Source organism: Lampris incognitus, chromosome 6 (genome assembly GCF_029633865.1).
Source record: "Lampris incognitus isolate fLamInc1 chromosome 6, fLamInc1.hap2, whole genome shotgun sequence".
NCBI lineage: Eukaryota > Metazoa > Chordata > Actinopteri > Lampriformes > Lampridae > Lampris > Lampris incognitus.
This window is the reverse complement of record NC_079216.1, coordinates 48,743,882-48,804,829: the sequence shown is the minus strand read 5'-3', so window position 1 is coordinate 48,804,829 and position 60,948 is coordinate 48,743,882. Positions and strand designations below refer to the sequence as shown.

Here is a 60,948-nt window from a genome sequence, read left to right as displayed (position 1 = left end):
ATAAAACGTTTGAGTACCGCTTACCCTAAAGCAGTTGTAATCTTAAAACGTTTTAACTGTACTGTCAACAGGGGGTTGACCTCAAAGGTCAAAACTGCTGTGGGCTCCGCATGGGCTAACCCACAGAGGGCCCATGTGGGCTTACTGTGGGCGAGACCACAGTGGGTTGCCCACAGAAAACCCTCATGGGGGCCTCAAAGGGCAAAACTGCTGTGGGCCCCGCATGGGCTGACCCACATGGGGCTCATACGGGCTTACTGTGGGCAAGAGCACAGTTGGGCTTGCCCACAATAAGCCCACATAGGGGCCTCAAAGGGCCAAACTACTGTGGGCCCCGCATGGCCTAACCACATGGGGCCCATGTGGGATTAGTGCGGGTTTGCCCCTGCCCACATTGCCCCACAGTAAACCCACACCTACCCACAGTGGGCCCACACGGGCATGTTTGCTGGGTAATTGGCTTCTTTTTTTTTAACAAACCCTGTATGCCCATTTGATTGGAAACATGCTTTCATCCCTGTGATTTGACTGTTTTGATGTCGTTTGACTTGTGGTAAATGAGAAGAGTGCCTTTTTTTGGTCTTACTGTACCACTATTGGTGGCAGGGTGGCGCAGTGGTTAGCACGGTCACCTTCACACCAAGAAGGTCCTGTTTTCTCCGTGCCTTTTTTTCTGCCCTGTTCCCAGTTGAGAATTATGGAGGCTTAATTGAACTTATAAATGAAAGTTCTGACAGCACTTTTGGTGCAAATTCAGATTTAACAGGCTCAGGTTGTGCACCATATTGTCAAATTGCTTTTGGTTAGTATGATTCACCCCACGCAGCAATTAAACTGAGTCTCTTTTTGCACGTCCAAGTCAAGTCAATTTTATTTGTATAGCCCAGTATCACAAATTACAAAATTGCCTCAGTTGGCTTTACAGCAACACAACATCCTGCCCTTAGACCCTTGCACCAGATAAGGAAAAACTCCCTAAAAAAAAAAAAAAAAAAAACTTTAACAGGGAGAAAAAGTAGGAAGAAACCTCAGGGAGAGCAACAGAGGAGGACTCTCTCTCCCAGGACAGACAATGTGCAATGGATGTTGTGTTTACACAATTTGCAGAATACAACATTGAAAGAGGATAACAGAATTATAACGGAATTATAAAATATACTAGAAGAACCCCGCTACAATGTAGCGGTTTGGTTATCCACACGTCTAAATCTCCCTCCTCTTCATCCTGCCAGCTAACCGCCTTCCCCCTGCCCCTAAACCCCCCCCCACTCCAACTCCCTCCCCCCAAATGCTCAGAATCATCTGAAATGCTGAGAAAAGTGGTTTTTAGCCATTTTTAGAAAATGCATATTTTGCATAATTATGCATAATTATTGTAATTATTTTAATTTTATTTTATTTTTCTGGTCCTCTCTGGAACAATATCTACCACCTCCCAAAAAAATTAGGATCATAAGTGCATTTTTGCAAAATTGCATATATTTACATAATGCCAAAACATTTAAGTCCCAGAAAAAAATGTTTATATAGGTGAAAAAATCAAAGATGCTCAGAATCATCTGAAATGCCGAGAAAAGTGGTTTTTTTAGCCATTTTTAGAAAAATGCATATTTTGCATATTTATGCATAATTGTGCATAATTTTAATTTTCTGGGATTTTTCCCTTACTCTCTGGAACAATACCTACCACCTCCAAAAAGAATTAGGATCATAAGTGCTTTAATTTTCGGTCCCGCTATCTGCACTAACACCACACACACACACATTACGAAAATATATGAGTAGATGAAGAATATGATGAGCAGGATGCCAAGCAGTGTCCAGACGCCACCGGAACAGCCAAGGACCCGAGCCACGCGACCACAATCACCATGTAAAAAAAAAAAAGAGTCACACATCTTCGTGAGAGAAGGATATAACATTGCAACAGGACAAAAAAAAAAAGGTCCAGTAGCTTTGTTTCTTCTTATGGTTGCAGAGGAGAATAGTGCACAGGAAGTGGGTGTTACGCGGAGCCTTGATATGTTCAGTCATATCCGGGGGGATAACGTCAGTGAATTCAAGTAAAATACAGACTTTGCTTATTCCATGCTAATGGGCCGCACGAAACACAGACTTGGGGGGTAATTTCTAAATCACTTGAGGTTAATACTAGTCCTGAGCAAATATTGCTTTAAATGAGGTTTCTAAAAATTTCAAATTTAAATGCATTTATTAATTATGTTTAAGGTAGTTAGCCTACAGAAATTCCCAAGTCTGGCAATATCACCAAAAGTGATTTTTTTTCCTTTTATCCATTTCAATAATCTCACGTGACTTCACGTGTAGACCCCCTCCTGCTAAGTGGGACCCAGCTGACAGCAGTCATTGGAGGGTTAACCTTCATCAGGGCTCGGTCTGGGCCTGACACTAAGTGTTTGAACAGCCTTGCTCCTGTCCTGCTCTCAGACATGGGAACCGTTAGAGCTGCCAAACACCAATGCTTCTCATTTGGGATGGCACACAGCTCAGAGCCTCCTCAAAATGAGACTATTTTTGTTTTCCTGCAGAGGAGACCCAAGGTGCTGTTACGGTAAAGCTTAGCTGGGGGCAGGACTGGAAATCCGACTGTGTTGTCCTTACCCTTTTGGGGGTTTACCCCATAGCAATTCTCAGTTCGTTCAGATATTTTGTGGAAATGGACTGCCCATCTGAGATTATTTTATAAAATGAGGTGTCGGAATTGGTACACCATGGAGGAGTCCACTCCGCTCCTCAAGCCTGGATAGGTCGAAAAGTTACACTTGGAGACATTTGACTGCTTATTTTAGCTTTCGGCCTTTTCTCTTCAACCAACCCTGATCCCTGCACAGCGATGGTCACCATCCCAGTGGTATGCATGTTTTGTTAGAGACACTACTAATTTTTTCGCTTACTTTTGTTGGGGGTGTGTCAGTGATTGAAACCTGCTGGTGCAGTGTTTGGTTAAAGGGGGTGGCTGCACACGTACACATGCCTCTCAATTCCACATGGCTGCAGAGCACTTCTTCACATATGTTTGGGTCTGTTTCTATGTTTGCTACTGAAACATGCAAATAAAATACAATCTGATTTTTTTTAACATGGTTCAGATAATTTCAAACCTGGGCTGCTTAACTTTGCAGGGATGGGGTGGAGGTGAGGTGGGGGTGTGGTGGAGGAGGTGGAGGTGAGATGGACGTGAGGTGGGTTAGTGGTGGAGGAGGTGGAGGTAAGGTAGAGGGGATGGACATGACGTGGAGAGGTAAAGCGGGGGTGAGGTGGAGGGGATGAGGTGAGGCGGATGAGAGGTGGAGGGGATGGAGGGGAGGAGGAGGTGAAGCGGACGGGAGGTGGAGGGAATGGAGTTGAGGAGGAGGGGAGCAGAGGGGAGGTGGAGGAGATGGAGGTGAGGTGGGGGTGAGGCGGAGGGGATGGAGGGGAGGTGGAGGGGAGGGGAGGTGGAAGGGATGAGGGTGAGGAGATGGAGGTGAGGCAGAGGAGAGACAGAGGGGAGGTGGAGGAAATGGAGGTGAGATGGAGTGGATGGAGGTGAGGCTGAGGTTAGGTGGAAGGGATGAAGGCGAGGTGGAGGAGATGGAGGTGAGGCAGAGGGGAGGTGGAGGAAATGGAGGTGAGATGGAGGGGATGGAGGTGAGGCTCCGGTGAGGTGGAGGAGATGGACGTGAGATGGGGGAGAGACGGACGGGATGGAGGTGAGGCAGAGGGGAAGTGGAAGGGATGGAGGTGTGGTGGAGGAGATGGAGGTGAGGTGGAGGGGAGGGGAGGTGGAAGGGATGAAGGCGAGGTGGAGGAGATGGAGGTGAGGCAGAGGGGAGGTGGAGGAAATGGAGGTGAGATGGAGGGGATGGAGGTGAGGCTCCGGTGAGGTGGAGGAGATGGACATGAGATGGGGGAGAGACGGACGGGATGGAGGTGAGGCAGAGGGGAAGTGGAAGGGATGGAGGTGTGGTGGAGGAGATGGCGGTGAGGTGGAGGGGAGGTAGAGGCGGAGGGGATGGAGTTGATGTGGGGTGAGATGGAGGGGATGGAGGTGAGGTGGAGGGGATGGGAGGGACAAAAAGACACGCCTCCTCCACCGCGGACAGCACCATCAGTCGATGTAGAGTCTGTCAGAGGGACTATTAGGGATGTTCATTTAAACCTGTTTTGTTTTAGCCAGCCCCGACCTGTTGCATAGACGCCGCGGCCTTTACGAGCACCCCGGTGACATCGAACCGTAGAGACCTGGTAAACAGCGGACAAGCCAGTGTTTTTTAGCCTATCTGTCGTTGCTTTGTTCACGAAAGAGAGGGGGGAGAGAGAGAGAGAGAGAGAGAGAGAGAGAGAGAGAGAGAGAGAGAGAGAGAGAGAGAGAGAGAGAGAGAGAGAGAGAGAGAGAGAGAGAGAGAGAGAGAGATAACAGAGTTGAAACCCACTGGAGTGGAGGGAGATGCAGCTGGTTTGCCGCGAGGCAGACTGCCCCCGGAGGGCCCACGAGGACCCCAACCTGTTAAACGAGCGGGTTGTGGGAGCGCTGCTGCGCGCAGAAGACAACTACGCGCCGGCTGCGGACTACTTCACCCGGGTCCAACAAGAGATTGGTCCTCTCATGAGGAGGACGGTCTCGACCTGGATGTTGGAGGTGAGGAGTAAGCTACGTATAAGAGGTGAAGGATTGAGTGAGGAAGGCTGCGTCCTGCTCCTCAGCATTTTTAACGCTTCAATAGAATAAGTCTTGTCCGTGCGTGTGCAGAGGTACTGATTTACGCGTTTAACAAAAACAAGATTCGCTCCGTGAAGGAGAGATGCTCCAGAAAACCTCCGGGTAAATGTCGCAGCATAGTAAACGTTATGGAGGTTTATTATGGATGACGTGACGAACTCATCTAATAAAGCTCGTCATGACTCACGGTCCCGTCATTAAAACCAGCAAGGGAAATAAACGCCTGTCTCCCACCGGGTAACTCTGTATTTGCGATAAAAGTGGAAAGTTAAGTCTTGCACTTGTGTATTGTTAGGACAGCTGACACTGCCGTGACATACAGTGGACACAATCGATCACAACGCTGCATTTTCACTCCGCAGTACTACGTAAACCACCTGACTGGTTATATTGGTTGTTTCTTGCGTCAGGTCTCTGTGAGAATAAGATGTTTCATAGAGGAAAAACAGATGTGCCGTAATCAGGTCATACTTACTCTGATTTCGACCTTCCTCCTGTAATGATAACCAAACTTATGTGTTGCATAACTGACTCTGGAGGTTAACGATCGACTGATTCGTTTGAATGTGAGGAAGCTCTCTCTCTCTCTCTCTCTCTCTCTCCTCTCTCTCTCTCTCTCTCTCTCTTTCTCTCTCTTTCTCTCTCTCTCTCTCTCAATTCAATATGTGCTTTATTGGCATGACATACCTTTGTGTACATATTGCCAAAGCATTTAAAACAACAACACAACAACAACAATGATTATAATAACAGCATTAAGATATCCAACAGCAACAGTAGCAATAGGTGGCGTCACCCATTGTCTCTCAGGTTGTGGCAGGAAAATATAAATGTTGCTGCAATGCTCGCCGCTGCCCCCCCCCCTCCACCCGCAGTTTACCTGCGTCGTCCATTTCCTGGTACTCTGGAGTCACGTGTTCCAGCTCCTTGACAAAAGCCCGTCGCTGTTTTTCAAATTTAAGAAGGAAGTGCACCTCTGGTCCCACCTCATCTGTCATGCACTGACCACATGTTCGATGCTCTTTTGGCAACCACGTCTTTTTATGTCTCCCCTTTTCAATGGCTTAGACTGTGGTCACTGAGCCTGTATTTGGTGAGGATCTGTCGCAGCTTCCTCTTCCTCTCTCTCTCTCTCTCTCTCTCTCTCTCTCTCTCTCTCTCTCTCTCTCTCTCTCTCTCTCTCTCTCTCTCTCTCTCTCTCTCTCTCTCTCTCTCTCTCTCTCTCTCTCTCTCTCTCTCTCACAGTTCAGAAGTTTTGATGTCTGTTCTTGTTTACTATGCTCAACACTCTACCGCTACTTTCGCTTGCTCCCGTTAGGGGTCGCCACAGCGGATCATCCGTTTCCATTTCTTCCCTTCCTCTGCATCTTCCTCTGTCACTCCAGTCACCTGCATGTCCTCCCTCAACACATCCATAAACCTCCTCTTTGGCCATCCTCTTTTCCTCTTCCCTGGCCCAGCATTTCTCCTCCGCACACGTCCAAACCACCTCAATCTTGCTTCTCTTGCTTTGTCTCCAAACCGTCCAACCTGAGCTGTCCCTCTAATATACTCGCTCGTAATCCTATTATTCTATAAATTATTATATCCTATATCCATCCATCCATTATCCAATATCCAAACCGTTTCTCCTGCTCTCATGGTCGCGGGGATGCTGGAGCCTATCCCAGCAGTCATTGTATACACACACACACACACACACACACACACACACACACACACACACACACACACACACACACACACACACACACACACACACACACATACATATATATACATATAATAAATTAAATTAAAATAAATCAAATTGAATCAATAATATATATTATATATATTATTATATATAATTCTATGCTCAACAATAATGTAACCAATTAGCATGAATGCAATAAAAATAACACTAATCATTATTTCTGGCTCACTTCTCGTGTCCTTGCAGGTTTGTGAAGAGCGGAGGTGTGAGGAGGAGGTCTTCCTGCTTGCTGTGAACTACTTGGACAGGTTCCTGTCTGTGGAGCCGACCAAGAAAAGCCACCTCCAGCTGCTGGGAGCTGCCTGTGTGTTCCTGGCCTCCAAGATAAAGGAAAGCACACCGCTTACCACTGACCAGCTCTGTTATTATACAGACAGCTCCATTACCCCGGCTCAGCTACTGGTACCTCTCTGTCCATCTCTTATGTTAATGCATCTGTTGAGTTAATTGAGTAGGAGATTGACCACTTAAAACAAAATTCATACTTTAGAATATGACTTTTGTTCAAAACTTCTTTTTTGGAGTTAGGATGGTACTTGTGAACCTTTAACACTGGAACAACCGGGATTTCACTCCTACTTAAAACGACCATGGGCGGTCAAAATGGCCGCCGGTTTTTAAACTCTATATTCTGTTAATGCATTGCATATGTTAGCATGTCTGTTAGGAAACGCCTGACACCAAAATTAACATTTTAACAACTATAATACCATTTTAAACAATTTAAACAACTTAAATAGCAAAATTGAAAAAGTGAAAATATTACCTGAAAAACAAAACGGAAAACACATGTCGCTAATCTAACAAACGTAACAAGGCCTATACAACGTGAAATGTAAAAAAAAAGTGAAAACAAATACTGAAACAGTCCCAAACCACGACGGAACTTAAAAAATAATATAATGACCTTGGGCGGTCATTTTGACCGCTACGATTTTTAAACTCTATATTCTGTCAAGATAAATACCCAATTGATGCATTACATAAGTTAGCATTGTAGCGATTCGGGGGGACAACGCAACCGCAGTAACTGCCGCGGCCGGGACGCGAACCCGTATCGCCCGCACCGCAGGAGACATCGCTAACCGCTCGACTAAAGGATCATATTCGCGAACCAGCGCCCAGCGTGCCTACTTATCCATGCACGTAACACTAAACGTTACACTTAAGCATATCAGCTCCGTCACGCCTCAGGGCGCATGCGCTTCCGATGGCCTTACGGTCGCTCCCTTTAGTCGAGCGGTTAGCGATGTCTCCTGCGGTGCGGGCGATACGGGTTCGCGTCCCGGCCGCGGCAGTTCCTGTGGTTGCGTTGTCCCCCCGAATTCGCTACATTGGTGTCAGAAGTGGGATGGAGCGACCGTAAGGCCATCGGAAGCGCATGCGCCCTGAGGCGTGAAGGAGCTGATATGCTTAAGCGCGGGGACGCGCTTCCCGAAGGAGGGGGGTAGTGTAACGTGCATGGATAAGAAGACACGCTGGCCACTGGCTCGCGAGTCTGACCCTTTAGTCTAGCGGTTAGCGATGTCTCCTGCGGTGCGGGCGATACGGGTTCGCGTTCCGGCCGCGGTAGTTCTTCTGGTTGTGTTGTCCCCCCCAATTCGCTACATTATGGCTGTTAAGAAACTGACACCAAAATCAAAATTTTAACAACTTGTATTACTATTTTTCATACACATTAAAATGGCCGCTGTCCAACACCTGTAAATACTGCAACGCGTCGGTGGTAGTCATGGTGCGTCTGTAACGGCGTCTGTAACCAGACATGTTGGCAATAACCAAAAATCAAATTTAGACTATTTCTCTGCACGGGAGAAGGCTAGCTTTTTCCTTTTTTCTTTCTTTTTTTTGTGTCCAGGACCGAGCAAAGAACTTCGCGAAGGAAATGATGAGACCAAACACGTCATAAATAGTGACATGACGCACACGATCACGTGCAAATTACAAGCGGCCATGATGACCGCTCATGGTCGCTTTAGACAGATTTTATAACGTTTTTTTTGTGCAGTTGATGTAAAACTCATCTTAAATGCAAACATATGCAATTTTAGGAGAATTCAGGGAGAGGCAGGTCTGTATCTTTTTTTGTTTTTCACGAAGTTATCAAACTTTGAAAATCCAAAACGGTCATAATGACCGTCTTGGTCGATCTAAAAGACGTATATCAGTAGTGTCTGGGTTGTGCCTTCTCTTTTCCATGTTGTTACTTGGTTTGACAGTGTGCTGAAGCATTGTGCTGTATCCATAATAAAGGTTTCAAAAATAGTTCTGTTTATTTGTTCTGTAACACATGGCACCATAACCAAGTATTTTAAAATACAGCAATTATTCCTGTATTTATCATTTCTGCAAATATGTTGATGCGGATAGATTTTTTTTTCTTACATCAGCCAAAAGGACATTCCAGAATCCTAGTATGTAATTGAATATGTATTCAAAATTGATGTATGAACAAATAGATTTGTATTTAAAATCAAATAATCAATCAAATACTGGGTATGGTATGACATCAACATGCCTGCAGATTGAGGATCATTCTGCGCCTCCAGTGGAGAAATGATGTCATAACATGCCAAAGATCAACACTAACTCTTTTACTTTTTTTTTTGTTTTTTTCCTCTACTTAAATTATTCAATACCCTTCTTCCTCGTGCGCTTCCCTTTTGACTTTAGTTTATGCCTTACTCTCACTTCTCATCACCATCACGCTCTCCTTTGATTCACAGCAAATGGAGCTGCTGGTTTTGAACAGACTGAAGTGGGACCTGTCCTCCGTGACCCCTCTTGCCTTCATTGACCACTTCCTGTGTCAGCTGCCACACAAGAGAGAGAGCAGACCGACACTCAGAAAGCATGTTCACACCTTTGTGGCACTGTGCGCTACAGGTAGGTACAGTATAGACATGGACATGGGGGGTTAGTCCATGTCTATGTTTTGCTGCCCTCCATCTCTCCTTGTATCGCCTTTCTCCAACCTTTTGGCGTACCCTTCAAGGTTTGAAAACAGTTTCTCTATTTATGCTAAAGAAATGGCTTCACTTTTACCAAATGTTAAATTAATTCAGATTTTCCCCCTTTTTTGTGTTTTATAATATAAAAAAAATCCACAAAGTTAAATTGGCACCACATAACTTTTTTGCTTTAACAAATCATTAAATTCGATTTGGTCACATAGTGTGATGGCTATGGTAGAATGACACCATTGCCGTTTGGATCAAGTTCATGAAACCTCCTGGGCAATATATAGGGATTGTTTGTAGCACACTTTGTATGGAAATTTTACTTTACCTTGTCTGTGAACATACCTATCATTTTTCTGTGATAGTGTTTTTAGCTATGGCTTATAAACTGTAAAATAGAAATAAATAAATAAATAAAAACAAATGCCCCTTGTCTTTGTGGCAGTGACATAAAAGACATTACCAAAGTCCAACAGTCACCCACTGCTACTTGAATGAGATCTTTGATTGCTGATCTCCTCCATAGATGTTAAATTCATAGCCGGGCCTCCATCCATGGTTGCAGCAGGCAGTGTGATAGCAGCTATGGAAGGTTTGCACATTATGATTATGGGTAATGTGATTACATCGCAGACCGTGACTCAGCAGCTGGCACGGATCATCAGAACTGACGTGGTGGGTATATCTATCAATTAGTCCAGCTTTTCATTTACCTCAGTCTTAGCTTCCACACAGGACACATCTCCAAAACATCATCTGTTAAGGGAATTCAACAGTCTGATTTTCATTAATGGGACTGGGAGACATTGACACAATCGAGTATCACAATAATTTTGACCGAATATCTCGATAAAGATAGCATGAAGATATTTTAAGGATGACTGTCGATGCTTTCATAAGGTATTCACCCACAAGAATATTTTGTGATACGATTACTAGAAATGTGGATATGATGACCAAGCTTGTAGAGGCATTTGTCATTCATTGCATTTAGCTAAAATGGTCCAATAGGTTCAGAAAATTGCGTCACTTTACAGTAAGGCAGCATTGAAGAACAGGGAGCAGTGATGTGCAGTCAGGGGAAGCAGGGTAGGTGATGCCTCACCCAGGCTAATAATTTAAAAAAAAAGAAACATCACGATAGTAAAATATATATACTATATATATATATATATATATACATTTATTCATTATTCATTTATTTTTCTAACTTTAATTTGTTAAAATTGTTGAAAAAAATATTTTGATAAATCACGTAAAACTTATTTTATCATTAAAAGGCATGCCCTATTCAGGATGGCTTGCTCCCAAAGCTAGCATTCTTGAATGTGGGCTGCTGAGGCAGAGTCTGCTGGTGCCTCTCTCTGGCACAAATAAATATAGTTCACTGCCTACCCAGCCATGGACCTCACTGCACGTTACTGCCAGGGAATGAGAGTATTTAAGTTATGTCAGCCAAAATCCCATATAACATCCAACCTGATATCACGATGTCGATACGACATCAATATATCGCCCAGCCGAATGCCTCGGTTCCCAGGCCATCGAACACTTTGCCAGGTGAGGGCAACAACTTGCTGCTGATAGTCTATATATCGAAGTGGACGCTTGTAAATCCTGCAGAATAAAATGAACTGAATTCATTTGAATGACATTCTCTCTTACTTGCTTCATTCAGAGCTGTATAAGAGCATGTCAGCAGCAAATTGAGCTGCTGTTGGAGACCAGCCTTCGACAGGTTCAGCAATGCCAACAGCCATGCTCAGTTACCACGGAAACCAAAAGGACAAGCGAGAAGAAGGGGCATGACCTCCCCACACCCACCCACACCTGTGGCATCAACATCTAATTCGATGCTGACTGCCGGCTGCAGAGTGAGCATTGGGAAGGACTGGTCTGATAAGCTGCTTTTTTCTTTGTTGTTTTCCTCTCAGGGACACACACATACGCAGAAAAAATACTATACTCTTACGTCTGACTCATTCTGTGCTTGTTGAATGGTGGTTCATGACTGCTTTTAATGCATGCCTAGTGCACATCTGTTGAGTAATGCTGGAGTAGTTTTCTGGTTTCAATGGAAAATATGATGCAAAATCAGTCAGGGGGTCAGGAAACAGATCTATCTTTCAAGAAGCTGCCGTTCTGTTTGTATAGATGAGAGAGAGAGAGAGAGAGAGAGAGAGAGAGAGAGAGAGAGAGAGAGAGAGAGAGAGAGAGAGAGAGAGAGAGAGAGAGAGAGAGAGAGAGAGAGAATCAGATGTTGTTAAAGACACTGTTTGTTTCGGCATGTTTTATGATGTGTTGGCTATTAACCTAGCCTATGTGGGGCCTGCTCATTGAAAGAACCATAGGAACTGTGTAATGCCAGTAGAAGTGGACTTGAAGATGACATTTCAACACTCGATTGCCAAAAATAAAGCAAAGACGAGGATTCTTTCTAAGCTCTGAATCGCATTTTGCTGTAAATTTAATAGCTACTGGATTTTTTTAACTGTCTGATCTCCATTGTAGGACGCACGGCCACAGTTCAAGGGGTGAAAAGAGATTTTCGATATGGTGTTCTGGAGACTTCAGGTGGCAACAGTCATTAGAAAGAGATGCTGGGGGCAAAGCCATACAGCGGTGTTGTAATTTAAGACATGGTTAGGTAGGTGTGATGGACTGACTGACAGCTACCATCTCTGATCACCATAACTTCACACTGGCATTTCCCCTAATATATACTCATCCACTAACTAAATGTTCACGTATATTTGTGTTTTTGTTTGATTGGGGTTTTTTTTTACTTGCCCATTTGGATTGCCTCCTCTGTCCTATTTGAAGATGTATTAAGTTGCAACAATATATTTGCATAGGTTTAAGATGTTTGTAAGCTTTGGTAAAATTGTAGCACCTCTACTGCTAAAGTTAATGACACATAAATGGTAATATTTAACATAATGGCTTTTATCTGTTTTGTGCCTGGTTGTGGGCTGGGAGCTGATGGACGGTGTGTGTTGTTGTGGATGAACTTGGATTTGTAGAGTGTAAATAACTTGAATGTAGTGTGAAAGAAAAGAAGACGGGGTGTCAGAGCTCTGAACCCATCAGTGGTGGTTGGTTTACTTCTTTTATGCCCCACACTCACCAAAACCACAGGGCTAGATCCTTGAAAACTTACCTACATCATTTCTGCCTCAAGAGAAAAACAATACAAAAAGGCAGTTAGCAACTAAATATGTAAAACTGATTCATTTTTGTGAAGTTTCCATTTTATTTATCAAATGCATTACAATACAATGATAGCAGACATCACTGGCAATGAAATGCTTGTGCATCAGGCTGACCTCAAAAAAGCTAAAAACAACATTAAAATGTAAAGTTAAAATAAAATCTGAGATCTAAAATGTAACAATATTTACAGAGGTTAGTGATAAAGATAGAGTTCACTGGGTGGTGAAAGTTAAGAAAGATGTCAACCTTACACACATGTAGAATGTGGTACACCAAATTCTTCTTCTTCTCCACGCACCAACATTGAAGTGACAGCTGTATTTTAGTTTTAGTGCATCAGAATTTAGATTTTTAACAAAACCGTGTTTAGGGAAACTAAATGAGACTTGTGAAAAACAGTAAGTGTGGCCTGATGGATGAGGAAAAGGTGGAAGAGAGAATAATAACAGGTAAGTGAATGTAAAATGTGAGAGGTACATGATGACATTTTCAAGACAACGCAGACGAACAGTGAGTCCCATGTCGAGCGAATCGCGTCGTCTGCAGTTTTCAAGATGACCACAAGAGGTCGTCTAACTTAAAAAAATGTTTAAACTGTTCATTTGGGACATGACTGGCGAGGCCCACCATTTCCAACCCGTTAGCAAATACTTCCAAGTGTGCTGCCACTGGTACATTCACCCTTACGTGCTATACTGTAACTAAAACTTCGTTTCTTTGAAACTACATACACATCAAAATAACCCGATTTAAAAGCAACGCGTGCACTCATGGGGTCAAGCAACGCTGATGACGTTTTATCTTTACCTAACTACACGTCCCAAGATGCCTTGCGGTAGTCGTAGGTAGATAGATTTACACAAATCCTGCCCGTTAATCTAATCGCCTCATCCCCAAAGCTGTTGAGTCTGGAGGATCACACGGCAGCCGGTCAAAGTGGGTGTGCGTCTATATGGGAATTGGTGTCGGTTCCGCCAGTCGAAGGCCCATCTGATTTTTACAAAAGACGGTCGGCCGAGGCTCGAGCACTTTGAAGAGCAGTGGAGATGGATTTAAACGTCATCATACAGCAGGTGGAGACGGGGGACCAAGACGCGGCTTTGGCCGCGCTACAGATCTTCATTAAAGAGGTACACATTAATCATTATTAATAGGTCGCTGCAGAGACTCGCCAGTGAACAACAACAACAACAACACTAATAATTACTGATATCTTTCCATCTCACCACAATAGTAAAGAAAAAGCTTCTTGTGCGGCCCTACGGAGTTACGCTGGTGTTACGTAGTTTAGGCGTCTACAGTCGCTTGACTAATGGATATTCTACCTATCATTTCCCCGAGAGCAAATGTCCGCCACAGCTTGTTACACTCTGGTTTTCCATACAATTAGAGTTCCTATGTGTAATGAAAGGTGTATTCCCCTAATACTGAACATCACACTATGTATGGATTTCCCCAAGCTGGTTTGGGATTTGATCCTACCAGAACCTTATTTTCTGATCCTCCCACACAATTCGCCAACCTGTCAGTCTACGTAGTGGAGATCGGTGCAGCCATTTACAAATCTATAGAAACTTTTGAAATGCATGACGTAATGATGTCAGGCCATAGCCTTACAGTACGATTCGATCTGACCCCAGAATCATCTCACACAGTTTATTTTTGTAGAACTGGCACATGTTTTAAGGCTTATCATCATTGGCTTATCCTGTTAAAATCTATATAGGCCTAATTCTTGAACTATATGAGGTAATGGTGTCAAACCAAAGCCACAAGTTGCCGTCTGAGCCCACAGGCATGTCACAGAGCCTATTTTGTGGAACTGTCACATCATTTGATCATGTCACAATATGATTCTCATAATCCATTCATACATTTTCAGATGTGTTTGGTTTGTGAACCATATGGTGTAGTGATGTCCATACCTCAGAATAATGTCACAGAGCTTTTTTTTTTGCAGAATTTTTACATCACGTGGTGACATTACAATGCTTAGTACTATATGCTTAGATCATAACCCATTTCTGACATGATTGTGGGGTTAGACTGAATTATTTGGCTTTACTTTGCCATTATTACCTCTTAAGGTTCAAAACAGATTTGAAATCCGAAGAGAATGACATGACAGATCTACCCACTGGCTCAAGACAGAAACATACACAGATGGATGTGCTGACAGGTTTTTCAATTAGTGACAAAAGTTTAGGAGAATATGTCAGATGATTTAACTGTACCTTGTCAGGAAGACGTTGCACATTGCCAAGTTGAGGCTGAAGCCTGTTGAAGGTACCAGATGAGTTCACACCATTTACCCGACAGATGTCCTGGTGCAGTGTTTTGTGTGAATGCCTTGTAGCTCGCAGTATTGACAGCATGAATCGAGCTCTTGATCTTTGTTTCATTTCATTTATTATTTTCCTCCTGTCTTGTGTTGCAATATGTGACTCATTCTCAATTGACAACTCAGTGTAACTGGACTATGGGAATTTTCTTTATCTTTTTTGTATTTATTCATTTATTTGTTTGTTTATTTTTGGGTGGGGGCGACAGAAAAAAAAACTTTGCATTAGAAAGAGATCATTAAGGGGTTAAAGGTGTTGTTCTGCTTGAATCCTGACCTCGTCCAGCAATGATTTAAAAAAAAAAAAACAAGAACAAGTCACACTGAAATAGAAAAGCAGCAGATACGCAGCACATTTTACATCTGCCATTTCCTCTGGAACAGAATTGGTGCCTATACAAAATGTAATTGACACCGTCACACATGTCGAAATGCAATGCACACGTGATTGTTTTCTGACATATGCACCTTCTTATGATGCTACAGGTAAAAGCAAAATTAATTTTTGCACACAATGAAATATAAACATGGTAATATTTCTCAGTTCTAAGTTTGTTGTAATCAACTGTGCAATCATAGTGTGTGCGTAAGAGAGAATGGATCAAAATATATGGCTATAAAAAGAGGATACTATAGCTTGTTAATCGTATTTACTATATGGCTACATTAAAAGCATGCATCTATCGCAAAGGAATAAGCAACCTACGAAGCGTTGTGTATTACCATACGCCTGTGGGTTGTGTGCTGTTACACCTGAAATGTTTTAACAGTCTTGATGATACTCATCTTTAGCCCTAGGAGATGAATTACGCTCGTGATTGGGATGGGTATTTTCAGTCGGCTTACACCCTTGCTAGCTGGCAGTTGAATGTACTCTTGAATGGAGCGCAGGGCCCTTTTGGAAGCTGCACTTAAGTCCTCACCTGTGACAGCTGCCACTTATCGTATTCTCTGCAACTATCACTCCAAAAATAGTCATTACTGGCAGCATCATTCTCAGCTTGTTGAGTCAACAAGGTTATCACTTTCCTAATACTGCACAGAAGTCTCTGCAACGCAACATGGAGTAAGGGTTTATCGGTTGCAAAGGCTTGCAGAGAGGCTGATGGGCATATCTCCAAATTCTCAACAGTATGTTGACTGTGTTTGTGGGGCTATGTGACATTTTTTAACTAAGGAACGGTGTTGTTCAACATTACTTCATCACAATTAAAGTGGTGGTGCGTGATCCTGGGTGGAAGTTAGCAAGAGTTAGCTATATTTTGAGAATCCACCCCCTCACTTTTCCTAAGAGCTTCATGAATGCACAAACTGATTGGCAACAAGTAAGGATCAATGGAGACATGGGCTTACAAGCAAGCTCCTGATTGGCTGATAAGGAGCAGGGATTTTTTTCCTCAGTGCATCTACTTACTTGATAGCTGTCAGGCTGTGTAAAGAGTTTGACCAAATATGGTAAAAAGTCTTCGAAATTTTAATTGTAAAACAAAGAAGCCAACACGATATACAGGAGAACGACACAGAGCAAAACACAAAATGGCACAACAAAGAAATAAAATCAAATGGTTGTTTATAATATACCCCTGGTTTTCACATAATATTTAGTTTGTTTTCCTTGTTTGGTTTACAAGATTTCTTCAGCTATCCCTGTGTGATTTGGCTTTTGAAATGGAGATCGCCCTCCAGGCTTTATGGTGCCGACTTTGTATTTGTTTGTTCTGCCATTTCATTTTTTTTTTTTTGTGCCTTCCCTTTTGTGTGTTAAGAGCTGCATGTTTGAGCCTTGCAACCTTTGGCCTTCTACTTGAATAACATGGCACAACCTTTTTGTTACAGTCACACAAAAAGTAGCTGATTGTTATCAGTTAATGAATCCTATTTTAGATAAAGGTATTTTCGGCAAAACTTTTCTGTTTTCTTCCAAATTCATATAGTAAAATAAATTGTCTTCTTGTGCCAGAAGCTGTATTTCTGTTTTCCACCCACTGGGTCAGTCCTGTGGGATGTTTGATTCTCTAGCCAAAGGGCTTTTAGCTGTGAGGGAACTAATCTGGGAGGCAATAGGATTAGACAGCGCAATACACAAATAGTCTGCTGTGGTTCAGACAAATCCGACCGCACTGGACTGCTCTTAGCAAAACCCAGAAACGTGCAGCTCAGCATCACAGCAACATACCAGCTGCATGGCCACAATTAGGTACAGCCTGGATATCCCCAGACTGCCAAGATGGCCAGTAAATTGTTTTTCACTGGAATGGGCTTTTAAAACAGTATATGATCTCTTCATTACGTTTCTGGTAATTTCATTAAAGTTTGACAATTTTCTCTTACTCCTCCTCTTCTTTCTCTTTTCTCATCTACTCCTCCACTTTCCCCCCTTTTTTTTCCATGTACCATTATTTTTCGTGATGTGCTCTTCATTATCGCCTCATTTTCTCCACTTCCCCTTCTGCACATACGGCTCATATTCCTTCTCCATCTTTTTTGCTCCTCTCCTACAGAAGAACCAATGCTTTACTTTCAGTAAGGAAGAAGAGGCTGACAGAGAGGTAAAGTCCCCGTTTACACTGGGTTCACACATGTAACATGTATCTGTGAATTAGTATTAAAGTGTAAGGGAGAAGTTCAAGGCTGTCAGGAAATGCTACCCTGACGTCCTTGTCCTGGTTACATGTTGTAAAACAAAGCATGTTGTCTGTTAGCAAGTTGGTTGTCCGGAGATCAGGGACAATCAATTTTCAGTACTGTCCAACTAAACCTTGGAAATACAAACGACGGTGGACAACTACAATTTTTCTGCTGTTGAGCAAACTCTGTTGTCATGAAGTGCAAGAGAGTTTGCTTTGAGGGGAAATTTCACCAATATTCAACCATATTTCCATAATTGTAGCAGTGGCATATCTATAACCTATGCAATAGTTAATGTTGTCTATCGCCATAGCCTCCTCTCGGCTTACTTCTGCCCTCCATCGATGTCAGTCGATGGATGGCAGAAGATCTACAAATCAGATTGGTGTTCATTTTCTAACCTCGGCTGTTGAGAAACTCTAATGCAATGCATGCTGGTACATGTAGGCAATGTGGAACAGCTGTTTTGGCAGGAGTATGTTGATTTCTCTGTCAAAATGAATTGCATCATAGTGGTTATAGTTATAAAAGACCACATAGACAGTCAACACTTACTTGACATAAAAATTATTAGCAATGAAATTTCTCTTTTAACAGCTGTAAAAAACAGAGCACTTTTCTATAATGTGTTTACTATGAACACATTCTATAATACGAACAAACGCAAACTTTGGAAACAAAAAGACATGCTTTAAAAATAATAGTTTCATGCTTCATATTGTGTTACTGTGTCTTTATACTTGTAACTCCATTGTAAGAGCAAAATAAAAAAAAAAGACAGAATGTGGGTAACCAGATTTGGGAAGTTGGCTCTCCAGATGACAACTGCAAGTTTTTTTGTTTGTTTGTTTGTTTGTTTTTTGTCTGTCTATGTTTTATATGGCAAAATAAGGAATACTATAGTTCTCTTATTTCCCTTTCACTTCTGAAATCCTGGGTTTTTATAGTTGGGTTTCCAGATGCCATGAATCACCACCACAGCCAGTTATAGTTTGGAGATTCGGGGGGTCTGGAAACAGGTTTGTTTTTACTGGGATCACCAGTGGCGTGAAAGGGTCCAGGACATCCTAGGAAATTGATCCTGAGTACGGCACGGCTATCTCCCTGGGCATTGGCACATCATTTTTCTGGGAATGGTGTTAGTGTGATTGGGTCTTACAGATTCCAGCATTTACACAGTCCACTTGTTGAGTTTGACACATTAGTCGAACAAGCCACCAATTGAAACGAATATTTACTGCACTGTAGCTGCTTTATGAAGCTGAGGTAATTAATATATCGAAAAACAAATGCAAATACTACAATGTCAACACATCACATCAACTTCAGTGTAAACAAGCAGATAACATTGTGGAAGTGTTGGGTATAGAGAGCTGAAAGAGAGCTGGAACAAACATGGCGTGAAAGGGGGCTTCTCTCCAACGATCCAATGGTATTAGCATGTGAAACCCAGGACAAGTATCAGGATTTTGGTTTGACGAGTTCAGAGAGCAATGTGACCCCCTCCTCCATTTCGTCTCTCAGAGAGCCCCTGGTAGGTAAAGTCCTGCTATTTACAGGCGATATATATATATATATATATATATATATTAGATCTAAATATTCCGCTCCTCATTTGTTGAGCACTTTTATCAACACCATTGACAGTTTCCGAGGGGGGGGGGGGACTCGCTCTCGCTCTCTATATATACACGTATATACGCTCACTGGCCACTTTATTAGGCACACCTGTCCAACTGCTCGTTAACGCAAATTTCTAATCAGCCAATCACATGGCAGCAACTCAATGCATTTAGGCATGTAGACATGGTCAAGGCGATCTGCTGCAGTTCAAACCGAGCATCAGAATGGGGAAGAAAGGTGATTTAAGTGACTTTGAACGTGGCATGGTTGTTGGTGCCAGACGGGCTGGTCTGAGTATTTCAGAAACTGCTGATCTACTGGGATTTTCACGCACAACCATCTCTAGGGTTTACAGAGAATGGTCCGAAAAAGAGAAAATATCCAGTGAGCAGCAGTTCTGTGGGCGAAAATGCATTGTTGATGCCAGAGGTCAGAGGAGAATGGCCAGACTGGTTCGAGCTGATAGAAAGGCAACAGTAACTCAAATAACCACTCATTACAACCGAGGTATGCAGAAGAGCATCTCTGAATGCACAACACGTCGAACCTTGAGGCAGATGGGCTACAGCAGCAGAAGACCACACCGGGTGCCACTCCTGTCAGCTAAGAGCAGGAAACTGAGGCTACAATTCACACAGGCTCACCAAAATTGGACAATAGAAGATTGGAAAAACGTTGCCTGGTCTGATGAGTCTCGATTTCTGCTGCGACATTCGGATGGTAGGGTCAGAATTTGGCGTCAACAACATGAAAGCATGGATCCATCCTGCCTTGTATCAACGGTTCAGGCTGGTGGTGGTGGTGTAATGGTGTGGGGGATATTTTCTTGGCACACTTTGGGCCCCTTAGTACCAATTGAGCATCGTGTCAACGCCACAGCCTACCTGAGTATTGTTGCTGACCATGTCCATCCCTTTATGACCACAGTATTCCCATCTTCTGATGGCTACTTCCAGCAGGATAACGCGCCATGTCATAAAGCTTGAATCATCTCAGACTGGTTTCTTGAACATGAAAATGAGTTCACTGTACTCAAATGGCCTCCACAGTCACCAGATCTCAATCCAATAGAGCATCTTTGGGATGTGGTGGACCGGGAGATTCACATCATGGATGTGCAGCCGACAAATCTGCAGCAACTGCGTCATGCTATCATGTCAATATGGACCAAACTCTGAGGAATGTTTCCAGTACCTTGTTGAATCTATGCCACGAAGGATTAAGGCAGTTCTGAAGGCAAAAGGGGGTCCAACCCGGTACTAGCAAGGTGTACCTAATAAAGTGGCCAGTGAGTGTGTGTATCTATATATAGATAGAGATATATAGATATGTCCTGCTATTGTTTACGTTAACACTGACTTACTGTATATGTAGTCAGTATATTTTATGATTTTAGTATTAGAATTCTGTGTGGTGGTATCAGTGTAGTAATTTTAGTGTATTATAGGGAGATAACCAATGTCATCAACCCCAAATACTATACTGATATAAGTTGGGGTTTTTTTTACACATTGATTTACACATTGTGAGACCAGCAGTTCCAACAGTCATCCTGGCTGGCGTTCGTTCTGGACAGAGATTTTTTTTTCTAGTTTAGATCTATGTGTTAGTTTGGATATGTGTATTCTTGTAGTTTTTGGATATGTGTTTTTGTCCTTTGTGTTGTGTTAGGGTTTGCACCCGACCCCAAGAGCACAAACACAGAAGGCACAATATAGCGGGACCAACAGGCTAATTTATTGAAGAGAAAACTCAGGAAGTCCACTCTCACCAGGAAACGCGAAGTCCACCTTTAAGCCGGGAACCGTGGAGTCGCCCTTTAATCCGGGAACAGTGGAGTCGGCCCTTAATCCAGGCAGGAGGGGGGGGGGGGTAAACAGGAGGATACCAAAGGAGAACGGAAAATCACAGCAACGCTGGAGTGAAGAAATCCTCTTCGTAAACGGAAAGCAGCGCACAGGGGAAGGGGAGCAACGAGGAAGGTCCAACAGAGAAATCTCCAGGGAAGTAAACAAACTTCGATGAGCAGGACAAGCACAAGTACTCTCCCAGGGAACGGCACGAACTGGCCACAAGCTGAGAGTGACACAGCCAGATATAGGGAGGTGATTGCCAACAGGTGAGTGGAGGGGTAACGAGGAAACAGGCATCAGGTGGAGTTGGCAGAGCTCCGGGTACGCTTACGCTGCAGAGCGGGGAGACGTTGAGCCTTGGCCAAGGTTACACTGCAGAGCGGGTGTGGAGCGGCGAGACGTAACAGTACCCCCCCCCCCCCCTCTACGGGAGCCACCTGGCGACTGACCTGGCGCCCCCGGGTGGGCACGGTAGAAGTCGGCGAGGAGAGAGGGATCCATAATGAGCTTCCGCGAAATCCAACTGCGCTCCTCAGGTCCATAACCTGCCCAGTCCGCGAGATACTGGAACCCGCGGCCGCAGCGCCGGACTTTAAGCAGCCGGCGGACCTTCCATTGAGGATGACCATCTACAAATTCCGGAGGCGGAGGCTCAGGAACCGGGGGCATAAGAGGACTGCTGGAGACGGGCTTAACTCGAGAGACGTGGAAGACAGGATGAATGTGCATGGAGGAAGGCAGCTTCAGCCGAACAGCTGCCGGGCTCAGGACTTTCTGGACTTCAAAAGGACCAATGAAGCGGGGCGAGAGTTTCTTGTCGGTTGTCTGGAGGGGAACGTCCTTCGTGGACAGCCAGACCCTCTGTCCCTTCTTGTACTCCGGCGCAGGGGTACGTCGCCGGTCAGCCCCTCTGCGAGCGCGCTCCCTAGCCTTGAGCAGTGCTGTCCGGATGGTCTTCCAGACACGCTGACAGCGTCGCAAGTGGAGCTGTACGGAGGGAACGGCCACTTCATCCTGCTGTGGGTCGAACAGGGGAGGTTGATACCCCAGGGATGCCTCGAATGGAGAAAGTCCAGATGCAGAGCTGACCAGGGAATTGGTGGCGTACTCTACCCACGGTAGGTAGTCACTCCAGGTGGAGGGCTTGCTGTTACATACACAACGCAACGCTGTCTCCATGCTCTGGTTTGCCCTCTCGGTCTGACCATTTGTTTGGGGGTGGTAGCCCGAAGACAGACTTACTGTGGCTCCGATGCCTTTACAAAATGCACGCCACACTTGCGAGGTGAACTGAGGACCTCTATCGGAGACTACATCTGATGGCAGGCCATGAAGCCGGAAGACATGTTGCATCAAGAGGTCCGCGGTCTCAGCAGCCGAAGGAAGTTTGGGAAGGGCTATCAGATGGACGCCCTTGCTGAAACGGTCTATGACGGTGAGAACCAGTGTTTCCCCGAGAAGGTGGTAGTCCGGAAACGAAATCCAAAGCCACGTGAGACCAGGGGCGGCTAGGGAGTGGCTGCAACAGACCAGATGGCGCCTGGTGAGAGGCCTTGCTGCGGGCGCAAACAGTGCAGGCCGCTACAAAGCTCTTGACATCCTCCCGCATAGTTGGCCACCAGAAGCGCCGAGCGATGAACGACTGGGTACGACTAACTCCTGGGTGACAGGAGAAACGACTGCTATGACCCCACTGAAGAACTCGAGACCGAACAGCATCTGGGACGAAGAGGCGACGGGGTGGCACGTTACTCGGAGCGGGTTGAGCACGTTGGGCAGTGCGAACAGCCGACTCAAGACCAAAAGTGACCACACCGACCACTCTAGCCGCAGGGAGGATGGGTTCAGGCTCTTCAAACGCGCCTTCCTTCGGGTGTAGCCGAGACAGGATGTCAGCCCTTACGTTGCGTGTCCCAGGACGGTAAGTCAGAACATAGTTGAAACGACTAAGGAAGCCAGCCCACCGAGCCTGACGACTGTTGAGACGTTTGGCTGCCCTCAGGTGAGTCAAGTTCTTGTGGTCCGTCCAGATGAGAAACGGGTGCTCAGCGCCCTCGAGCCAGTGGCGCCATTCCTCCAGAGCAGCCACTACAGCCAGTAACTCCCGGTTTCCAACGTCATAATTCTGCTCGGCCGGCAGAAAAAGGCGCAAGGATGGAGTTTCTGGTCCTCAGCCGACCGCTGGGAGAGCACCCCCCCTACGCCTGAATCCGAGGCATCAACCTCTACCACGAATTGTCTCTTGGGGTCAGGATGGAGCAGCACTGGGGCCGAGGTGAACCTTGTCTTGAGGACTTGGAAAGCAGAGCTGGCAGCAGGAGACCAGATGAAGGGTTTGGCTGGGGAGGTCAACGCAGTAAGCGGTTCTGCCAGCTGGCTGTAGTTGCGAATGAATCTCCGGTAGAAATTTGCGAACCCTAGAAAACTCTGCAGCTCCTTACGGTTGGTAGGTTCCGGCCAGTCCACCACTGTCTGGACCTTGCGGGGATCTGCTCTGGTCCGTCCCTTCTCTACGATGAATCCCAAGTAATCCACAGAGGGGGAGTGAAACAGGCACTTCTCCGCCTTGACGTAGAGTTGGTTCTGGAGGAGGCGCTCCAGTACCCTGCGAACATGCTGGACGTGTTCCTCAAGAGACTGGGAGAAAATGAGGATGTCGTCCAGGTAAACGACGACAAACGCATCCAACATGTCACGGAGTACGTCGTTCATAAACGCCTGAAACACTGCTGGTGCGTTTGTGAGTCCGAACGGCATCACCAAGTACTCATAGTGGCCTCGGGGTGTTTTGAAGGCGGTCTTCCACTCATCGCCTTCCCTGATTCGCACGAGGTGGTAAGCGCTCCTCAGGTCTAGCTTGGTGAAGATGGTCGCCTGTGAGAGAGGCTCAAAAGTCGAACTCATAAGTGGAAGCGGGTACTTGTTCTTAATGGTGATTGCGTTCAGTTGCCGGTAGTCAATACAAGGTCGAAGTCCCCCGTCCTTCTTCACAAAAAAGAACCCTGCAGCAACAGAGGAAGACGAGGGCTTGATGAGACCTGCAGCAAGGGACTCGGTGATGTACTCATCCATGGCCGCCTTCTCAGGGAGTGACAAGTTGTAGAGGCGGCTACTGGGAAGAGTAGCCCCAGGACGGAGATCAATGGCGCAATCATACGGGCGGTGAGGCGGGAGTGACTTAGCACGGGTCTTGCTAAATACCTCACCAAGGTCATGATACACAGGGGGCACGGAGGAGAGATCAGGAGGCAGGGGAGTAGGCGAGCTCAAAGGCGTAGCACTAGGAGCTGCACGAAGGCATTGGGCATGGCAAGTAGAGCCCCATCCAAGGACTGTGCCTGTGGACCAAGAGATGTGGGGTTCATGGTGTCTGAGCCAGGGGCGTCCCAAGATAACTGGATTAAGCGGGGAACGTATGATGTTAAAATTGCATTGTCTCTGTGTGGTTACCTGCAACGGTGAGAGTAACGGGGACGGTCCGCTGTGTGATACAGGCTAATCTCCGGTCATCCAAGGCAAACGCATCAATGGGGGTCCCAAGAGACTCAAGGGGAATGTCTGCCTGCGAGGCAAAGTCAAGGTCCATAAAACTATCATCTGCTCCGGAATCAATCAGGGCTCCAAGGGAAAGTCTCTGGCCCGCCCAGACTAAAGCAATAGGAACAAGATGGCCGCGAGATTCGGACCCACGGGAGAAGGAAAGGCGGCTTACTAGGCTCTCCCTTGGTCCTGGTAAGCCTAATCTTTTGGCCGTGAGGGACAGTCGCGGAGTCGGTGCCCCTTAAGACCACAGTACAGGCAAAGACCTGCCTTGAATCGGCTCTCCCGTTCAGCAGGAGTAAGTCTAGCACGTCCTACCTCCATCCGCTCTTCTACATCCCCAGGTGGCGTTGTCGCGAAAGAGTCAGAGGAGGGATTGGCCGGGGAAACGGGAACAGCGGTTCGGTCTGACGCAGAGGTAGTTCTGGGATTGAAGGAAGTTCCACGCAAGGCCTTCTCACGCTTTCTCTCCCGGATACGTCCATCAATGCGGATAGCGAGAGCAATGAGGTCATCCAGAGATGAGGGTTCTTCTCGGGTAGCAAGTTGATCCTTCACCGCCTCGCTCAATCCTCTACGAAAAGTGGCACGCAGGGCCTGGTCATTCCATCCGCTCTCAGCGGCAGCCAGGCGGAAGTCGACGGAGTAATCTGTGACGCTGGCGCCGCCCTGCTGGATGTTATTCAGTCGTGAGTCAGAATCCCGACCGCTTACCGGATGGTGGAAAACCTTACGTAGCTCTGCGACAAAGTCTCTATAAGAGTTACAGTAGCTGGCCCCCATGGACCAAGAAGACGTAGCCCACTGCGCTGCTCGACCACTGAGCAGGTTGGTCACGTAAGCGATCTTAACAGCATCACTGGAGAACACGGTGGGCTGGTGTGTGAAAACAAGCTCACACTGCATAATGAAGGTAGAGCAAGTTTCAAAGTTACCGTCAAATGGGCGTGGACTGGTAATGATGGTTCCACGGGGTAAATAAACAGGAACCGGAGGATCTACTGGAGCGGCGGCCACAGGGGGCGCACTTGCTGGCGGTACAGGCTGGTTCAGCTGCTGGTTGGCAAGAGCTGCTGAAATGGTCTGCAGTTGTTGCATGATCTCTGCCTGCTGACTCGCCATCGCCGCCTGCTGGACAGCTAAAGCTTCCACAGAAGCTTGCAGGGGTTGAACTTGAGACTGGAGACCCTGCACAGCAACCGAAGCCTCTTGTAATTGCTGGGAATGGGCGTTGGTAATCTGAATTTGTTTTACTAGGGCTGCTTGCACCGGATTGGCTGTGGGTGTGCCGTCTGTGCTGGCTGGGGTCGTCATGGCCAGTTCGTACTGTTAGGGTTTGCACCCGACCCCAAGAGCACAAACACAGAAGGCACAATATAGCGGGACCAACAGGCTAATTTATTGAAGAGAAAACTCAGGAAGTCCACTCTCACCAGGAAACGCGAAGTCCACCTTTAATCCGGGAACAGTGGAGTCGGCCCTTAATCCAGGCAGGAGGGGGGGGGGGGGTAAACAGGAGGATACCAAAGGAGAACGGAAAATCACAGCAACGCTGGAGTGAAGAAATCCTCTTCGTAAACGGAAAGCAGCGCACAGGGGAAGGGGAGCAACGAGGAAGGTCCAACAGAGAAATCTCCAGGGAAGATCCAGGTAAGTAAACAAACTTCGATGAGCAGGACAAGCACAAGTACTCTCCCAGGGAACGGCACGAACTGGCAACAAGCTGAGAGTGACACAGCCAGATATAGGGAGGTGATTGCCAACAGGTGAGTGGCGGGGTAACGAGGAAACAGGGATCAGGTGGAGTTGGCAGAGCTCCGGGTACGCTTACACTGCAGAGCGGGTGTGGAGCGGCGAGACGTAACATGTTGCCCTGTTGTGGGCTGGGGGAAATGATGTTTTGTTTCATTTCATTTGCACAAGTGCATGAAATGAAACGACAAAGTGTTTCTGATTCTGATTCTTTCTCAAAAGTTTACGAATTGAAACTGGGATTTGATTGGCAGCATTGCCGTCAAAACTAATAAAATCCAAACAATTCGTACCCTTGAAAGAAAAGAGATCCAAGGTGCTCCCACAAAATATATCTAAAATGCCTTTATTAAGGTTATATGTGCAAATGAACTGTTAACAAAACAACAAAAAAAAAGATCAAGATTGAAAGCCATGATATTGAAACACTTGTGAGTGATTTTAGTCGGACTACTTACTTTAATGTAACTTCTCCGTTTTGGATCAGCTACATATTTTAATGAGCGCTGGGACTCATTGCACCATTTGTAAAAGATGGATGACTTCATTTTCAGCCCTGTGATGGCCTGGCAGCCTGTCCAGGGTGTCTCCCCGCCTGCTGCCCAATGACTGCTGGGATAGGCTCCAGCGACCCTGAGAGAAGGATAAGTGCTTTGGATAATGGATGGATGGGTGAACTTCATTTTCTCTTAAAGTGTAGTGTCAGGGTAAAACAAGTGCATCTGAACAAATACAAAGCCTCTGTATTTTACCATCGATCTAAACTTGTATCGATGGTAAAATACATAGACTGATATTTACCGAAGTCCAGTAAAATATCTAGGCAAATACTTCCAAATATATATTTCATTTTAGCTGGTTCAGTGTTTAACCTTATATGACCCTGGTCTGTCTCATTAAAATCAGACCACTTCTGAGATGTAATGTGGTTTGTCATGATGCTTTTACTGTTCACTTAATCGCTGATGCAAATCAGCTTATCACATTAGATCCAGTTTAGTAGATATATGGGATGGTGTAGTCCACCGACATTAAACAGTAGATTTAGACTTAAAACTTACTGTAGAGTGTATTTCTTTAACTTGAGATTCTTTCTTTTTCTGTTTCTTTTGTCTTTGCATTCTTTTGGACATAAGGAAGGGAAATTACAAGAGGTACGAGTGTGGTAAACTGTCCTTGTGTCTTAGAGAAATATAGCATACAGTTTGTGTTGTATAGAAGAGTCACCTTTCATTACATGTCCACAGGTTAGTGTAAACAAAGTTCTTGAACGTTTTTTATTTATATAATTTGATTTTGAATAAAATCCGTCCCTGAACCGATTCATGAGTGAACTCCTTATGGTACCAAAAGGGGCAATAAGAAGATAATTTGATAAGGATCATCTAAAAATAAATAAATGGATGTTTTAACATCATGCACTGTATTTTTTTCAGCCTTCCACAGGTCTCCAGCACTTCTACTGACAATTCACAAATTGATGGTTAGAAAACAAGCATTTATATGGGCAGCATTTGCAATATTTGTAATTGATTAACTCTCCAAAAGCCATAAACAGTAAAGGTCAAACAAACCAACAGATAAAAAAGTTAATTTCAAAAGTTTCAAATGTCATTGCACTCTTTCTGATACAGAGTTTTGTATCCTTTCAAAATAATTTAATGTAGCCTCTCTAAAAGTCTGTGCAGTTACCAAAACCTGGCAGGATGTGCCCAAATGTCACCTTTTTTTTCTTTTTCTTTTTTTTAACACGGAGCGTTAAAAAGAACCACACTCCTTAGCATGTGAAACACTGTGCTGATTCACGGCCAAACTCCTACTTCCATGTTTACCGGTGATGTCGTTGGTCGGATGACTAATCGTGTAATTTGTGTGACGTCATTGGTTGCCGCTAGCTGGAACCATCATTGATCACTTATGGACATTTGCGTTTGTAGGGCTGGCCCTACTGGCTGGTCCAACCGAAAAACCCGCTCCTCCCCGTCTACGTGACGCAGTGCATCCATCCCTGGTGTATTTCCGGGCGGTAACGCATTACTTGATATAGTAACTTTATGATATTACCGAAATCCTATTAGAAATGCTTTATACAATTTAATTACTGCTAAAAGTAATTTATTAATGTAACGCGTAACCCCCAACACTGCCCACAAACGCATTACTTGACATAGCGACTGTAATTATATTACTGAAATCCGCCACTCCCTCTCTTCATTCTCTAGCTCGCGCAACTAAAGCTGCTCTGTCGCTGCCTGATCTGAGTCAGCCGTACGTAGATGTGAGTTGCGCATGTGCACGCATGTGCGCAATTGAATTAGATTGGGCAGCAACTGTCAATACATTATGTAAGATTAAGATTAAGTTTCCTTTATTAATCCCCTTGGGGAGATTCAGTAACTGCAGATTAACCCATCCTAGCTGTGATCTGTGTAGCTAGGAGCAGTGGGCTGCCGCCTTCACGCAGCGCCTGGGGACCAACTCCAGTTCTTTTCCCATTGCCTTGGTCAGGGGCACAGACAGGAGAAGTAACCCTAACATGCATGTTTCTTTTGATGTTGGGGGATACCGGAGCACCCGGAGAAAACCCACCGCAGACGCGGGGAGAACATGCAAACTCCATACAGAGGCTGACCTGGGATGACCCCTAAGGTTGGACAACCCCAGGGTTCGAACCCAGGACCTTCTTGCAGTGAGGCGACAGTGCTAACCACTGGGCCTCCATGCCACCCAAATGGGTTTGAGTCTTGAAAGTAAATGAGAAGTTGATCGTATTTTACAAGTCGGCAAATCATTCACTGTTGATCTCCGCACAGGAGAACTGGAGGAACACTGGATGAACCAACTTTATTTTCATAATATCATAAAGCTGGGTAAACTGTATGCTCACAGGTGTGCGACTCACATCTCACATCACCTTTGAAAAACCTGTTTTATAACATAATTGAGTGCTAAATCCTCAGCTGGTTTTTCACCTCTGTCTGAGCTCTGGAGAAGGGGAGATTCGCCTGGGTACATTTGAAATGTTAGTTTGGGTTTTGCCTACCGGTTGGGAGAAAACGGACCTGTTAGCCCATCTTTAGGCTTTTAACTTCTTTTCACAACCTTTCTTATTCCCCTAATATTTTTTTTTTGGTCTGAAATGTTTGTTTTCTAACTTTTAACCATTTAACAGGTTTTTGTGAGTACAGTCAGAATTAATATATCAGTGTATTATCGAGATATTCCCCTTCACAGTTTTGATGCTCCTTTTTCTGGTTTTGTTTTCATAATAGCCCAATTTAGGTGATTATTCAACATGCTAGCCCTCCTTGCAGAACAGCCTAGTTAAAACCAATGGCCTGTCTAAACTCATCAAGTAAATCCAGATGGGGTATTCAACCCGATGTATTGAATGTCTTCCCCAGCACCTTGGGGAATTGGTCCTTGGCTTTCTTGATGGGGAGCTGCAGCCATCCTGTCTGCTGGCCTGTCTAGAAACCGTTCGCATCCTCAGCCGAGACAAAGACTGTCTATCACCCTTCATCACCTCCTCTGCCTTTGCTACTCTTGCTCGCCATGCCGGCATCACTGTGGCATCAGCTAAACCAGATCACAACCAATCAGGGGAAGGGCAAGGTAATTTATTAAAGAAAATCATTTTCCTTTTTTTGTTTTTAGAATATTGCCTTTTTGCTGTGTTCAGTGATTCAGTGGCAGCCATATGTCAAATCAGTTCACGTGTATTTGCACATTGCTAAATCATAGGGAGTCAAAGGGGGCTTTACACTACCACAGTGAAAAACAGACATCAACGACAATGGCCACACCATCTATCCTTTGACCCTCAATTTGGACGAGGAAAAACTCCACGGGGAAAAAAAAAAACAACTTTGGATCCCTCCTCCAGTATGGAGAGGCATGCAATAGCTGCCAAATGGGCTAGGTAGAGAAAGTGATTTGGAAATAAAAGCTTAATTTTTTGCTGCATACTCCCCCTTCATACCAAAGTGACCGGCAATGCAAAACCAGAAAATCTTAAGGGATCTCCTCATGGTTGAATGGTTACGGTACTTTAACATTTTGTAGCTAACACATCTAGATTTAATAGCAGGGGCAATACTACTGATAGTGCACATTGTCATATCTTGCCAAACCCTCATATTTGCAAATCGTGTAAACATTATAAAGATCAGGCGTCCATGTGGCGTGGTGGTCTATTCTGTTGCCTACCAATACGGGGATCACTGGTTCGAATCCCCACGTTACCTCCGGTTTGGTTGGGCGGCCCTACAGACACAATTGGCCGTGTCTGCGGGTGGGAAGCCGGATGTGGGTATGTGTCCCGGTCACTGCACTTGCGCCTCCACTGGTCGGTCGGGGTGCCTGTTCAGGGGGGAGGGGGAACTGGGGGGAATAGCATGATCCTCCCACGTGCTACGTCCCCTGGCGAAACTCCTCACTACCAGGTGAAAAGAAGTGGCTGGCGACTCCACATGTATCAGAGGAGGCATGTGGTAGTCTGCAGCAGCCCTCGCCGGATCAGCAGAGGGGGTGGAGCAATGACCGGAATGGCTCAGAAGAGTGAGATAATTGGCCAAATTCAATTAGGAAGAGAAATAAAAACATTATAAAGTCCAGGTATCACAGAATTACTGGTTATTTGCCAACAGTCATGGAATACGTATGTTGTGGAGCAAACGTGGTTGCCACTGAAAACTGCAATACTCAGAAGGCGTAGGTTCAAAAAAAATTTTTAACAGCTAGCCCTGCTGAAGGATCCTTGCCATTATACCGCTCAGCTCCAGAGGCCCTGTTATGCAGCTCTCCCTGCACTCCTCAAAAGACTAAAGACATTTTTATTCCAGAAATGTTTATACCACGATTAATGGACTCGACTATCCACTTTTTTCTCTGCCCCCTTTTATTTTTACAATGCTTGATCTGTCTTTGTGGTCTGCTCCTATGAGAAGAGAGTGGAGGAGAGGGGGGTGATGTGTCAGAAAACCCTGACCTGGAAGTGATTGTCGAGGCTCTGAAGTCCATCTGTAACATCCTGCTACACAACAAGACTGGGCTGGTTGGTCTTTTGTGTTGTTTTTAAAATTGGGTTTAACTTTACTCTTACATACACTGTACCTCAGCAATATTATTAAAAAAATGTACTTATTGAAGGTTGAGAGAGTGCACTATTCTTAATCAGAGCCATGCTTCACAGTGAAATGGCATACAGTTCAAAACTGCATACTGTTATAATGAAGGATGTGTATTGCATACTGCACACTCCAGTAGTAGTGAAGTACAGTATTCCCGAGAGAGGTCAAACTGAAGTACTCAAACAGTATGATAAACATCTGGCTGACTGATATAGCCTACTCTTCCCTTGCATCTAACCCAACCAAGATGCAGTAATAGTGAACAGCATAATTTAACAGTGAAGGCAGTCTGCATGTTGGTGTAGATTATATTACCAGATTATAGGTTATTTCACCAAAACCTCCTCCCCTGGTCCAGGAGGAGCTCCCTAAATGATTCTGTGTAATCTGCACTCTGTAGAAAGCTATCTGTTCAGCTTTAGCAGCTGAGACAGTGGGACTTTTGTTATCTATATCTAAACTTTCTTAAAAATAACAGCAATGTCAGTGAAAATAAAATGTAAAATATAAATGCTGAAAATTATATTGTTCTCTTTGAATCAATTTGCACAGTGTTTGGCTGTAACTAGAGTTTACTAACCGATTAACAGGTGGTAGCAGCAGAGCTGCAGCTGATGCGCGGTGTGGCCGAGAGGCTGAAGCAGTGCCATGACTCCACATGGAACCATGAGGTACGGATGGGAAGAGTGTTAAGTAGATGCATGTATGGACAAATGGGTCTGATGGATCTGATGAGTGGTGTCGCCAAGAAGCTGAAACAGTTTCGCGGTGCCATTTGATACTCCCTTTCTCTCTGTCTCCAGGTACGTTTCTTTGACTTGCGTCTCACTTTTTTGCTGACCGCTCAGGACGTTGACATCAGAGCACAGCTGGCTCAAGATCTCCACGGCATCAGTCTTTTAGGTAATTAGTCAAGTAATTAGTCTCTCAGGTCAACCATCAGGCTCTCATATAAATATAGTACTTCTGCCCCCTACATTGGATGTTCCAGAAGTTTAAAGACCTGGACAGCAAAGGTCCATTCACATTAGCCTATTTGAAATGGCCAAGTGAGCTATAGCCAAGTCCCAAAGGATCAAACATATAGCTGGGAATTATGTCTAGTCAATCATAAATAAATCAATGTCTAAACTGGCACGTAGCAGTAGCGTTAGTAAATAGAAGTAATGGCAAATCATATGATATAATAGTTGTCATATTTATGGTCAAGTGGGGCAGGAGAACCAACTTACCTGTAGTCAGGGCAAGATAATGATTTCAGGTTTATTCATTATACGTTTCAATATAAGCTAAACCAATCTAAACTTTCATTGCTCCAAAGATGCTAAAGCAAGATCTATCCCTATACTCAAGGTGAATGAATGCCTTTGCTCTTTGCTTTTATATTCTTAAAAACTCGGCCTTCAGGGCATCTGGGTAATGTAGCGGTCTATTCCGTTGCCTACCAACACAGGGATAGCCGGTTCGAATCCCCGTGTTACCTCCGGCTTGGTCAAGCGGCCAATTGGCCGTCTCTGTGGGTGTGTGTCCTGGTCACTCCACTAGCGCCTCCCTCAGGTCGGGGCGCCTGTTCGGGGGCGAGGGGGAACTGGGGGGAATAGTGTGATCCTCCCACACGCTACCTCCCCCTGGTGAAATTCATCACTGTCAGGTGAAAAGAAGTGGCTTGTGACTCCACGTGTATCGGAGAAAGCATTTGCAGCCCTCCCCGGATTGGCGGAAGGGGTGGAGCCATGGCCGGGACAGCTTGGAAGAGTGGGGTAATTGGCCAGATACAACTGGGAAAAAACACAGGGAAAAATCCAAAAAAGGAACTCGGCCTTCAGAAGCAAATTCAGGGATAACATTCTCCAAAAGAACATCTTAGATCATCAGCTTCATTTTTCTTGTGTGTATGTAAGTAGACCAAGTTGCAGGCTTTTCTATGTCTGGGCTTGCCTTAAAATTGAAAAACTACAAAGTAACTTGGTGTATCAATAGCTATCTAACTTAAATTTAACTTCCAACTACAAACTATCAGCAAACTATCTATTACATATTAAGAAAAACTAAAAACTAGACACAATGAAAATACTATCGTGACAAACTGGTGAATTTATAGCTAATTTATTATAGAAAGTTCAGGAAAGAAGAACTGCAAATGCAAGTAGAAGCAATAAATGATAACACTTTCCCCTCATTGTGTGTTTTCCAGGTAACCAGCTGGACGCCACGCTGGGCCTGTGTTGGCCAGACACCTTTGAGACGGCCAGGGCAGGGTCAGAGGGCATCCCACCTGAAGAACTAGCTCCTCTCACCAGGCAACAGACAGAGCGGGCTTATGAGATACTGAAAATACTGTTCAATATCACATTCGACACGGCCAAACGCACGGTTGATGAGGTTACTAAAGATTACAGTTTTTAATGCATTTTATTTGTATCTTTCTGTATTGTTCAGGGAGATGATTAAAAAAAAATAGTTCCATATCACATATGGACCCACCTAACACAAGACGGAGGAGGCTTAGGGAAAAATGTTTCTGACTTGCCTTTCGAAGGAGGCTGAATGATATTTAACAAAAGTGCATGCTTCAATTTGCTAGTTGGAAACAAAACTGGAGTCTCTAGTCATTATGTTAGGCCTTTTCAGCATTTTATTGGCAGATCTGAAACTCAATCAAACCAGTTGGCTATCCAATATAACCCCAACAACTTCCTCCCCCGCCCTCTCAAACAAAGATGTGGAAATGTGATTTTTGATGTCCCAGAAAGTTGAATCAATTCATCTGGACACAAGGTTTATTGACATAAATGTTTAATCACACATATAAGTGACCTTTCAGTTTCAACTGACTGCAGGTATCCCCACCCTTATAAACAATATACAGTTGCATAATGACCGAAACTGGCGACCAGTTTATTCAAATTGCTGTGAGCATTAACTAGAGTTTCAATGGCCGTGTGTACTATTCACATAGGGATGGGGAATGGTTGCAATCACAGCATTGTAAGACGGTGACAGATGTACTCTTAGCACCCCCCCTCGGTTCAGGGATGTTCCTTCCCTCTTAACATAGATGGCCTCTTTGACTCCGCGTTCAAACCAGCATTCCTCCCTATCAAGGATGTGCACATCCTCATCCTTGAAAGAGTGGCCACTGGCCTGTAGATGGGTGTAGACTGTGGAGTCCTGGCCTGATGTGTTAGCTCTCCTGTGTTGTGCCATCCTCTTGGCCAGTATCTGTTTGGGTTCCCCAAAGTCATGACAATCCTCCTGGCACTTAACAGCATACACGATATTGCTCTGTTTGTGTCAGGGGACCCGATCCTTGGAATGGACCAATTTCTGGTGCATTATGTTTTGGGGTTTGAAAGCAACTGATACGCGGTGTTTGGAAAATACACGTCTCAACTGTTCCGAAACTCCCACCACATACAGAATCACCACTGGTTTATGCTTAGGCAGCTGTTGTCCTTCTCGTCTCTTCGATCGGCTGGTGCACTGTTTGGCCATCTTCCTGGCACAAATGCCCAGTTAGTATAACCACACTTTACCAGGGCCTATTTAATGTGGGATTTCTCCCCTTCCCGGGCCATGGTCTTCAATGAAAGCCTGTTTTTATAGTACTGCCTATGGCCTGTTCAGACTTACTCGTTCGTGTGTGTGTGTGTGTGTGTGTGTGTGTGTGTGTGTGTGTGTGTGTGTGTGTAATAGAACAAGTGTGTGTGTAATAGAGCAAGTGCCTTGTTCTATTACTACCCATATAGCATGGCTGTAGCTCAGTCAACAATCAGGGCAGCATGGTGGCCCAGTGGTTAGTGCTGTCGCCTCACAGCAAGAAGGTCTTGGGTTCAAACCCTGGGGTTGTCCAACCTTGGGGGTCATCCCAGGTCATCCTCTGTATGGAGTTTGTGTGTTCTCCCTGTGTCTGCGGTGGGTTTTCTCCAGGTGCTCCGGTTTCCCCCACCATGAGAAAGAGATGCATGTTAGGGTTAATACTCCTGTCTGTGCCCCTGACCAAGGCAATGGAAAGACGAACTGGAGTTGGTCTCCGGGCACTGCATGGTGGCTGCCCAAATACAGAGTGTAATTTCCCTACAGGGATCATTAAAGCATATCAAAATCAAAAAAAATTCAAACAATAAATTGTCTTAAACCTGCATTCTGTGGGTGAACTGTCCATAGCTGAATGTGGTACTACGCTGCTTTGACATACAGCATGTTGGTGTCTGTTTGCTGAAGTTTGCCGTCTGTTTTGTGTACCCTGTAGAAAAATAGCAAACACAACACAAATACTGACCGAGATACAAGTGTCTAACTCGTCTCTGAAATAACAGCGCTGTGTTTCAGAACCATGGACAGTGCTGTTTGTTGTGCATTGTCACAAGACTGTTAGATTTGAACATCACAGCACACTGTACGCAGCAAGATTTGAAAAAAAAAGTCTGTTAGCCATTCACATTAATACAAAAATTGTGAATGTTGCACAACATTTAATATGACCTCATTATATAGACTTTCTCTCAGGACCCCCAACTCTGACTTCCCGCATCACTTTGTATACATTGGGTTAAGATTGTATCTGATGCTTCCTGTCAGCAAATGCCAGGGAGAAGGGTCCTTTTCACAAATGTTCATGGCTAAAAATGAGCTAAGGACAAGGATGACACAGAGATGCCTGAACATGCTGTCACTCATGGCCATTGAAACAGAACTCATCAGGAGTTGGACTTCGAAGACTTGGTCAATGACTTCTCTTCAAAGAAGGCCAGAAGGAAGCTGGTGGTTTAGGTGGGATATTTTTTACTATGGTTTTATTTAAATTAAGCTGTGTTTTTGACTCCTAAATATGTATACACTGTGCTATGATTTGTGATATTGGGCTATACAAATAAATAAATTGACTGTACATGGCCTGTATAGAGTGAAATAGACCTAAAATGGCAGTAATTCAACATGTCAAAGTAACAAATATAATTTCAATGTAATATATTCTGTGTATCCCTGTGCTATTGTGTGACCAAACTGTGTGCTTGCTTGGGGAGGGAACAGGCAGTGTGCATGTACTATTTTCGTGTGTAGGTAGGGCCCCGTGGTCAAGATAATCCATCCATTATGCCAGAAACTTAGAGATGTTGAAGACCACTGAGTTAATCATACAAACAATAGGCCGTAATTGCACATCCTGTTAATGTGTCTTGGGTAACCCATACAAACTAGGTGTAGCTTCCCCTGGGTATAATCTGTGGTACAAAATTCTGTCAACAGCATTGTCCTGTTCGAACAGCCTCAGACAATCTATCACCTTTTTCTTGTAGCCACTGCCTGGATCTCATTTCAGGGGCTCATAAGTATTTATGTTGCTAAGTAACATCATAACTTTCCCATAATAGTCTGTCTGGTTTAATAAAACAGTGCATCTGCCTTTGTCCGCTGGAAGGATGATGATGTTGTTGCCCTTACTGAGAGTCGTGAGTGGATTCCTCTCATCTCTGCTGATGTTGGACAGTGGCAGCTTTGCATTGCTGAGGCAGGCTGAAACTTTTGTCTGCAGTTGCTCCGTTTCCAGGTCTGGGATGTGGTTGGTACAAGATTGCTGATTCTGTGGCCATGATCAGTTCCACTAGCTGGAGTTGCCTCACAGTGACAGAAAATTTCAGCCCCTTAGCAAGGATGCCTTTCTCCAACTGGGTGAGCTGTCTGTCTTTTGCTATCTTACAATACTGCGATTTCAGCTATTCCCCAATCCTCTGTGAATAGTACACATGGCCATTGCAACTCTAGTTAATGGTCATGTCAATTTGCATATGAAACCAATCGCCAGTTTCGCTCGTTATGCCACTGTATTGTTAATAAGGGTGGGGACACCTGCAGTCAGCTGAGACTGAAGAAGTCACTTAGATGAGTGATGAAACGTTTCTCTCACTAAACCTTGTGTCCCGATGAACTGATTCAATTTACTGGGATTTCCTTACCTGGATTATGTATAAAAAGTGTGTGTGTGTGGGGGGGGCACTTGCAGGAAGAGGCAGCAGAGTACAGGCATTTGAGCGCCATCCTGAGGCACTGTTTACTAAGTTCCACAGATGAAGAGGAGCGCACTGAAGAGCTGCACAGGTTGGACAACCTACACTTGCTTTTGCCCATTTGTTCATGCAATGAAACTACCTTTTGATGTTAGCTTTTCTGTTACTTTAAAGTGTCTGTTTCACAGCTCCATTATCTCTGCCAGGGGGTAGCCTGTAGGGGATTATGCGTTTAGTCGCGCGTGTGTGTGTCTGCGGCTGATCTCACAAACTGCAGGACCTACCAGCCTAAAATATTTTGTGCAGTTATGAGTGTATCCTGAAGAACCTGTCATGGTGATTGTAAAGCGTTTGTTCTCACTCGCTCTCTAGCTCGCTCAACCAGCGCTGCTTTCCATCACTGCCCACTCTGAGTCAGCCGTGTGCATGTGCGACTCACATCTACGGTTGAGTCAGATGGGGCAGCGACAGTGTCAAAACCAAAACATTATGTATTCGAGTATGAGTCTTGAAAGTAAACGAGAAGTCGATCGTATTTCACAAGCCATCAAATCATTCACTTTTGATCTCAGCATAGGAGAACTGAAGGAACACTGGATGAACCAAAAATAATTCACCTTATTCACCTCACCGCCACACGGAAGTGCTATAGTCTCCAGTGTTAAAACTCTGCTATAAAAATACAATTTCAAGAGTAGGATTAATCAGTCACAGCTGCAAATCATCTCTGTAGCTATAATAAAACATTTCTCATGGCTGAGCTCTATTTTCTTACCGTTGTTTTATGAATGAAAGTCAATCAGCAGAGCAGTCATTCACCCTCATTCATTTTAGATCACGAAAACAGTCTTTTAACAAGGGCTTTGAAATTACGATAGCCTGATCTCTGTCTTTTCACGTCAAGACATTGTCACTCTCATGCGAGGGTCTGCATAGGAGGCTGCACATCCACAGACTGACAGCCAAAACGTTTTTATTAGGTAGATTTTTTTTAGCTTGAGCGCTGCATATTATCAATTTTTTTTCCATACTTCCTGTTCATTCAAATTGGGCACTGTGCAAAAGTCTTATAATGGCAGGAAAAACACTTGTTTTTCTGTCCATGTGTGAGTGTATTTCCCTTCTCCTGGTAGGCGAAAAAAGGGTTGGTTGCCAAGTTCGAACACCGGAGAAGGGGAAATACGCATGTCTGGTGGAGTTCTGCATTCTAATGAGTTCACTCTAGGTCAGACAGTGAATTTGATAGGCAGCTATCCTTTGCCCTATTTGGATACACTCTCTAGGATCGTGCTATTAACTGATTCATTTTGTTGCATTTGCTTCTATATATCTCTTACCTTTTAACTTCTTATTCTTCTTATCTTATCCTCTGTCTACCTCTAACTCAGTCACACAGTTAACCTACTAGGTAACCTCCCCCTGCCCTGTTTGGATGTATTGTTGATGCCTAAGGTCCAACATGGCTCCATTGAGTATATGGGGATCAACATGGATACTGTCAATGTATTGCTGGAGTTAATGGAAAAAAGACTTGACCGGGTAAGAGCAACTGGGACGTGTGTACATGTCAAATTACATGACAGACACAAGTGAAATTGACTTGCCCCTTTTTTAACCAGCGAAACACAATTTTTTTTTGTTGCACAATTTGGTTATAATCAATCACCTCAGTGTTTCCATCAGTGGAAATACTTTTTTATGTGCTTGTATATTTGGGAATCATACAAATAACACTGACAATTGCATTTGCGATGTCCGATGTGCTGTACATGTGTATGGAGCCAAAGCTAATTCCATCAGTAGTCCCTTGATGGGCATTAAAAATCAATAACATATTACATTGTTCCTATTAAAAATTTGTATATGCAATCACAATGAATAAAACAGTTCATCACAATAATAAAATAATTTGGAAATATGAATACACATTTGGCCTAACTTCAGTTTAGACTTGACTGCTTTACAGAAGACTTTACAATTTTGGCCTGTAGGACCCTATCCAACCACAGATCATTGACCAGGAGCAACATTTCCCCTCCTCATCAGTCTCCATTGTTTTGTCCAAAAAACTTTTAAGAGCGCTCTGCTACTATTACTGTAATGTTACATCAACATGGTGAATACACTTGGCTGACCTATTTACCTTTCAGCAGATATAAGTGTACTTGTTAAATATTTTCTTTCTTAAATTGAAAATGTGGTCCTCCACAAAGCTGAATTAATAAACGGCACTTATGAGGGTTGGATTGGGGTTTGGGGAAGACAATGAAAAATAGATTGCCCTCCAGTCACTCAGAATAACATGGATCTATTTTAAATTTTATTGACAACACATTTTCACCATTTCCCTTTCATTTGGCTATGTCTTTTTACTAATCTAACATTATTTCTTATAGTGCATTAAAGCTGTTCTCCATGTCTTTTAATGGGTTGGTGGCAGTCGCAGGAAATAGGAACAATTGCTAATCTCTGATTAGATTGCTGTGTAAATCATCATTTCACAGACGGTCAACTAAGTCAACTAGGAACCGAACCTCTGAGGAAGTCCCAAGTTGAGCCCCCCCAGTTATGTTTCTGTTACCCCCACCTTGCCAATCCTGAGATGAAGAGATGTGTGGAGGACTATTGTTGCCACTGTACAAAATGACAGCTCATCAGTCCAAATATAACCATTCAGAAGTAAGAAGAATGGGATTATGGTAAACTACTTTTTGGAGACATTGATTTAGTTCAGTTAGCTTGCTATTAGCGGCCAAGCTGTTTACTCGTTGCTATGACGTACTGAAGTGTGTAATCCCTTTTATTCATGAAAGAAAATTGTCTGATTTTAAGTTCAGAGTCTCTTCTTGTCATTTTGAAGGTAGTTTGACTGATACTCTAAAACAAATCCTTTTCTCTCTCCTTAGTGTCCAACCTCTCATACAACTAACCATATGCCTTTTCCCTTTGCCTTCACCACCTCTCTCTTTGCTTTACACCACATGTCTTTGTACTCCTGTCTATTTTCTTCATATCTCCGACTATCCCACTTCTTCTTTGCCCAACCTCTACCTCTGTATACTTTGCTGTACGTCCTCATTCCACCACCAAGTCTTCTTGTCTTCATTCCTCTGTCCAGATGACACCAAGTACCTTCCTAGCTGTCTCCCTCATTATTTCTGCTGTGGTTGTCCAGCCATCCGGCAACTCTTCACTACCATCCTGTGCCTGTCTTAATTCCTCCCTGAGCTCCACACAACAGTCTTCCTCCTTCAACATCCACCATTTGATCCTTGGTTCTGCTTCACTCTCCTCCTCTTCTTGATCTCCAAAGTCATCCTACATACCACCATCCGATGCTGCCTAGCTACATTCTCCCCTGTCACCACCTTACAGTCTCCAATCCCTTTCAGATCGCTCCTCCTACATAAGTTATAGTCCACCCTGTGTGCACTTTCCTCCACTCTTATATGTTACCATGTTCCTTCCTCTTCTTGAAACCACCTTCTATTCACCACAGCCATTTCCATCCTGTCCTTCCCCATCCGTCCTTGATACTATACCTCCCCATCAACTCCCCATCACCTCTGTTCCCTTCACCAACATGCCCATTGAAGTCCGCTCCAATCATTTAATAGGCATTTAATGTACTCCAGCATACAAATAACCAACAATGCAGGGAGCTACTATACAGTCATTTGGTGACAGCAGAATAACATTTTACTAGCCACATAATCTGTATTTCCTGACAACAGATATTTTCCACTTCAGTCAGCATTTTAACGCATTTCCCACACACATACCCGGGCATATATAGAAACATTTCTATATAGGGCTTGTGATTGAAACACAATAAGCAGGTAATGAGCGTAATATTTACTAGAGATGTCCCGCGGTGATCTTTGTTTCTGCGGCAGTTAGGGCTGTCCACGCTCATATTTCAGATTGTATTCAGTCTCAAACATGTATGAATGGATTTGAGAAGTTGCCATTCCCAATCAGGAAAGAGAAATTATGTTACTTAGTAGGTTTATAGTTTGCTTACAAAACCTCCTACACCGGTGTTGTATCACACTCTGTTTCCCCATCAAGCTCTGTTTCCGCCTGAAGATGAGGTGGTGACTTCCCCTCCTCAGGTGTCTAGAAGTTGGCCAATCAGAAGAAAGCAGTGGGCTTTTAGGAAGGGGGCCTTAAAGAGACAGCTAAAACAAGCTAAAACGACTTGTTTCAGACATGATGAACTGAGGGGAGGGCCAGCATAAGATAAATAAGGATTTTTTTTTAACTGTGAATCATGCAAAGCTACAGTAGTAGGGCTCCAGAATAAATATATAGAGCTGGAATGAGCATGATATGGCCACTTTAAAGATGTACTCTGTAAATTTTTTATATTAAACATACCATATCTGATATCTTTTCCTGCTGGCATTTTTGTAGCCACAGCTGTTTAGAGTATAAGCGTTCTGTAATGACTGCTCTGTATGCTATTTTTCATTGTTGCTGGCAGGGTCCGCCATTCCCGTCATTTATTCAAGTGTAACGGTGTCTGCACAAGAAATGTGGCAATTTTGCCTCAAAAGGAAAAGAAGAAGAATTGACTTGCATGTCAAATGTGGAAGAGCACTAAAATACAAAAGCTAAACATTATCAGACATTTAATTAGGTTTCATTAAATGTTTGATATGGCTTGATATGTTGCTCAGCATTACCTTGTCAGGTGACGTTGTTGATCAGTCTTCTTTTTCCAAAATGTGCACATCGTGGCCAGATTATCTTGCCGGTGGTGTTATACCAAAATTTGCAACCACTGAAAACCATTCTGCAATGAAAAATTATATTCACAGACTGTGTTCTGTTGTTTCTAACTGATAATTTATTTCAATAAAGCCCAGTGCATATTTTCGTGGTGATTCTGCACTTCTTGCACAAAGACATTAAGTTCTTCTTGGGAGAAACTTTTTCTGTGTGTGGAAAGCTCCCACCTGCAATCCCTTGCTTCCACCACCAAACTAGCACTGTGTTAAAGTGAAGTGAGTGATCCTTAAAGGGAAGGAAAAGAGGAGATTTGATTGATTTATTCAAAACCAGCCCCGACCACACCTGCTGAAAATATATTCCACGCTGTTCCCAAATGCACCGCAGGTGCGTCACGTGGCTCAGCCACAAAAATACTGAAAGTGCGCTCACCACATGCACTATGAACTTTACTGTGCTTTGTACTGTACACTTTGATTCAAAAAAAATAGTGCCCAAAGTGTTAACCTCATCTGTCTTTCCTTTCCCTCTCTTTGTTCTGCTCTTCTCTCCATCTGATCATCTCACAGGGAAATAAGTTAAAGGAGACCCTGCTCCCATCTCTTAACCTGTTGACAGAGAGTTCCCGTACACACCGAGAGACGAGAAAGTTCCTAAGGTCAAAGGTCAGTAGCCAGCCCTAGGGAAGAGGTAAATAAAGAAGGGTGTAGACAGGGTTTGATTGAAACTAGGGATGCACCAATATCAATACTGGTATCGGATATCGGGCTGATAAATTGGAGTATTGGTATTGAAGATGTTAACCAAGACTAAATCCAATACCAAACGTATCATAAATAACCTTCCATCCATCCATTATCCAAGCCGCTTATCCTGCTCTCAGGGTCGCAGGGATGCCGGAGCCTATTCCAGCAGTCATTGGGCGACAGGCGGGGAGACACCCTGGACAGCAGTTTTGTAGTCAAGTCACTAAACCTTGAGTCCAAGTCAAGTCTCGAGTCCCCAAAGAAGAGTCCGAGTTGAGTCTGTGTCAAGTCCCCATTACCTGAGTCTGAGTCATCAAGGTTGAGTCTGAGTCGAGTTTGAGTTAGGCATCTTAGCACGGACTGTTACTGAACATGAGGGTATGCACGTGAATCCGCAGGTAGGTGGAACACACGTGCCTGCCCTTGCACAAAATTGAATAATGTTACGGTATTAATATAGGTATCAATATCTTATGCCAAATTATTAAGGCCTATTACAAAAAAACTAACAAAAACAAAAAACAGTCTTTATCAGTTAACAAGTCCGAGTCCTCATCTCCAACTTCCAAGTCCGAATGCAGTCAATGCTCAAGTCCAAGTCCGAGTCATCAGTGCTCACCTCAGGACTCGAGTCGGACTCAAGTCTGAGTCCTGGACTCGAGTACTACAACACTGCTGGACAGGCCGCCAGGCTATCACAGGGCCATAAATAACCTGTCATAAATAACTAATGAAAAAAATGTTTTCTTTTTGGACCGTTTCTCATGACACCCTCCTTATTGCCAACTGGTTTTGATGTTTAAATTTTGAAGCTCATTCATTTCCTGCTACAACCGAAATGGCAGTGATAGAGACCCAGCTCTTTTCTTTTTCTTTGTTTTTTGATTTGGGATTTTTCTCCCCAATTGTATCCGGCCATTACCCCACTCTTCCGAGCAGTTCTGATCTCTGCTCCACCCCCTCTACCGATCCGGGGAGGGCTGCAGACAACCACATGCCTCCGATACACGTGGAGTCACCAGCCACTTCTTTCCACCTGACAGTGAGGAGTTTCACCAAGAGGACATAGCACGTGGGAGGATCACACCATTCCCTGCCATTTCCTCCTTCCCCCTGAACAGGCACCCTGAGCAACCAGAGGAGGTGCTAGTGCAGCGACCAGGACACATACGCACATCCAGCTTCCCACCCGCAGACACAGCCAATTGTGTCTGTAGGGACACCGACCAAGCCGGAGGTAACCAGGGATTCAAACTGCCGATTTCCGTGTTGGTAGGCAACGGAATAGACTGCCACACCATCTGGACTCCCGGGCCCAGCTCTTTTCAGTAGATCGCCACACCACTGGAATATGTCTCCATATGGGTTGAAGCCCCTGTTTACAGTCATATGTACATCCATATGCAGAGGAATGTGACACAGGGTCTGGGGGCTGTCACACATGCTCAGATTTGGCTTAAATGATCTAAGTTTTGCCTCTTCATATTACTTTTCCTTTTGGCCCCTGTTCAGTAAATTATTCTGAAAATATCAGAAGCTGTTCATGCCCATCTTGAACCATTATTGCAAAACACACCAATACAAATATTACATGGGAACTTAGAAACATGCAAATATACATACGTTGTATGCATGTGCATGCATGTTTATGTAGGTCCTGCCCCCACTGCGAGATGTAAGAAACAGACCAGAGGTTGGAAACTCTCTGAGGAATAAATTGGTCCGTCTGATGACAGACATTGACACCGATGTCAAGAACTGTGCTGCTGAATTCCTCTTTGTCCTCTGCAAAGAAAGTGGTTAGTAAACACATGTTTATGCTTGTTTGTTCATCCCTTTGTTTATTCAATCCATCATTTGGTTAATATAGTTGTAAGCTTCACTAGAAACTCTGGTAGTGTTGTTTGGTAATGCCAGGGGTATGTGCTAGTATTATTCTGTGAATATTATCATAATCATCTAAGCATTCTCTACCTCTGCCCAGTCTCTAGATTTATTAAGTACACAGGTTACGGCAATGCTGCAGGACTATTGGCTGCCAGAGGATTGCTGAGGGGTGGGGGACATTCTGGATTCTACTCCGGCGATGAAGATTCAGAGACAGAAGAATACAGAGAGGCCAAGGCACAGTAAGTAACAACACAACATTGTTAGTCTATTTCAGTTTTTTCTGCACATATGTCTGTGTGGGTCATCCCTCTCCTTTTCACTATGTTTTTTTTCTCTCTTTCTCTTTTCAGAATAAACCCAGTAACAGGTGTCGTAGAGGAGGAGCAGCCAAATCCCATGGAGGGAATGACTGAGGAACAGAAGGAATATGAAGCCATGAATCTAGTCAACATGTTTGACAAACTTTCAAGGTTATATACTCACACACCCATGATTGAAATCTGTACAATTGAAACCGCTCAGTGTGTACAATAATGTGAATAGCAATCAGCCTCTTAGTGATTTTCTGCATGTCTTATGTACTGCATTTGGTCCAGTGCACCCCGTTCTGCAGCCAAGCCAGCTTGCCTGATCGGGGTTACTGCTGCTGATGCAAAGTGTTGGGGGGGAAACAGTAACTCTAGTAGCAGTGGTGGGTTTTATCTCTTTTTGTGTGTGACGCAAAAATAAATATTGCCCAGTGCATTTCTCAAGTCTCCTCTGACTGAGATGCGGCACCTTCTATGCAAATGAGCAAACTGAGACCAACTCAATTTGGTCAGAAACTGGAAAATCCAAAACTTGATGAGCTCAAATGTTAAATTTATTCATTTAGATGTCCTGAATCAGAGCTTCTGATTCAACAAGAAGGAGACCGACTGTCCACTCCACGCCAAGATAGCACAACATTCTTGCTAGCGGCTCTGGTCTTGCCGTTGTTTGGAGCTACAATCTCCATTTCCTTAAAAAAAATGTGGCTTTTGAGTTAAAATATATTCAGAATGACAATGTTTTATCATTGTGCATGCTGTTAAAATGTGGCTTTTGAGTTAAAATATATTCAGAATGACAATGTTTTATCATTGTGCATGCTGTTAAATAATGCACACTAAGTGTTGCTGTTAAGCAACACAAGAAATAAAAAATCAAATACTCAGCAAGCACACACGTTTTCTTTGTCTGGGTGAGTTGAAGGCAACAGTGGGGTTACAAATTCATTTTATCTCCCTTTCTCTCTCCATCCCTTTCTCCCTCCAGGAATAATGTGATCCAACCAATGCAGCTTGGGAGGGATGGGAAGATGAGAGAGATGAACGCCAAGGACTTGAATAAGCAAATCCACAATCCTGTTCTCCACACTGATGAAACAGACAGTGAAGAGGAGGCTTAGAAAATGTATAGACAGACAGATTCATCATTCACTTCATCATCTTCATGTGTCAAATTTTATTTGGGCTCTGTTCTGCAGCACAACACACCCAGTAATTGAACATACATCATCACATTACATAACAGCTTTGGCAACAACATTAGAATACAAAAGTCCTGACTCGTCATTGAAGTTATATGCCAGGGAAAATGAACATTGGCAAGCACCAGCAAAGTTGTAAAAGTTGGTAGTGGGACCAACATATTTGGGTGTAGTTGTTGCTTGACAAGTAATAAGATAGGAGACATGAGGGAATAATAACTTGTTAATGTAGATGTAGTCTACAGTGAAAGTAAGTAGTCAGTCATCCTGTAATGTGCACTTTGTCATCATCATCTTACCCCGAGTACAGATTTAACTTAAAATAACATGACCAGGTTCCTCAACATCCATGTTGCCTAAGACCTGAATCCTCTTTGTCAGTGTTTTTAAACTCTAGGTCAATCTCATCATGGGTCTCAGACATGTTTTAAGAAAACCCAACCCTTATTTCATCAAGCAGTATAATACCTTCATTTGTGTGTCACACCATCACATAGATATATTAAATGAAAATTAAGGATGTACCGATACTGGTATCGGATATAGGAACGATACCAGGCTAAAATTGGGTATCGGCGTTAGAGATTTTACCCAAGATCCGATACCTGAAACCATGAGTAACATGTCATAAAAGCAAAATGGCTTGAATTACTGCATTTTTTGGCACAAGAAAGCCTGTATTTCTTTAGTGGTGGAAAGAAAAAGCTGAGTCTTTCTCATTTACTTTGCCCATTGACTCCAACTTAATTATCTGTCTCTGCACTGTTCAGCAAAAGCAATATATCGGATAGGTACTCAGTGTTGGCCGATACTTATAGATTTGTTCTTGGAGTCAGTGTCGGCAATGAAAAAGTGTTATCGGTGCATCCCAGATCAGAATACACACATCTTGGCTCAACGGTGTTGGACCTGATTTAAGTGGGCCTCCACATAGCAATAATATGAATACATTTTAATGGTTCTGGGTCCCACTGTGAGGCTAAATATAGTCTACTCAGCTTTGGCACCTGGGCTGAAATATTCCTAAAGAGCTCCTGATTTATATGTCTGTTTTTCCTTCTGTTTGTGGTAAATGCTACATGTAATATTATACAACACCGTAGTTTTGCATCCAGATGAGAGCGCCACCAAATGGAAAGCCTCAACCATTAAAGCAGGACCATGTAATGGTGCCAAACAACGGCCTCTGGGCAGATCATCATAAAAGAGCTTAGAGGCCACTGTCTGACACTCTTACAGATTCGACCTTTAAAAGAAAAAAAGGGTCATCAAAGTGGACATTTGATTGCAAAGCAGCTTCCTGTTTGAAATGGAAACCTCCGTTTTTGAAATATTGGCGGACATTGTGTCAATTAAAGAAAAAAAATAAAATAATGGATAGTGCCAGGACGACTGCAGGTGGGTTAGATGAGGTTTTGGTTAACTTCATGATACTGTGTCCATGTCTCGTATGGATTCAATTGCTGATGGACAAATTATGGATTGTGGGCTAAAACTGAAAGCAGATAAAGATTTCCACCTATGTTTAGGAAGTTGGAAGAATAGAAGATATTTTTACAGAAGACGAATACCTTTTTGCTTTAGTTTTTCAATGGATATATATAGTAGTTTAAAATGAAATGCTCCAAATGTTTTAACGGTGAAATATTTAACCTCAGAAAGCAAAGACGGGTACGTACATGTATTTCCAAATGTGAACTAGAAATACTTTGATGTGATGTATGCTATAGAGTCTATCAAACAGAATAAATATCTTCTGTTCAAGTGGCGGTACACATAATGCTTTGTGTTGAAATAATCTACCAAACACCAATAAGGTGTCAAAGTACTACAGTGCCGTTTTTCCCTTTTATTTTCTCATTTCTTTTAACCAAAGTGATGCACAAGAGACTCGGCAATGAGCAGATACATTCATGTGTCCACATACAGGCAACTTGGGGCACTGAATAGTAACCACGTAATAGCCAAGCGTGCATGTCCCGTCAAGTGTAATTAGTGTAAGTACACAACAGTAGATCACCTATAGTGCAACGAATGCTCGACAATATTACTATCACGGGGGGGCAGCAACAGGTCCCAAATGCAGACAACAGAGACAGGCTGGGATAAGGCAATGCTTTAATGTCGGGCAGTACTTACAGAACTGAACCGACGGTTACATTTCACGTACTCCAAAATGGCTGAGAGGGTTATTGCATTGTGACATCATCCACAATAGCTCGCTGGAAAAAAGAAAAACGATGGCGGCGCATTCCCCGTGCCAATCCCGGACGCGATATTATGAACCCTACATAGGCCTCGCCAAAATCCCGTTTCTGGCTTTGTCACGTGTGCGCCACCGTAGCAACGCGAAAATATGTTGTTATGGGGTTAGCGCTCATCAAGGAAACGCTGTACACCCACAATTTAACCTGTCTAAGTTATCCACAATCAACATTAACGTTTTTAACTCAATCTTTGCTTGCTCCACGTTTGAGCATAGGATACTTCACCCCTTATCATGACTACAAACAAAACGAGCTCCTATATTGTAGTAATATGACTTTTACATTTATACACAGGTAACAACTTACTGATCAGCTTTCTTAAATGTGAGAAAGTCTATTTATTAGATATATGTTCATGTTCAGACAACTAACGTTACTTACCTCCGTTCTGTTGTTGACAGCCAGCAGTCCAAAATTACAAAAGCAGCCAGCTGTCCAAAATTGCGAAAAATACAAAATTACAAAATTGAAGGTAGCTAACGTTAGCTTTGCTTCGCACCGAGTTGATAGTTGATTGTTTCCTTAGCAACGCAGCGGAAATCCGGCGTCCGTTCGCGAGATTTGGGACAGGGTACGGGATTTTGGCGAGGGCTATGTAGGGTTCATAATATCGCACCCCGTATTGGCACGCCCACCGGAAGCGCTATTCCTCTTTCCATCGCCAACTAAATGAGATCGGTCGATGGCTGTTTCTCTCTCGCTGGGACTAAGAGGAAAACTGCAAATACGCAAGTAATCTAGTGATATACTGGTATATTAGATACTAACTTATAGTTAGCTTACCTTTTATCGCCAAGATGTTCGTTAATCCGGTCGATGTGGCCGGATTCTACGCTTGGTGCGGGTGTGTTAAACCGGCGACGCTCCGATGGGACCCCCATCCGGACTGTCTCCCCCATATCCCGCGTGTTCACTACACGGGCTACTTGAGGGATGTAGACCGTAATGAGATCGACTGCAATTTCTGTAAAACCATCAGAGAATCGGGGCGCCAAAGGTGGGCTGCCCTGTACCGTCAAAGATGGGGACTTGCAGATCCCTTCCCACCTGCTAACGAGGCGGCTAGCATGGTGCTACCTAGCTATAGCCATGGGGTGGAGGCTAGCAACATCCCTCCGATGCTTCCTAGTTACAGTCACGGGACGGCGGCTAGCATTAGCATCCCTCCGGAGCCAGAGGCTATCCCACCATCCGGGATAGTTAGAGAGGACTGGATCAATGAGATCCTATCTCTCCCTGGTGAATCCGTGGCATGTTATTCGGCGGGTGCGGAACCCGAGGATTCACTGCCTGAGGAAGTAGACGATCAGGGCGTGGAACACGACCAGCCAAGTTCGTCTCAACCAAACAAAAATGGCGACGCCATGCAACGTGGGTCCGAAACATTCCTCGCCAGTTTCCGCGATCTGTTCGCGCGAGCGGTCAAGTCTGCCGACATCGTTACCGAGCCGGGCAATCCTCAAGATCCGGTGGTAGCCGATTTTCCACGAATGGCAGAGAGGGTCAGGGACTCCACTCTACCACCTTATCCTCACATCGAACGAGCGTTTAAGCGGGCGGAGGCGGATCCGCTCCTTAAATCGTCCTCAAAGTTCAGTCAGAAGGGGGTTGACGTCTTAGCAGTCGAGGTTAGGAACCTCAACTACAAAGACTGGAAAATTCCGCAACCAGAGAGGGACGTTTTATCGTTCAACCCTAACACCAAGGTGGGGTCTCGCGATACTCCCAAACACCCTTCGCAGTGGGGCCAGCAGGTGGATCGTTACGCGTGTGATGCATGGCACGCCAGTACACGCGCAGCTGGACTCGTCTCAACGGCTGGGATGATAACGGCGTACATGCGCAAGCTCTGCAGCCTATCAAACGTCGAGCAAAGCAAAGCCGCCATCGCTACAGCAGGTATCGACGGGGCCGAGTTCGGTGACGTAGTGGCCAGCGAAGCAGGTTGTGAGTACATCTTGGAAATGGAACGCATAGCTGACTCCCTGGGGTCGCTGCTGTATTCCATCGCTCTAGAGTGCGGTTCTAGCGCAGCTGCCTCCACCCTTTCGCGCAGACGTCTCTGGCTAGAGACAGCCGGGGTAAAAGAGGAATTCTGCAAGGAGTGGATGGCCCACTCCTGCGCAGGGAACCAGGGCCTGTTTGGAACGACCCCGGACATTATCAGCAAATACAAGGCCGCCCAGGCCGAGCGCGAAACCTTGCACAAGGAGCTTCTCCCGATGATGAAGAACCCGCCTACCCCTAAGCCCGCGGTGGGCACAGGGCAGGGGGACAAGCCTGCGCGCAAGCAGAAATGGAGAGAGACTTATCCAAAAAGAGGTGGTAAAGTGGGGCGCGGGCGTGGACAGGGCTCACGTCCAAACTCCCAGTCTTCCACAGATCCAGCGGCCAAGCCGGACAGCACAGACACTTCCAAGAAGGGAGCTGCCAAGTGACGTGTTTCGGCAGGATGTTACGACCCACACCAACAGACTGATTCCAGAGCCGTCTCCGGCGATATAGACGCTTGTTCAGGGGACACAGCGTGCGCAGGGCTAAACACTGCGCCTTTTATTTTGTTTTCTGATGCACAGTCTACTTGTTCTATTCCAAAGGTTGTGAATGTGAATAAAAGTTTTTATGTTGGTGATGATGGTGATTGCGTTTTAAAAGGTTTGAAACGCAAGTCTGATTGTCTGTCTGAATCTTTAGGTAAAGATGATGATAACAATGTAATAACATCCCTGCTGGAAATATTGGATAATAATGACATGAGCGCAAATGAGCCCCTGGGAGGGGACTATAATGCGACAATGTTTAGTCTCTCTGATGGGTCAAATGGTAATTTGGAAAGGTTCAAAACGCCAATTCCCCCATCTGGGTCTCCGTAACAAGGACGAAGCCCCCCCATGGATGCAGGGCATGGCGGGCGGGGCTTCCCCAGACCCTTTACGCGCAACTTACGCGCGCGACCTGAACAGCAAGGTACAGGAGGCAACGAGACCTCTGTCACGCATGTTACACAGGTGGAAGGAATTGGTCCCGTCGGCTTCTGTTTTGGATCAGATAGCCCACGGACACCAAATCCTTTTCGAGAACGGTATTGTACCCCCGTACTTGGGAATAGTGCATACGGAACCGGGGTCGGTGGCCGAAGCACAAATCCTAGACAACGAACTCACAGAGTTACTCTCGAAAGGGGCAATCACGGTGGTTCCTCCCCTAGAAAGAGAAGACGGGTTTTACAGCCGTTACTTTCTGGTCCCGAAGAAGGATGGGGGCATGCGCCCAATCCTAGGTTTGAAACCCTTCAACAAGTATGTAGAGAAGGTCAGTTTCAAAATGCTACGCACACCGGTTCTGCTGTCAATGGTGACACAGTCCGATTGGCTAACTTCGGTCGACCTAAAAGATGCTTTCTATCATTGTCCGATTGCGGAAAGACACAGAAAGTATCTTCGGTTCTGTTACCGGGGTCAGTGTTACCAGTACACATGCCTCCCGTTCGGATATCGCCTCTCTCCTCTGACATTCACAAGGTGTGTGAAAGCAGCGCTCGGAGTGTTGATGCGCAAAGGTATGCGCTGGGCATGGTTCCTAGACGACCTGTTGGTGTTGGCCCGGTCGCCGGAACAAGCAATACTCCATACTCAGGAGTTGATGGAATTCATGGAGTACATGGGTTTCACTATCAACATAAAGAAGAGCGCGCCATGGCCTTTGTGCCAGGCAACGTATCTGGGTCTGAGTTTGGATACAGTATCCATGCGCGCAACCCTTACGCAAGAGAGATGGCATTCCACCAGGACCACGTTAGCACATTTCGTCCCGGGGACATATGTCACTTATCGGATGATCAGGAGGCTGCTGGGCCTTCTGGCATCGGCTCACCAAGTTGTTCCTTTAGGTCTGTTGTTCATGAGGAGACTGCAATTGTGGTTCGCAGTTCACTTCTTGAAATACGGCAACGAACGCCGGTACTACAACCATCTTATCCTGGTCCCGCGCGTGGTAGCGCAGGACCTAGACCACTGGAACAGAGCCTGCGTGGACATGTCTGGGGTCCCTATGGGCCCCAGGGGACCCGAGGTAACGATTTATACGGATGCGTCCCTCTCGGGTTGGGGGGCCATCCTTGGCTACAAAACAGCGCGAGGAGTGTGGCCGTCTGGGGAGAAGGTCCACATCAACGCGCGCGAGACGGAGACGATTTGGCTGGCTATCCAGCATTTCGCTCAGGATCTCGTAGGCCGTCACATACTGATAATGACAGACAGCATGACGGCTAAGGCCTACATCAACCGCCAAGGCGGTATGAAGTCCAAGCGTTGCAGAGAGTTGGCCATGCAAATTTGGATTTGGGTCAACAGCAACGCGCTATCAATCAGGGCGCTTCATGTTCCTGGGAAGGACAACGAAGCAGCGGACATCCTCTCGAGAGGCGGCCCGCATGTGGACAATTGGAGCCTCAACCCAGCCATAGTGGCTATGATCTGGGAGAGGTTCGGGGTAGCTCAAGTGGATCTGTTCGCATCGAAACTCAATTACAAGTGCCCTCGTTGGTACTCGATGCTCCCGTCCGACCTAGCGCCGTTGGGGGTCAACGCGCTTGGACTAGATCCATGGCCCGAGGAGATGCTTTACGCATTCCCCCCGCGCAGGTGCCTCCTAGACCTGGTGGTCAAGTTCGAGCGCACAGGGGGTCGGTTAGTTCTCGTGGCCCCGTACGAACCGAGCACCCCGTGGTTTCCGCGAATAGTGCCCTGGATAGTAGGCGAGCGGTTCGATGTCCCGGAGTGGGCGGACGCGCTCACGCAAGCAGGAGGGCTGCTACGGGAGGGCCCCTGGATAGGAGGCTCCCGATTAGCGGCGTGGATGCTTACAAAGCCAGGCTCTTAGCTATGGGACTTAGTGCGCAAGTGATTCGTGTCATCTTAGCGGCGCATAAAGACTCCACGTATTCCAGGTACCAGGGGTACTGGAATCGATTTGACCAATTTTGCGCTGAACGCGACATGGACCCTTTGTCAGTAGGGATTGGCCCTATACTGACTTTTGTGGAGGTCTGTAGGAGTGATAGACTATGGTCTTTCTCCTCGGTCAAAGTCTGTGTATCGGCTCTCACGTTCTTCCGGGGGGAAGATCGAGGGTAGCACGGTTTTCACGCACCCGCTCATGACGCAGTACCTGTTGGGTGCTAAGAAGCTCTCAGCTAAGGAGCTTACGAGAGCTGAAACTTGGGATGCTTCCCTTGTTCTGCGCGCACTAGAGAAAGATCCCTTTGAACCCATGTCTACGGCAGACATGCGTTATGTCTCGGCTAAGCTGGCTGTGCTCTTGGCACTTACCACCGCAGCGAGGGGTTGTGAGCTCACTGCACTCACCATCAAGGGGATGGTGTTTTCTGGTGATCTGATGGTCACGCTCTTTACAGACCCCAGCTTCGTGCCCAAAACTGTGTCTGTCCTGACGAGTAGGGCCCCGGTGGTGATACACGCGTTTCATCCGTCACCGGTGACTAGGGATGAGAAACGCTTGCACCTCTCGTGTCCTGTACGGGCTTTACGCATTTACATGCGGCGCACAGCAGATATTCGTAGGTCTGACAGGCTGCTGTTGACCTACAGAGTGAGCAAACCAGGTTATGCCCTTTCCACCCAGAGGCTAGCACACTGGCTGGTGGATGGTATTACGGAGGCGTATACCAAAGCGGGTAAAACAGCTCCTAAACTGAAGGGGCATTCTACCCGAGGGACTGCTACGTCGATAGCTGTGTTGTCAGGTATCGACTGGGAGGTCATCCGCCAGGCGGCGGTTTGGAGTGGTGAGACCACTTTCTTACGGCATTATTACCGGCACGTTAAGGTGCGGTCGGTTGCCGACGCTGTTCTGGAGCAGGCCTCTTAGGATGCTCTCATCAGAACGCGTATCCCTTCCCACCAGGGGTTTGAAGGGTTCATTGGACGGCTAGGGAACGGAGGCACGAATCCTGTCGTTGTTCAATGCAATAACCCTCTCAGCCATTTTGGAGTACGTGAAATGTAACTTTGGGTTCGCGAAGCGAACCCTAGTTATATGAACAACGACAAAATGGCTGAGAATAGAGCCGTTCTCCTCCTACCCGGGCCACAGGTGTGGTGCTCATTTAGTTGGAGATGGTTCGACTTAAAAAGAGGAATAGCGCTTCCGGTGGGCGTGCCAATACGGGGTCGGTGGGAGGACATATGACCACAGGGGGTCATATTGTCCGGGATTGGCACGGGGAATGCACCTCCATCGTTTTTCTTTTTTCCAGCGAGCTATTGTGGATGATGTCACAATGCAATGACCCTCTCAGCCATTTTGTCGTTGTTCATATAACAAGGGTTCGATTCGCGAAACCAAAGGTAAACAAAAAACAAAAAACAAGAAGGCATGAAGCACCCGGCCAATATAAGCTAACATAGGTACACGTATAATCCGACAAATGAGCCAGGGCAGCCAGGGGCAATATATACCTGATGGCGAGCCAGTCAGGGAATGGGGAGCAGGTGAGCAAAGCAGGGGAAGGAACAGAAATGGCAAGCTAAATCAGGGTATGGCGAGCAAGTGGGTCTTGAAAACCCAGACCCCACAACCATGACAATTACAAATTCGTATCACAGCCATGCAACTATCAATCCCTTAATGCAGCGGTCCCCGGGCCGCGTCCGTGGGTCATTTGGTACCGGGCCGCAGAGAAAGAATAAATAACTTCCATTATTTCCGTTTTATTTATTATCTGAGGCTGAACGATGTTTTATTTTGAAAAATTACCGGATTCCCTCTTGCATCCGTCTATGACTCACTCTTGGCGCTTGTCTCGGTCACGTGATACGTTGCCACTAAAATTATACCCACAAGCTAGCAAAATGAGTAAAAAACAAACGTCTTTGGAAAGTTTCTTTGCGAAGGGGAAAAGGCCCGGTGAGGAGACAGAAGAGCCTACGACTTCCAAGAAAAAGAACGCTGCATTTAACAGACAATACCAGGAGTCCTACTTAAAATATGGATTTATCGCGACAGGTGATTCCCGCGCAGCAAGCCCGCTCTGCATAATATGCGACGACCGGCTCTCTAATGAGGCAATGAAGCCTTCAAAACGGCTTCGCCACTTGGAGACCAAGCACCCTACATTAAAAGACAAGCCTTCGGAGTATTTTGAAAGAAAAAAGCATGAACAAGAAGGACAGAAGCAATTACTGAGGGCCACCACATCAACAAATGCGAGTGCACTGAGAGCATCATACTTGGTGGCTAATCGTATTGCTAAGGCTAAGAAGCCATTCACCATTGGTGAAGAATTGATCCTGCCCGCCACTAAAGACATTTGCCGTGAACTTCTAGGAGAGGCTGCGGTTAAAAAGATAGCACAGGTGCCTCTTTCGGCCAGCACCGTCACTCGGCACGTTGAGGAAATAGCAGAGGACATTGAGACACAATTGTTGGAGAGGATTAATACATCACCGTGGTACGCACTCCAGGTTGACGAGTCTACAGATATTGACAACAAGGCAACACTACTTGTTTATGTGCGATATCTTTATCAGGAGGATGTGCACGATGAGGATATGTTATGTGCACTATCGTTGCCAACCAAAACCACAGCCGCAGAACTATTCAAGTAGCTGGATGATTATATATCAGGAAAACTGAAATGGTCCTTTTGTGTCGGCATATGCACAGGCGGAGCTGCTGCCATGACCGGACGGCTGTCTGGTTTAACTACTCGGATTAAGGAGGTTGCACCTGAATGTGAGTCTACGCATTGTGTCATTCACAGGGAAATGCTGGCTAGCCGAAAAATACCACCGGAATTTAACAGCGTATTGAATGACGTCGTTAAAGTTATTAACCACGTCAGAGCACGCGCCCTTAACTCGCGCCTGTTCGAGCAGCTTTGTGAGGAGATGGACGCGGAGTACAGACACCTTCTCTTATACACAGAAATAAGATGGCTATCCCGAGGGAGATTGCTGGCCAGAGTGTTTGAATTACGAGAGCCGCTGCAAAGATTTCTCTAAGAAAAAAAGTCACCGCTGGCAGCACATTTCAGTGACGAGGAATAGGTCGCAAAACTCGCTTACTTGTGCGACATATTCAACCTGCTCAATGAACTCAATCGGTCACTTCAGGGGAAAATGACAACTGTCTTCAAGTTGGCAGATAAAGTAGCTGCATTTAAAGCCAAACTGGATTTGTGGGGACGGCGCGTGAACAGAGGTATATTTGACATGTTTCAAACATTGGCGGGGATTTTGGAAGAGACTGAGACCGAGCCTTCATTCTCCCAGCTGGTGCACGATCACCTGTCTTTGCTTTGAAAAGAGTTTGAGCGCTACTTCCCAACCACAAAAGACCCACCAACTGCCAAGGAATGGATCCGCGACCCATTTGTCAACAAACCAGGTGAATCCAGCATGTCTATGCAAGAAGAAGATCAACTGCTGCTGGAGATCGCAAATGGCGGCGGCCTTAAAAGTATTGTAACGTGCATGGATAAGTAGACACGCTGGCCGCTGGCTCGCGGGTCTGACCCTTTAGTCGAGCGGTTAGCGATGCCTCCTGCGGTGCGGGCGATACGGATTCGCTTCCCGGCCGCGGCAGTTCCTGTGGTTGCGTTGTCCCCCGAATTCGCTACAGTATGTTCGAGACAACAACTCTGCCGGTGTTCTGGATTAAAGTCATGGCAGAATACCCTGAGATCGCCACAGCAGCACTGAAAACCCTGTTGCCATTTCTGACATCCTATTTGTGTGAAGCGGGATTTTCTGCAGTGACAGCAACCAAAACAAAATTACGGAGTAGACTGGACATAAGCAACACACTTCGGGTGTCATTATCTCCCATTACCCCTAGATGGTACCGTCTCCTTGCAGAGAAACAAGCTCAGGGCTCCCACTGATTTAGCGTTATGGTGAGTTGTATTTTCATGCAATTTATATTTGTTTTTGTGTTGTATCTTATTTTGAAGGCATGCTTAAACGTTACCATGGCGACCAGAGAGCGTTAGGGGGCAGAGAGGATGTTACTCATGTTATGTTGTTGGCGCGATGTTACGAGGACGCTGCTAATAAAGTTGCATGCGAGTACACAGTGGATTCACGTTTATTATTATATTTAGAAAATACCACAGTTTTTATGCCAGTCGTACCATTTTATTTTGTGTATTTATCCGCCACACCTTAAAGGCCGGTCCGTGAAAATATTGTCTGACATTAAACCGGTCCGTGGCGCAAAAAAGGTTGGGGACCGCTGCCTTAATGTCTTTACACGTGCTCAATAATCCAGTTAAGAAAATCACAGAAAGTTCATCTGGACACACAGTTTATTGAGAGAGATACGTTTCATCATTCATCTACGTGACCTCTTCAGTCTCAACTTAAGCGAGTCTATTCATCCGTGATCGTTACAATATTGTTACTATGATAATCCAGATGACGGCGCTTTTAAATATCTGATTAATTTCATTATTTTATGCCAACATTGTTATCACAAACAGAAATGTCCTAAATCACAACCCAAGATCTCGCCTTCTCTCCTAGAAAAGATATGCCAAAACTAAAATATCCAGTAAGCTCTACAGCTTTCTTTGTTTATTTGACATGGACATGCTGACACACATCAGGGACTCTACTGTGACCAAGGCACACAGCGTCTATGATTGTCAATGAATCAACTAAAAACTTTCGTTGGACATGCTCGTGGAACATATGATGGCAGAAACTTGATTATTAAGAGCTTCTGGTCGGAGGTTTTTTGTTTTTTGTTTTCCAGAGAAACAATGGCAAGGGACCGCTTCAAAGAAATCATGAGATTTTTCCGTTTCGACTATAGAGAGGAAAGTCTTGAATTAATGAATTAATGATTGATTGATTGATTGATTGATTGATTGATTGATTGATTGATTTCGAACATATAAACAAGCAGGATATAACCATTGCCAATAATCTGAAGCGATCAACAGATCCACACATCAAACTCAGCGAACAAATCTCCATATAAACATCAGATTATTTGTTTACATGTTCGAAAAGGAGTAGGAGGAAGTGTACACTTTTTCCCTACCCCTTCTCACCTACTCTTAAGTTAATTCAGCTACTATACATTACAAAAAGGGAAAGGAAAAAATAAAAACAACAACAAAATATATATGACAAAAAGATATATAAAACAACCCAGACATCCATTCGGTGTCATATATAGGAAAGTGAAAAAAATGTAATTAGGAATGTTTGGAGATAAGCAAAATTTAAACAGTTAACACAACTCTTCATCGTCCCTATAGCTCTTGAAAATCAGACTTTTGCACTTCTTCTTGAACTGCTTAATGTTTGTGCATTATTTGAGTTCCATGATCAAACTGTTCCACAATTTTACCCGACAGACTAAAATGCCCATGCGCTTCAAAGTTGTTCGAACACATAATTTCTTTAAGTTTAATTTCCCTCTGAAATTATATTCCCCTTCTCTGAGAATATTTTTTGTATATTACTCAGTAGTAGATTGTTTCTTGATTTGAACATTATTTGTGCTGTGTTAAATTCTACTAAATCCCTGAACTTCAAGGCACTTGAATTTAAAAATAGCTTGTTGGTGTGTTCACAATATCCTATATTAACTATCCTTATGGCTCTTTTTTGTAGCATACATAATGGTTGGCCCTGTGATGGACTGGCGGCCTGTCCAGGGTGTCTCCCTGCCTGCCGCCCAATGACTGCTGGGATGGTCTCCAGCATCCCCATGACCCTAATTAGAATAAGCAGCTTGGATAATGGATGGATGGCTAGACATAATGGTTGTAGGTTGGTTTTGTAGGTGTTACCCCATACCTCCACACAGTAGTGCAGATATGGTAAAATAAATGAACAATACAGAGTGTGCAATGATTCATGATCCAGAATATTACTTGCTTTTTGTGTGACTGCGATGTTCCTTGCCAATTTTGCACGCACATATATGTTATGTGAGGTTTCCAGCATGTTTTCATATACTCTTTCTAGTTGGACATTGTCCATCACTACGTATTGCTTGATTTCCAAACAAAGTAAACTTTGTTCTGTCCAGATTTAAGGATAATTTGTTTTTGTCAAACTACCGTTTTAATCTTTCCATTTCTACTGTGGTCACCTCCAAAAGCTGCTGTAAATTCTCACCAGAACAAAATATATTAGTGTCATCAGCAAATAGAAAGAATTTCAATATTTTTGATGTCTTGCAGAAATCATTCAAGTACAGAATGAACCGTTTTCGACCTAAAAACCGACCCCTGGGGTACATCACAAGTAATATCCATGCATGACGATTTATGTTCACCTATTATTACTGTTACTTAAATAGCTTCTTAGACAATTCTGGACCACCCCTCTGATACCACCTTTCCAATTTATCTATTTTAATCTGTTGTGGTCAAGAATAAGGAACACTTTATTTATCATTTCCCCCAGCCCACAGCAGTACAGCGAAAAGACAAAAACACATCCTAAAACTGTGATTGGGTGTTGTTACACGTTCTGCCCACTGGGTGGCAGTGGCTGTTAGTACTTACCTGAGAGATCTAGGCGAACTAGATAGGATTAGAGGAAAAAGACGCACTAAGAATGCACATGGATGTAACCGAATGAGTTGTTTAATAAATGAGTTTTTAATAGTGGAATAAAACAACCCTCATCCTTCTAAACCCCAAGCTAACAAAAACTACAAGAACACATATCCAAACTAACACATAATCCAAACTAAACAACAAAAAAATCACTGTCCAAGGGAACGAACGCCAGCCAGGATGTCTGTCGGAACTGCCAGTCTGCGTGGGCTAGCACTTAGCTTAGCTTGCCCCACTTACGCGCCCTTTCAGACGCGGTGTTTCCTCCTCGAGTGCAGCTCCAGGCAGGGGCCGTGGTCCCAGGGCCCACCAGATGAAGCAGACCAAGCTCTCCCAGCCGATTTAGCACCAGCTCTCCCAGCCAGTCACCCTCGACACACCTCCCCGCACTCCACACGACGACATCAAAAACACCACAGTCAACGCCAGGTGAGGCCTCCGCCAGACCGCCCTCGGTGTTATTAGAACTGCCGGTCTGCATGGGCTAGCAGTTAGCATAGCTTGCCCCGCTTCCACGTCCTGTCCTCAGTGTGACCTACATGGCGCAGCTCCGGGCAAGGCCATGGTCCCTGGGCCCGCAGGATTCAGCAGACCAAGCTCTCCTAGCCGATCCAGACAAAATGTAGATGCAGGTGTAGACAAACACACTGCATGGACGGTACTGGGTGAG

At 44.9% G+C, this 60,948-nt stretch overlaps 2 protein-coding genes across 2 annotated transcripts; both read left to right on the top strand.

Annotated features, from left to right (window-relative positions):
- The first annotated feature begins 4,450 nt into the window (after positions 1 to 4,450).
- Positions 4,451 to 12,498, top strand: LOC130114233 (G1/S-specific cyclin-D1-like). The gene is made up of 6 exons (XM_056282044.1): positions 4,451 to 4,642; positions 6,666 to 6,881; positions 9,206 to 9,365; positions 9,966 to 10,114; positions 11,118 to 11,313; positions 11,951 to 12,498. The coding sequence occupies exons 1-5, from the start codon at positions 4,451 to 4,453 to the stop codon at positions 11,286 to 11,288; spliced, it is 888 nt and encodes a 295-aa protein (XP_056138019.1). The 3' UTR covers positions 11,289 to 11,313; positions 11,951 to 12,498.
- A 1,151-nt stretch (positions 12,499 to 13,649) lies between these two features.
- On the top strand, positions 13,650 to 46,480 carry ric8a (RIC8 guanine nucleotide exchange factor A). Its single transcript, XM_056282272.1, has 15 exons — positions 13,650 to 13,782; positions 17,495 to 17,542; positions 29,794 to 30,004; positions 31,339 to 31,445; positions 32,112 to 32,192; positions 32,325 to 32,424; positions 33,716 to 33,745; positions 33,779 to 33,903; positions 37,526 to 37,620; positions 38,918 to 39,068; positions 42,833 to 42,928; positions 44,664 to 44,808; positions 44,994 to 45,138; positions 45,250 to 45,369; positions 46,196 to 46,480. Exons 1-15 carry the CDS (start codon positions 13,699 to 13,701, stop codon positions 46,326 to 46,328), a joined length of 1,671 nt encoding a protein of 556 aa, XP_056138247.1. The 5' UTR covers positions 13,650 to 13,698; the 3' UTR covers positions 46,329 to 46,480.
- Positions 46,481 to 60,948: the final 14,468 nt, after the last annotated feature.

Excerpts from the sequence above, each read along its gene's own strand:
- ric8a (XM_056282272.1), top strand. The coding sequence starts at position 13,699 with ATGGATTTAAACGTCATCATACAGCAGGTGGAGACGGGGGACCAAGAC. Across the intron at positions 39,069-42,832 it reads TGGAAAAAAGACTTGACCGG|GGAAATAAGTTAAAGGAGAC; the intron begins GTAAGAGCAACT and ends ATCATCTCACAG. Across the intron at positions 45,370-46,195 it reads ATGTTTGACAAACTTTCAAG|GAATAATGTGATCCAACCAA; the intron begins GTTATATACTCA and ends TTCTCCCTCCAG.
- LOC130114233 (XM_056282044.1), top strand. The coding sequence starts at position 4,451 with ATGCAGCTGGTTTGCCGCGAGGCAGACTGCCCCCGGAGGGCCCACGAG. Across the intron at positions 6,882-9,205 it reads TTACCCCGGCTCAGCTACTG|CAAATGGAGCTGCTGGTTTT; the intron begins GTACCTCTCTGT and ends TTTGATTCACAG. Across the intron at positions 10,115-11,117 it reads GGATCATCAGAACTGACGTG|AGCTGTATAAGAGCATGTCA; the intron begins GTGGGTATATCT and ends TGCTTCATTCAG.